Source organism: Oryzias latipes, chromosome 2 (assembly GCF_002234675.1).
Source record: "Oryzias latipes chromosome 2, ASM223467v1".
Classification (NCBI taxonomy): Eukaryota; Metazoa; Chordata; class Actinopteri; order Beloniformes; family Adrianichthyidae; genus Oryzias; species Oryzias latipes.
In genome coordinates, this window is record NC_019860.2 from 7,348,942 (window position 1) to 7,421,030 (window position 72,089).

At 42.2% G+C, this 72,089-nt stretch overlaps 1 protein-coding gene across 1 annotated transcript; it reads right to left on the minus strand.

Moving 5' to 3' along the window:
• Positions 1–31,569: 31,569 nt before the first annotated feature.
• On the minus strand, positions 31,570–57,712 carry LOC110016686 (NACHT, LRR and PYD domains-containing protein 3-like). The gene is made up of 9 exons (XM_023949681.1): positions 57,606–57,712; positions 56,549–56,691; positions 56,362–56,466; positions 52,864–52,942; positions 52,504–52,702; positions 35,156–36,968; positions 34,887–35,060; positions 33,961–34,052; positions 31,570–31,574 (listed from the first exon to the last, which is right to left on the minus strand). The coding sequence occupies exons 2-9, from the start codon at positions 56,635–56,637 to the stop codon at positions 31,570–31,572; spliced, it is 2,556 nt and encodes an 851-aa protein (XP_023805449.1). The 5' UTR covers positions 56,638–56,691; positions 57,606–57,712.
• Between the last annotated feature and the right edge of the window lie 14,377 nt (positions 57,713–72,089).

Here is a 72,089-nt window from a genome sequence, read left to right on the forward strand (position 1 = left end):
ACCAATATGTCCAGGAAAGAAAAAGGCGGATGTTATTGGTACGTATTTTAAATGTGTCAATGACTAACCCTTCCTCTGTCGAGGACAGACGCTTTTCCTCTCCCTCCTCCTGTGTCAGCCCTTCCCAACGCTATTGTCCTGTCTACCCCGGAGAAGCATTTCTTTTATCTGATCAGCTGGTCTGTGAATTCGATTGATAAAGTTTTCTCCACATTAAGGAATGGGAAAGCGGACTGGATGCAGATGACTGTTGAAATCTTGGAGGATCTGCTTCTTCATGAACAGCTGATGGACTTTGACATGAACACAGACGGAGCTGTTTAGTCTGGAATAACATGACATGTTTGGATCAACAGTTTCCAGCTTTCAGCATTTTCTGTCAGTCAATCCAGACTTTTTTCTAGAAAAGCTGATTCTAATTCTCCATGTAGAAATGTAGAAATTCTGATAGCAGAAAGTCAAACTAGAACAATGTGATGTTTGGAAAGCATGAAAATCTGAATCCTAGGAGTCTGCAGTGATTCTTCTCATTAGACTGGAGCTGCTGTCAGTCAGAGTCAGCAGTCAACATGTTTTCTTCTCCAACATCTCTGATGTCTCTCAGAGACTCTCAGAAGACTCAACTGAAAAGATCTCATCACACACATGATGCTCCAAGGGAGTCTGATCAGAGAGATCCAGAACTGAACCAGACCTCAAGTCCTTCATCTGAAAACTGTTGATCATCTGAACTACAATCCAGCCTCCAAAAACTCTGACAAACACTTACTGTTCCACTCCTGAATGGATGCCTTTGAAGGTTAGAGGTACACCCTTTGATCTGTCACTCCTGGAGGACTCACAGCTTGATCCAGAACCAGATCTCCGTTGGATCCTAAAGAATAAAAATGTGTTTTATTATAAACTCATTGCTTCTGTACTGGATGTTGATCAGATTATGTTGTTTCCCTTTCGGCTTTTCCCATCAGGGGTCACCACAGCGAACGTGTCGCATGGTAAACTTGGCAATGTTTTACACCGGATGCCCTTCCTGACGCAACCCTCTCAAAGCAACCGGGCTTGGGACCGGCACAGAAGTAGAGAAGGGAACAGGGAGCAGCCCGGAGTCGAACCCTGGTTTCATGGACGGAAGGCGCCGCAAACCAGCACGAGCTAAACCGGCTCCCGATCAGATTATCTTCCATGTATAACTATTGAACTCAGATCATAAACCCACTGATCTGCAGTGATACAGTCTGGTAAAACGCCCCCTTCTGACAACTGTGGGACACTGCATAGAGTTCCATAAGTTCATGGCATCACTTTGTATTTTAGTGTCTATCAGCAAGAGTCTGGGGATATGATACATTTCATGAAGCACAAGGCAAGATACAATGCATATCATGATATATCTTAAGACAGTAACAGAGACAATATTTCACTTTTTTTTCTAAATATGACTTAGAAGAAACTTTACCTGATTGTTATTATTCCTTTAAAATGTATAAAATTCAGTTAATTTAATGATCTCATATACAAGTTGCTTTTAATGAAGAAAATACATTTGCTTTTCTTTGCTTTACTCTTTTTTTTTCTAATGCTCAACATTTTCTGATTTTCCCAGCATAATATTTCCCAGCAAAGGAAAAAAAATCACAACACATAAAATGTGCGTTAACCTGTAATGTTTCATATGTGTGGTTGAGAAAATAAAGACCTGTTTATTTCCAACATTGCTGAACGAACTGGTAGTTTTAAAAAGGTTCAGGTGCCTCAAAATAAATGAAAAAAACTTTCCAATTCTTTCCAAGTGTGATGAAGCAGCGTAACAGGCTGAAGGAGTGTGATGGATTGAGAAATCCTACATTGTGATTTCTAGATTTCTTTAGATATTGTCAATCACAGGGGCCATAAACCTGTGATGAAAATGTCAGAGCCCCTTATGATTTCTGGGGGAAGTGGGAGAATTAGTTGCTTGATTATATTTCACTGTTCATCGCCACAACAACAGTCTTTTTTCTTTTTTCTTTTTACACGCCACACTGATCCATCAAGTCCCTGGATCAGAATCGATTCCTGTGAAATTTACAACTTTCACTTTTTTCGGCTGAAGCTCCTTCTGAGTAGCCTCGTGTTCTTATACGAGTCCAACACGGAGCACCGGAATCATGTGGTACCGGCGCACAACTTGGCACAGGTTTTTGGTACTCATCCTTGGTTAAAACTGAGTTGTACTTGTCTCATTTCACTAAGTAACAACAACCACAAATTTAATGAATTCACACCTGTCATAAGGTGGTTCTCGTGAAATCTTGTTGTTTTGGTGAAGAGCTGCTGGAAGAGGCTCAGTGTGCTGCCAACTAGTGGTTGAAGGTTTAAGTGGAAAACAAAAGCAAGACGCTGAGCTACATTTTTGCTTAGAAATATTTCAATATTGTCTTGGCAGCATATTACATGTGTTATGTTACAAGTAATGCCAAATGAAATATAGTGATATTTCAATTAATCAACTTTTTACACCCCTAATGTCTCTGACAAACACTCACTGTTCCTCTTCTGGATGGATGTCCTTGAATTCAGGAGGTCTATCCCTTGACCTGTCACTCCTTTTGGACCTCCAGCTGGATCCAGATCCAGATCCAGATCCAGGTTGGTTCCTGTGAAGAATGAAGGTTGCTGGTGTGAGTCCTGAGCTCTGACATGGAGAAGATCATGGACAGTTGGAGATGTTCATCTCACCTCTGAGCTTTGCTCTCGTTGTCATGGTTACCATTTCTTCTTCTTTTAGAGGGAGGGGCTCTCTCCTGTGGTTCCTCCCACTGATCCATGCTGCTGGATTCACTGGATCCACATCAGCTCACACACACCTTCCACCTTCACCTGCAGAAGAAACCCTCCTCATCATCAGCTCTGATCCTCCTTCACCAACAGATCAGCTGCTCCTCCACTGATTGGCTCTTCTCTTGTGTTTCCTCTCAGGTTCAGGTGAATGCAGTCAGACAGCAGTGGGAGGCAGAGGAAGCTGCCATCAGCTGCTGCACTTCTGCTCTCCCTCCACCAGGTGGAGACATGGAGCTGCAGCAACATTTCCATTCAGTCACTTTGACAAAGAAACTTTTTTTTTAGAACTTTATTGAACACAATACAAACAGCATCAAGGCTTGTTCACACCGGGACGAATTTCGCCCGAGATTTTCGCCGACGTTTAACGCCTCGTGACTAAACAAAGGGCACCGATGAGAGTGTGCACACCACCGCGAAAAAACGCCACGCGTCAAAGCGTCACTTTTTAAAAAACGCCTCGGGTTCGTTTTTTTTTTTGACGAGTCGCGTCGGAATCTATTCGACCAATGAGAATGGCGCTTTTGCACACGTGTCTGGAGCTTCTGAAGTTACAGTAAAACACAACTTGGGGGCGCTCAAACATCAAACTGCCTTTCTGAGCACACATACCAGCGAAGAAGATAGACGCCAAGTAGCGTCTACACTGCCGCGAAGAAATAATGACGGACATTCTAAAATATCCCCGAGCTAAGCACTAGTTGGAGCAACTGGTGCTTGAAATATTCGTGTTTTCTTTGTAGGATTCTGACAAGCGCGTAAATACATGCTCTCTTCTTCTGAGTGAAAAGCGACTTTAAGAAGCGTAAAGTTGCGCAGCGCCACCTTGTGTTCAGGAATATTTCTGTTTACATTAAGCGCCATCTAATGTCAGGGAATGAAATTGCATGTTCGCTCGGCTCACCGTCAGCGAAAATCGCCTGGGTGTGAACACAAAAAACGTGGCGAAAAACGCCTGTCGAATTTTCGTCCCGGTGTGTACGGGCCTTTAGAACACTTACAAAAAGAAAATCACAAAATGTGGCTGATACAAGTAGAAGGAACACCGCAATTTAAAAGGAAGCAAAAAAAAGGAAGAATACTTATCAATATACATACAAAAAAAAATGCACAGATACATAATCATAGAGTGGTAAATGCTGGGGGGGATACAACAGGGGCCTGTTTCACAAAGGAGGTTCAACCAACTCTGAGGTTAAACTTGAACTCTGAGTTGGTCAATCGAGAGATTAACAACTCTGAGTTTTCTGTTTCAGAGAAGCTGATCGGAGTTAGGTCAATCAATTCTGAGTGGACTGATTCAGAGGTTAGCGTGCGCACCGCGACTATAAGAAGCCATTATCAATGGAGCGCAGATATCACGAGTCACCATGGCAACCGTGGACAAAAAGAGGTCTGCATATTTTTCTCCAGCTGAACTTGACGTGCTGCTGCAGAGTTACAGTGAATATGAGCACATATTCTGGAAGAAAAGCAACACCGCTGCATCTGCAAAACAGAGACAGTTAGCGTGGGAAAACATAGCTGCTCAAGTTAATGCCTAAGTTTGCATTTAAATCATTGTTAAAAAATATTGGCTGTAATAACTTTTTAAATAGCGTAAGGAGTGAAATAAATAATGGCGATACTTAGGTGTACTTTTGAAGTGTTATTCCTTGTGTAAATGCATGAAATGCTGCATAGTGTGCAGAACCAATCTGGGGGAAAAATGCATTTAACGTCGGTAATGTTTAGAGGACTTTCTTGTTAACCTTCCCCTCTTGCAAACGTTGGTCAGTTTAATTTTAATACATGTAATTGTGTTTTTAAAAGTGAGCTTATGTCTACCCTTGTATTGATCAAGTGGTATAGGTTTATATGGGATTAAGAAAGTAAGCAGTGCTAAAAAATTGTGTTTCCAAAAAGTAATTGTTACATTAATCTAATTCAATTTCCCTGATTTCATTTTCATGTAGATGCAGTCCTGCAGGAATTAAAAGAACATGGCAGCAGCTAAAAATGAAGTATAAAAACATAATTCAATCAGGTAAAATTTGAGCATGTCATGGATGTAGGCTTTGTTGACAATATTTGACATATGAAACATCTACATAGCAATACATATCTAATGTTGTTTTCATTGTATATATGTAATTGACTGCAACGAAAAACCGTAACGCTCAAACAAAAACGTATGGGGAAATGACAAAAAATCGAGTCTAGGTCTCAAAATCCTCGCACGACGTAAATGTAATTATCTACGAATTAATGCAGCCTCCTCGTCTGTTGGGTCCTCCAAAAAAGGACAAGCCATTCTTGTCACTTAGACCGTCTCTGTGTGACGGAAAGTTGGACAATGAAGGTTAAAGCGAAAAATACCGCTTCGTCTTTAAATAGGGGAGGGGACCGGCAGAAACCTTGAGTTTAGAGAATAAAACCTGCTCCCGACTAGGTTAGGTTCACAGCGTAAGTAACCATGGACACTGACTCCGTGAATGTGAATTTATTGTGAACTATCGGCTATTCATGACACACCTTTAAAACAATCATATCCCCATTAAATCAGAAATTAAATACCTGGGGCCTGTTTCAGAAAGGAGGTTAAGTGTAAACTCTGAGTGTGTTAACCCTGAAATCAGGGAAACCCTGGGTTTTCCGTTTCAGAATGGGAGGTTTGTTAAACCAGAGAAAGCAGAGTAAGTCAAACCCGTTTCTGAAAGAGAGGTAACTTATACTCGGAGTCAGTGTCCATGGTTACCTACGCTGTGAACCTAACCTGGTCGGGAGCAGGTTTTATTCCCTAAACTCAAGGTTTCTGCCGGTCCCCTCCCCTTTTTAAAGACGAAGCGGTATTTTTTGCTTTAACCTTCATTGCCCAAATTTCCGTCACACAGAGACGGTCTAAGTGACAAGAATGGCTTGTCCTTTTTTGGAAGACCCAATAGACGAGGAGGCTGCATTAATTCGTAGAGAATTACATTTACGTCGTGCGAGGATTTTGAGACCTAGACTCGATTTCTTTTCATTTCCCCATATGTTTTTGTTTGAGCGTTACCGTTTTTCGTTGCAGTCAATTACATATATACAATAAAAACAACATTAGATATGTATTGCTATGTAGATGTTTCATATGTCAAATATTGTCAACAAAGCCTACATCCATGACATGCTCAAATTTTACCTGATTGAATTATGTTTTTATACTTCATTTTTAGCTGCTGCCATGTTCTTTTAATTCCTGCAGGATTGCATCTACAAGAAAATGAAATCTATGAGGTTCCATTTGTGCCAAAAATCTGTTTTTGTGTCCACTGTCTATGTCTTTGGTCGTCTCACTTTGTCGTCAGGACTTAGCAACCGTTGCTACTGTCGATAGCTATTGTCGATAGCTACTGTCGTTAGCTACGACGTTTCCCCGTGTTTTGTCGTTAGATGTTCTCGTTTTTCAAATTTTGCCAAAGTCGTCAGAAAAGTCCTTTGTAAGGCCGGTAAATTTTTTCCTGTACTACCACGGAACGAAAAAGAAATGTTTATCAAAGCAGACGTCAGGGTTAACCATGACAACACGTTTTTAAGATGAACTTTATTTTGATATTCCCTCAAACGCGTATTGCCAGAAAGGGGGGGGGGGGGGCATGCATACAACGCTTGAAACGAAAACAAAGTGGCGCATTACCGCCACCACCTGATCTGGAGGCGAACTACTTCTATTTAACGCGGAGAATGACACATAATAAATATGAACATTTTACGAAGACTATTTATAAATGTGCTGTGTTCTGATCATGAAAACGTGGTTGATTTATTAATAATAAAATTACAAACACATTGGTGTTGATTTAATATATTTGTTCAGAAATAAACCCTCAAGTCATTAGTCCATGGCAATATTTATTTTTTTGCCGCTGAACGATTAACGGGGGCCTTGCAAGGAGGCCTTTAAAATATCTTTGATGAGTTACCTTCTCAAATTTTAGTGGGTCGAGTCACTAATTATGAATATAACATTCGAAAACTGACTGGTTTTTGAGCTTTTCTTTTTAATCTATTTATGTGACCATGAGATGGCGCACTCGGGACCACATAAGGCTCTTATTAGCCCGTCTGATCCTCGTTTATCCATCAGATTTGTAACAACATATTTTATAAAGATCAGTCATTTTTCAAAATAATTTGAAATAATAGTTTCATCACAAGATTAAATTAAAGCCATACTCTAAATAACTTTAAACGGGAACGTGAAACCGTTGTACGCTGCACCCCCCCCCTTTCTGGCAGTGCGCGTTTGCAGGATTGTCAATAAAGTTTTTTTTTTTTTAAAGTATTTTGTTCCGTGATAATACGGGAAACAATTTATCGACCGTACAAAAGACTTCTCTGACGACCTTTGCAAAATTTGAAATACAGCAAGATCTAAGGACACGACATGGTGAAAGAACGTAGCAAACGACACTAGCAACGGTTGCTAAGGATCTTCCTGACGACACGTGAAACGACGTAGCAAACGACACTAGCAACGGTTGCTAAGGATCTTCCTGACGACATGGTGAGACGACGTAGCAAACGACACTAGCAACGGTTGCTAAGGATCTTCCTGACGCCGTAGTTAGACGACATGGGATAAGGACAATGACAAAGATAAAGTTTAAGGATAAAGCAAGCATATACATCACAAAGTTAATACAAAGTAATAATCAAAGAATCATGGGCATGCAGAAGATATTGCTTAGTAATACATAGACATGAACCAATGTAAAATGAACTCGGTCAATAGACATAGACAATGAGCCCAAAGCATAGACAGTGGACGCAAAAACACGATCGGTAGACATAGACAATGGACCAAAGACATAACAGTAGACGCAAAAACACATTTTGATAATTTTGGCACAAATGGAACCTCATACAAATCAGGGACATTGAATTAGATTAATGTAACAATTACTTTTAGGAAACAAAATTTGCTAATACTGCTTACTTTCTTAATCCCATATAAACCTATACCACTTGATCAATACAAGGATAGACAAAAGTTCACTTTTAAAAACACAATTGAATGTATTAATAACAAACTGAGCAACGTTTGCAAGAGGGGAAGGTTAATGGAAAAAGTCCTCTAAACATTACCGACGTTAAATGCATTTTCCCCCCGATTGGTTCTGTACACTATGCAGCATTTCATGCATTTACACCAGGAATAACACTTCAAAAGTACACCTAAATATCGCCATTTTTTTATTTCACACCTTACGCTATTTAAAAAGTTATTACAGCCAATATTTTATAACAATGATTTAAAAGCAAACTTACGCATTAACTTGAGCAGCTATGTTTTCCCACGCTAACTGTCTCTGTTTTGCAGATGCAGCGGTGTTGCTTTTCTTCTGGAATATGTGCTCATATTCACTGCAACTCTGCAGCAGCACGTCAAGTTCAGCTGGCGAAAAATACGCAGACCTCTTTTTTTCACGGTTGCCATGGTGACTCGTGATATCTGCGCTCCATTGATAATGGCTTCTTATAGTCGCGCTGCGCACGTTTACCTCCGAATCAGTCCACTCAGAGTTGATTGACCTAACTCCGATCAGCTTCTCTGAAACAGAAAACTCAGAGCTGTTAATCTCTCGATTGACCAACTGGGGCCTGTTTCAGAAAGGAGGTTCAACCAACTCTGAGGTTAAACTTGAACTCTGAGTTGGTCTGAGTTGAGAAAAACGGACAGAAATCAAAGAATGAGGAGAAAAGAAAGAAAGACATGAATTTTGAACATAAGAACAAGTTAAAGACAAACTTCAGTCTGAGCTCTTCCTCTGCTGCTCCCCGTCCTCACAGAGAACACACAGACACGTCACGGCCTTCATCACGAGTGGAGAAGACAACGGAAAACACAAAGACTCACCGTGAAGAAGAAGAAAGTCCTCCTCTGTCTGCTCTGACACGGAGAAAAACTCTCAACTTCCTCATTTGCTGATTCAGGAACACCTGAGCAGAGCTGCACCGTGTCTGATCGTGTTAGTCCCCTCCCTGTAATCAGAAACCTCAGAAACCTGAAAGAGTTTGTTGTACTTAACATTAAATAGAAACTTTAAAGACTGAAGTGAGGCCAAACATAAAACATAAAGAGACTTTCTCTACGGCTAATGTCTCCCCAGGACAACATGGTGTTCAATCTTTATTATAAGACATTGATGTCAACGTTCTCAATTTGGATCATTCTGAAAAACCTTGTGGGTTCACCTGAGGAAAAACTACAGCAGCTCTGGAAAGAAAAAAAAATAAAAGAAAAACACGTGCATGCACTGAAATGTTGTGGTTCACCGAGTGAAAGTGGACAAAAAAGTTCAGAATTACAAAACGACTTGAGTTTTTGTTGTTAATTCTGTGAAAATTAAGAAGGCGCCCAAACCTATGGAGTCATATACTGTTCATAATTAAATAAATAAATAAATATTTAATTCAATAAATAAATGTGACCTCATGCAAATACACAATCAACCAATAAATCTCTCATATATAAAAAGATCAAGAAATGTTGAAAAAGCTGCCCACAGATTTTAAATGAGCCATTATATTATTCAATATATTTCATTTTGCTTTAAAAACCTGTTCATTAATTTAAACAGCATTTACAAATATTCATTTTTAATCATGTGGAATATTATTATAATTCTACGTCTTTTTTCAGAACCTCAGATTTCAAAATCAATATTTTCCAAAGTAGCTTTGTTTTTATTTCATGTTGCTGTTTTTCACAATGGCGTATTTATTTCATGAAGACCTTTTTCAGGAGAATGGGTCTATCTGTCAATCAGTGAATGTGGGCGGGATCTAAACGCTCATTTGCTGATCCGTGGAAATCGACTCATATTGCTCGATACCTGCTTTGCGGTGTGCCAGTCAGATAGATGGCATATTTTTAGCGATATCCGGTCGGCTTTGCTGACATTTGATACAAACTGTCTGCAGCAAAATATGCAAACATGGACGACTCTGTTTTTGTAGTTTGAGGGTTTGTGTGGACCAAAGGAGCTTCAGTCGTCTACGTGTCGAAGTTCCCCGTGAAACACTCCTGACTGTCACGTCATTCACTCAGCTCTCCTTTGCTCTGCAGCTAACAGCTCTGCTGTCTCAGCTCACAGATCCAGTCTGACGTCATCGTGCCTCACACTGTGCCGGCTCAAAGGAGGAGGCGAGCTGGCGGACCGACAGAGAGTCAGAGCAGGCAGCAGCGGATAGCGGAACAAGCCTGCTCGGGCCTCCTGAAACTTATGATATTTTTCTATTTTCATTGAGACAATGATTATAAATCAGGTCCTCTGGTTTTATTTTTCCCTCTCTGGGAAAATGTTGAACCTTTGTGCGATGACGTTTCTCTTTCTGGTTGTAAAACGCAGCGGAGATCCGGGGTTTGATTTGGGGTTCACTTCCCCGTTCAGACCTCATTAGACCTTATTAAAAGATTCAGTCTCTATACTTTGGATATACTTTTTTATTATTACTTTTCCGGCGAACTGAACAACAGACCCTTAATTTGTGCTCACACACACATACACACACTTTTGCGCTGGGTGCTCTGATTTACACGTAATTTAAGACGTAGTTTCAGTGAAGGACCTGAAGCAGAGACTCTCTGGGATGATCTCATGAACTCAAATATGGAAACATTGTTATCATGTGGAACTATTCAAAAATAAATAAACCTGATCTCTTAACATTCTCCGTGTGCATTGTGCATCCATGCATTTTAAGTGAGATAAACACAGCCACAGCTCCAAGTGGCTATCAGGCTAGAACACTAGCTGGTAGCTCCTCCCATACGCGGCGTGTTGCGTTCATGGAACTCCAGTTCATAGAAACTTAGTGGAACTCCAACAACCACCCAGCCGAACTTAGACCACTACTATATTTTCATGAGAAAATGAAAAGCGCCGAACCGACCACAAAATCACTCGAATTGTCTCGCCCAAAGCCACTTTTATCCGCAAATTTAGAACCAAAACTGCCCAATTTCTGGTAACACTGTGGATGTGTTGAGGTGCATACTCCCCATTAGTGTTGACGAGTGTGCATTGTGCCATCAGGTTTGCTGAAGCATCTTCGATGCTTATGTCTGAGTAAAGGAATAGCCAATCACAAAAGTGTCTCCGCCTTGTCTGGTTTGATTGACAGATAAAGTCATTCTCCTGAAAAAGCTCTTCATGAAATGAATAAGCCATTGTGAAAAACGGCAACATGAAATAAAAACAAAGCTACTTTGGAAAATATTGATTTGGAAATCCGAGGTTCTGAAAAAAGTCAGAATTATAATATTCCACATAAATAAATGAATATTTTAAAATGCTGTTTTAAAATAATAAACAGGTTTTTAAAGAAAAATGATATAATGGCTCATTTAAAATCAGTGTGCAGCTTTTTCACCATTTCATGATCTTTTTATATATTTACGAGAGATTTATTGGTTTATTGTGTATTTGCATGAGGTCATATTTATTTATTGAATTAAATATTTATTTGTTTAATTATGAACAGTATAGGACTCCATACAAACCATGTTCACTCCTCTTCCTTCTTAACAGTTGCTATAACTATTTCGAAAGAAGAACAAAATACAAAATAAATTGTTTCAGAAAACAAAATTAATTTCCAGAAACCCAAACAAAATGTTAAAAACCACACAAAGAATAAACTGGAAAAGGTAGGCATTATGGGAAATCACTGATTGGATGATAATGTCTGACCATCACCTTTACAGACAGTTATTTTACATAAGGCGCCTTAAACCAAAGATATAAAGTTCCTGCAGACACAAACAGCTGCTGTCAAAACATATTTGAATTCAGGACAAACCTATGAAGAGATTCTGGATCTGCTTTGAACTCATCACTAAACCTTTAAAAGTTATTTTAAAGTCCCACTCCAACAGTATTTTATCCACTTTCAAATCATTCCCAGTGGTCTTTTAATTATGATCATGCAGTTTTTAGGTTTAAATTAAAAATAAAACCCCTCTGCTTGTGTCTCATGAAATGTTTGTTTACACTCTCTGCACCAAAGAAAAAAAGTTTCAATATTCTCAGTTTCACGTATTTGCAGGTTTTCTTGTGAAAAGAATATTTCACAGCAAGGAAGAGCTGTTTCCACCGGTTCCTGAACTGCTACCAACCGAAGTCTGTTCCCCTTTTGGAATAATTACGTATTTGATTCTACTTTTGATTATGCACTTGGATTTGCATATACATAAATCCTGTGTATGTGTGTGTTGTAATAACAACTTTGCTGGCTTGAGGCAAACTGAACAAACTGAAATGAATCACCATATAAGGACATGGAAGTGCTGAAGGCTGTCTCTGTTTCCTGCCTGTGCTGAATGGCCTATTAAACAGAAAATTACATCTGTAGGGATGCCGACCCAACTGTCCTTCACACCAGGAACGGCTGCTTTTTAATCTGGTGCTTGTCTGGACAGAAACACAGCCGTTGGATGCCATGACTTGATCTACACCGTATTCAGTTGGGTAATAAAAACAGAAGCGGAGCACTGCTCTTCTGGCTACTGCTCTGATCTGCCCCCCCCCTCCCCCCCCCACACACACAACTGGCACTTTTTAATCCGTCATTTCCCCGACCACTTTTCCTGTGACTGCTTATCCACCATTGTTAAATAATCAGTGCAAAAAACAATTGTTTGCAAAGTAAACTTACTTGTAACATTCCAATAAGTTTACTTTGCACTTTACCAACAAGTGTAAACTCTACCAAAAGTGACAAACCTCCATGTTTTCCAAGTTGATTTCATGATGGACCAAATGTCTGTTCCTCTAACAGAAGATAATAGAATCCAGATGCTTTACTTTACAAAAGTAAAGGAACCTTAAATGGTGCAGCTCAGTACGGTGTAACCCTTGTGCTTTCCTAGGCACTTTAACGTTGACAGTTGGGTCATCTAGACCAGTGTTTTTCAACCAGTGTGCCGCGGCACACTAGTGTGCCGTGGGAGATGGTCAAGTGCGCCGTGGGAAATTGCCCTCATTAACTGATCTAAAAACATTTTTCATCTCCAGGAAATCAGCTCTTTGTTCATCCAAACAGGCCCTGATAAAACACAGAGTAGTTAGGAATATAAAAGATCTTAAAATTATTTTTCTTTGTGTTTATTTAATTCTATTAAAGCCATTTTGATAAGAATGACTGTACCGCGATTTACCTGCAGCTATGACAGTTTGCGGAAAAGTCCCGCCCCTTTAACTGTCTCCGCCAATCATTCTTGAAGGCTTAATCACATGTCATCAGTCTGACCAATCAGAAGTGGTTAAAGTTTTCACTTCCTTGTTCTTAATTCTGCTGATAAAGTCGCTCAGTTCTAACAAAAATACCAGCTAAAGCTCGTCTTTAGCGGTGTAGCTTTCCACAGAGTCCGGTGTCAGACCGTGGAACAAATGAACAAAACAATGAAGCTCAAAGACGCAAGTCTTTCTGCCCTTTTCTGCAGTTTTCACACTACATCTCCCATGATGCATTGGCTTAAAGGGACAGTGTCTCAGACCACAATGAGTCGTCCTTGTTTAACGTCTTGAAACCACAACAAACAAACAGTTTCTAAATTTTCTAACTTAACTTTTATTTCATTTCTTAGAAAAAAACAGCCGCAACTTCCTGCTTTTTCCACCACAACTATCACCAAAATGCACGTGAGATTGCGGGCGGGGGTGGGGGGTGGGGGGGGGGGCTGTCGATCAATACAGACCATGAATTTCTCCTTTTTTTTTTTTTTTGGATGCTGGTGTGCCGCGGGATTTTTGTCAAGGTTAAAGTGTGCCATGGCTCAAAAAAGGTTGAAAAACACTGATCTAGACCCACTAGACAGTGCTCTGAACCTTTTTTTCTTCAATGATTTGTGATCTTCACTGAACTCAAACTCAAACTTTATTTATTTATATAGCGCCTTTCATTTTGGTTAACAACACAAAGCGCTTAACATAAAAACAGATAAAACAGTCATAAAAAATGAAAGTTGTTCAAAACAGAAAACAAAGGACAATCCCACAAAGAAGGTACCCCTCCCTCACCACCCCCCGCCCCCATCCCCACCAACCCAGTTACCCCAGTAAAACAGTGAACAGAAACAAATAACTGCAGTTGAAGAAGGTCTGGCTTGGTACTGCTGTGAGGAAACGATATCATGGGGATCCATTCATTCCAAGGCCCAGCCCGACCACAGGGGCCATTACCGCAGCGCCCGCCCAACACAGGGCAGCCCAGGGCCCCATCCATGGCTATTAGACCACAGAGTGGGACCCCAGCCCGCCCAACCAGAACGGGCACCACAGCAACGGCACGCCCTACAGGTCAAGCTGGTGGTGCCCAAGAACGATGGATCCCCCAGAGGAAACACTGGAGTAAAAAACATCAGAATAAAAAATAAAAATGATCATAAAATAACAACAATAAAAATAGAAAAAGATAAAAAATAAAATAAGATATAAGAATGTTAGTAATTAAAAAATAAAAAACGTCAGTGATTAAAACATAACCTAAGCATCATTGGTAAAATAACAATAAAAAGATTTGCATATTAGAAACAAAGATAATAATAGTCCTTACAAGAAAATAAATAAATAAATAGATAAATAAATAAACAAATAAATATGTAAATAAATACCTCAATTAATAAATAGATGAATAATAAAAGACATAAGGAATGATCAAAGTCATATAAAAGCCAGACTAAAAAGGTGGGTCTTGAGCCTCTTCTTAAAAACCTCTACAGTCTCTGCGGCCCTGAGGTTCTCCGGCAGGCTGTTCCACAGGCGAGGACCATAATGGCAGAATGAAGCCTCACCATGTGTCTTGGTCCTTACCTTAGGGACAACTAAGAGGCCAGTGCCAGAGGACCTCAGGGTCCGCGAGGGTTCGTATTTTAAAATAATATCATTTAAATAAGAGGGCCCAAGACCATAAAAACATTTGTAAACCATTAAAAGAACTTTAAAATCAATCCTGAAACGCACAGGGAGCCAATGCAGCGATCTTAAAACCGGTGTAATATGTTCCCGCCCTCTGGTTCTCGTCAGAACTCGCGCCGCTGAGTTCTGTAGAAGTTGTAGATTTGAGATCGACTTTTTGGGTAAACCAGAGAGCAGGGCATTACAGTAATCTAAACGACTAAAAATAAAAGCATGCATTAGCATCTCTGTGCTGGCAAGAGAGAGGAACGGGCGGACTCTGGCAATGTTTTTGAGATGATAAAATCCTATTTTCACAATGTTTCTGATGTGAGGGATAAAATTCAGCTCAGAGTCAAAAAGAACGCCCAGGTTTCTCACACACTGAGAAGACTTAAAATTCCTAAGTTTGGGTAAAATCATCTCTCTCTTGTCTTCAGGACCAATGATTAAAACTTCAGTTTTGTCCTGGTTGAGCTGCAAGAAGTTTTCTGCCATCCACAGCTTTATATCTAAAATGCAGTTTAAAAGAGTGTTGACAGGTTCAAGGTCATCAGGAGACACGGCGATGTAAAGCTGTGTATCATCAGCATAGCTGTGAAAGTCAACGCCGTGTCTCCTGATGACATCCCCAAGAGGCAACATATACAAGTTAAAAAGTATTGGACCCAAGATTGAACCCTGGGGAACCCCACAACCTATTTCATGGACTCCTGAGGAACGAGTATCCATACTAACAAAAAAGTGTCTATCTGTGAGATAGGAGTGAAACCAGTTAAGAGCAGTTCCTGAGAGGCCGACCCGACTCCTAAGTCTGTCAATTAAAATCTGGTGATCCACTGGTGTCCATGGATTAAATGAAATCTTTCCACCTTTATCCACCTTTGTCATGGTAGTGAGAACACGTCAATGTAAGCGTGGGGTCATCTAAGATAGCACAAGGGTATTAATGGGTCCATTTCATAATGGTAATGCTCGAAACACCGGACCAGACCGTACAGTCCCACTCAGTGAAAACGAGGCTTTATTTACAGTTTTTATTTGCAGTTACGTCAAAATGAGTCTTTCTGCATGTCTGGATCCACTGCAGCCATTTCTGCTGGTGAATCTTGTTAAGTGGAGGACGAATACAAAGTTCACGTACAACTGCAAACCTCTGCAGCAGAGATCAGAAATGTTTAGGACATGAAGAGCCAATTCTAAAAATGCTAAATTCTAAAATACAAAAATATTTCCAATAGATCTAAAATTTTAGTTAATTCAATTACAGCAGATCACATAGCTTTTTAAACATGTTTTGGAGTTAAATCAAAAAAGTTCTCTCATATCAATATTTCAGAAGGAAAATAGGTCAAAGTTGAAATAGTACTGTAACCAGTAGCGGTTTTAGGCACGGCCTATACAGGCGATTGCCCGGGGCGCAAAAATAAAGGGGGGCGGCACCGGCGGCTCAGCCCTTGTAAAATAATTTATGCACCACTATTGGTTTACTTATGTCACTGAGTTTGTAACAGCCTGAAACCTGGCGGCGCTCCTGCCCCGCAGCTGCGCTCTCTTTCTCCTGTCTTTGAGAAGAAGACGCAAATGTGTGTGAAGAAGGAGAAGGGAGGGGGTGCGGGGTGAACACGGAGCGCCGCCGCATTTGCGCATGCGCAAAACCTGGCTGGATCATCTTCAAAGGGGGCGACGGTCGCGGGCTGCGGCCCAGTGCTTGATGAAAAAAGAAATGTGTGAAGAAGGGGGGGGGGGGGGGGGGGGGGGTTGGTTCAGTTCAACTGTGGGTTGCTTCCAAATGAAGTGGCCAGGTGGGGGACAAGAGCGGGGGGTGGAATCTACTATATAAAAGTTTTTTTAAAGTCAGTCATACGGTGGCATTCTATAACCTAAATTTTAATGAAGGTATAAAAAATTAATGCTTTTATGGGTTAATTTTGTGTCACGTGCCTAAATAAAAAATGGGAACACAAAACAATGTTGTCACTAAGGCAGGGGTCAGCAACCCAAAATGTTGAAAGAGCCAAATTGGACGAAAAAAACAAAAAACAAATATGTCTGGAGCCCCAAAATATAAAAAGCCCTATAATGAAGGCAACACATGCAATGTGTATCTATATTAGCCTACTGTCAAAAAGACGAAGTTGCTTCAAACACATAATGAGCATTATTTACGATTAAATGTTTATTTGCCCTGCAGTGCATTCTGCGGAGAACGACACGTCACCGCTCTGTTGGGCAAGTTTAACTTAAATACAATATTGTAACGGCCCAGCCGTGACATCATTTGAGCGGTGAAGATAACACCAGTTTGCCAGCGTAGTGGGTCATTGAAGAGCTGTCCGTGTCCTAAACACCAGATAGCTTCAAGCAGACATACATAGATAATGCATCGAAGTTCCTTTTCAGCCTGTTTTTTCAAGCACTTAAACAGCCCAAACAGCATGGATCTGACTTCAATTCACAACACTCTCACTCAAGGTTTTACCCCGAAACTCCCCACTTCCCATGAGCCTTAGGGGCTGAAGGTGGGGCTAACTAAAATGTCACTAAAATATCAATGAATTATGTTTCATTGCTTTGATAAAATTAAAGAAATGTAATAAAGAAATCCAATTTTTGATGTCATTTTTATTTTGAGGATTCGAACAAAAGAATGCTCCCCTGGCATATCTGAAGTTTAATTTGTAAATTTGTGTTTTGTATTGTACTTTCGTTTTGTACAATAAAGTTTAAAAATAAAGTAATTTTGTAGTGGCAGTCGTGTGCATTTCAGGTCTGTTAGCAGCAGGGGATTGTGGGACGCGGTTTCCTGATCTAATTAGGGCTCAGCAGGAGCGTTTCTGTTTGCCCAAGTTTCTTTTCATATGGCAGTTTTGTTGTTCCACCTTAGTTTATTCTTCCTCTTATGTTGTTTCTTTATGTTGCCCCATGAGTGTGGAAGGGAGAGAGATTGATGAGTCCTCTGCAATGTTCAATTTGGTCCGCATTTGAAGTAAAGGGACTTGTTATGCGATGAAGGAGACTATGCTCTTCGTTAAGCCTTCTTCCTGTTGCTCTCTGAAACTGTTCGGAGGCATGTAGGGGACACGGACGTTTCATCAGCGCAGTCAGTTGATTGACAGTTCAGCTTCCAGACAGCTTGGCTTCCGTTTTGCCCTCTGCAGGTGACCTACCTGCTTGACGTTACAACGTTTTTTCTACGAATTCTTACAGCATTGGAAGACGTTAATAATGCTTGTGTCTTGTTTTTCCTCCTACAGAAACCATATTTAACTAGAAAAATATATTTCTCTCCCCCATCTTTTTTACATTTTCAAACATTTTTGAAAATGCTCCAGGGAGCCACTAGGGCAGCACTAAAGAGCCGCATGCGGCTCCTGAGCCGCGGGTTGCCGACTCCAGCACCAAGGTGACAGTTGGTTTAGTCGACGGACTTGATGCATTCGTGAGCACATTTATGATAAACGGCAAAAACATCTGACCTCTGCAAAAATAGTTTGCGTAATTGAATGAAATATTTCACGTGTTGGTCTGAATGCATATGTACGCATGTGGGAACATTATTTGTATTATGTACATGTTGACATGTTTTGTATGTGAACATTTTTGGAGCCAACAGGTATGTTTACAACATTTTAGTGTGTGTGTGGAGAGGCCCCACCCCTTTTAGATTTGTATTACATCTGAACCTGACAGTAATGATCACAACCATCCAGCTAATTGCTCTATGCCCCCCCCCCAATATTTCTTTCTCTTCTTCCCTCCTTTCCTTTTCTGTCGGGTCCAACAACAAAGAAATTAAGAAATATGAATAAAGTTTAACCTAAAGTACAAAAGGGGTTTTATTCAACCATACACCTAGTGTGTCAGAAGATTCACAACCCCTATTGCAAAAGTAAAATATGTCCAACACAAGAGGCCTTCAGCTCTTGTCTGTTTCCTCAGCTGCTGGACAGAACAGGTTCAAGAAGAGACCTGACAGTAGCAGAGAGGAGTGGCGGAGCTTCAAGCTGATTGACAAATAGTTGATCTCAGTGACTGTAGAAGAGCTGGAAAAAGGTGAGGTCATGTGACCTTCCTCTTTCTTTTCTCCTCCTTCCAGACGTGCATGACCCCCCCTCATCTGTCATCTGCTGACACTGAAGCAGAAACTCCCGATGGAGCTGAAGGGAGGGGCCTGACTATTTCCTGCAAACAGCTCCTTCTGATCATCAGCCAGACTCAAAGGAACAGAGAGTTTTTTCACATGCAGCTCAGGAAAATGGCTGACAGTGAAGCTGAGAAGCTTTTCTTTTTTTCCTTTTTTTTATTTTTATTTTTTTTATTGAACAATTGCAACATACAAAACAAGAAAATACAACAATTATGCACATTTAATGTACAATAGAATTCTGAATACAGAACAAACGTGTTACATTCTTTAAAAAATACGAATTATTAATAACAAACACAAAAGGGAATAAAAAATAAAAAGAAACAAAAAATAAAAAGAGAAAAGAGAAAATGCGAGAGTAAATCTATGTCAGCAGTCCAAAAGAATTTCAGATGCTAATTGTTTTTTGAGCTTTTGTATTTTTTGAAGCAGAAATTAAGTTTAAATAACGCTGCAGTTCCAGTTTGAACACAAAGAAATCAGGTTTTTTATTGGAAAATTTTCTTTTTTGTAAATGAAATTTAGCCATAAATAATACCATGTTTACACAAAAAAAAGCATCACGGTCTTTGACATCAAAGCTATGAAAACCAAAAAGTATGTTTTTATAATAAAGTTGTATGTCAGCAAAAATAGATTCGGTAATAAACTTGCGAATGCTTTTCCAAAATTTGTATGTGAATTCACAAGACCAGAATAAATGAGAGCAGGTTTCAGGTTGTTTCTGGCAAAAAGTACAACTGGTGTTTATGTCAGCCTTAAATTTCGTTAAATAATGCTTTGCTGGATAAAATCTGTGTAGGAGTTTAAAAGAGATTTCTTTGACTTTATTTCTTAAGAAGTACTTTTGTGGTATAGACCAGACTTTTTTCCAATCAATGTTAGAAGTGAAATTAGCCCAATAATAGATAGCTGATGGAACAGAAACTAAATTATCTTGAAACAAAGCTGATTTTTGAGTTCAACTGTTTAGCGGAAGTGAAGCAGAAATTACCCAGAGGGGATTTGAGCACATCAGGAGGATGAAGAGTCAGAGGAGGAGCGCTGTAGAAACCCCTGAATAACATGCAAAGCCCAGATGGGACGGCATCAAACACTACTGCAAATTCTTTGGGAGTTATTGGTATTTTATACTGTATAGTGAACTCTGAATATAGTTATATAATAATCCAGGTTCTTTGAATAATTGATTGAGGAAAATTATACCATTATTAAACCAGTTACTTAAAAAAAGAGTTTTCCTTTTATAGACAATATTACAGTTATTCCAGATAATACAACTCTGTGGAGAAAAGTTGTGTTTGTAGATCAGAGCCCAGGCTAAGAGAACCTGTTGATGAAAATTTGACAGTTTCAAAGGGATTTTTGGAATACTATAGTTACAGCACAGCAGGAAGTTAAGGCCTCCTACCTTTGAAAATACAAAATGTGGAATAAAGTTCCAAATAGATGTGGGGCTATTGAGATATTTCTTAATCCAGATTACCTTGAGTGTATTGTTAAGGGCAGTGAAATCAATACATTTTAAACCACCTTTATCAGAGGTATTTAAAATAACAGATTTTCTGATATAGTGAGTTTTATTTCTCCATAGAAAGTTATATAATATTTTATTAATTGTATTGCAGACTGTGTTATTAACCTGTAGAGATTGAGCTGCATACGTCAAACGAGAGATTCCTTCTGCTTTTGTAAGCAGAACTCTGCCTTTCAAAGACAAATCTCTTTGCAGCCATTGGTTTAGGTTTTTTTTGGTTTTATCTATTATTGGAGAGAAATTTGTAGAACATCTGGATTCCATATCTTTAGTAATTTGAATACCAAGGTATGTTACAGAGGTTTTTACAGGAATACCTTGGATAGATGTAAGTAAACAGTTTTTAACAGGCAGAATTTCACATTCATTTAAATTAAGCATAAGTCCATAAGCTTTAGAAAAGGATTGGATAATGTCAATCGCCACAGCTACTTGTGAAGCGTCTCGGAGAAAGAGAGCAGTGTCATCTGCTAGTTGACTTATGAATATTTCCCTCTCAGCCACAATTAAACCTTTTAATGGACTGAGTTTGATATGTAGGTTGATGAGTTGAACAGAAAGAAGAAACAGATAGACCGATAAGGGGCATCTCTGCCTTACCCCACGTTTCAAGAAGAATCTAGGAGAAGTTCCGCTGGCGAGTTTTATAGAACTATTACTATTGACATATAAAGTTTCAACAGCATTGCAGAAGAATTGACCAAAACCAAATTTATTTAAAGCAGCAATAATAAAATTGTGTTCTAAAGAATAAGAGGCTTTATAAAAGTCTAGAAAAAGAATGAGACTGTCATCCTGCACGAGTTCTGAGTAATCAAGTATGTCTAAAATTAATCGAATATTGTTTGAGATATGACGATTCTGCATAAATCCAAACTGATTTTCATCAATAATTGTATCTAAGACTGGCTTTATTCTATTTGCAAGAATCAAAACCAATATATTATAATCACAGTTCAATAAGGTGATTGGTCGCCAGTTATCTAAGGAAAGAGGATCCTTTCTCGGTTTAGGGATCAAGGTAATCAGTCCCTGAGATAACGTGGGAGGGAGTGCACCCTTGTTAATGCTTTCTTCAAAAACTTTTAATATAAATGGGGCTAAATTGTCAGAAAACTGTTTATAGAACTCGGCAGTAAGGCCGTCTGTTCCAGGAGATTTATTTATTTTCAGATATTTCATAGCATCTGTAACCTCATTCAAAGAGATGACATCATCACAACAGACTCTGTCCGCTTCACTCACAGGAGTAATATTATTGACAGTGTTAAGAAAGGTAAGGGCAGATGTTGAACAATAGTTGGAAGAATAGAGTTTACTATAAAAATCAGAACAATATTTTGCTATGGTACTTCTATCATCAGAAATGACCCCATTAATATTTAATTGTGAAATAGAATTACTATTGGACTGGTGTTTCTCTAGCCTGAAAAGATAGGCAGAGTTCTGCTCTCCTTCTTCAATCCACCTTCTCCTAGATCGGATAAACGCGCCTTCTGCTTTACGTTCATAAATGTCATCTAACTTGTGTTGTAAGTCTATTAAAGCTGTTTTATCCGTTTCATCTAGGACATCTGTTGGCTTAGATGTAAGAAGAGCAATCTTCTGTATTACATCTGTCTCAACAGCTCTTCTTTTTTTTGTTAAATCAGAGCTATATTTTCTAAAAAAATTACCAAGTTCGTATTTCAAAAGTTCCCAATTATTACAGAATGAGTGTTCAGCTAGTGCTTTGTTCCAATAAAATTTTATTAAGCGATGAGTTTCAGAAATCACCTCCAGATGCTCAAGAATGGTACTGTTTAACTTCCAGTATGAAGCTTTAGTTCCAGAGGAGCTCAACAAAGGGACGGTTAGATGAATTGTTTTATGGTCTGAAAGCGGTGTGGCATGAATATCTGTTTTAACATTTTTTAAGTCTTTAGAAGTAAGCCAGAAATCAATGCATGAGTGTCTGGTCTGTGAGCTGAGAAGCTTTTCTTTCCATGCCTGTTAGAATCACAACGTTTGAAATCCACAAGATTCTAAAACCGAAGCAGAAGCTGAGAAAGGAGCAGATTGAATTATGAATGTGAACAAGTCAGAACAGCAGTTTGAAGAAGATTTCACCAGCAAACGGTAAACCACAATAAAGGACGTAACAGGGCGTGTCTGAACGGCTGCAGATTCTGCAGAACATCAAGGTTTCCTGCAGCTGGATTGAAGGAGTGCTGCCCCCTGGTGGACGGGAACTCAGCAGTGCAGCTTCAGGATGGAGTCGCTTCCAACACATCAGATCAACGTTCTGCTCTCTGCTAAAGAGACAGAACGTCTCCTTCTAAGAAGAATCCAGAGTTCCTGATCACAAACATCAACTGAAGCCCAAATCAGAGCTGATCAGACTGCATGGAGCCCAAGCTCCAGAAAAGAGGAGAGAAGAAGAAGTCGTCCACATGAAGCTTCACCTTAGAGGAAAAGAGGAGCTGCTGAACTAAAGTACTCGAGTACTGAGGAAGACTTTCAACCTCTGATTGATTCTGTAGAACATTTGGAACTAGAATGTAGAAAGTGCTTCAGTTCCATCAGCTGTCAGTCTGCTGCAGTTCCTGCTGCTGTTTGGTTGACTTCTTCAGCATTGAAACCTTCCTCTTCCTTGTTTCTAGAGATGAAAGCTGCTCTGTCTGACCTTTGACCTCCACAAACATCAACTCAGAGAAAGAGGTGAAAGTTCCACACAGACTTGGAGAGTTCTGCTCCAAGGACCACTGTGGATGAGACCCATTGATCCACTTTGTTCCTCTGCAGCATCAGGATCTGGAAACTCCAACGTCAGTCACTTCAACAGGAAACGGACGAGCTCAGAGTCAGAAGATGAGAGAGGAGCATGACAGCATCTGTGTTCAGGAAGAAACCGGAATCCAAAATGCTTCCAGTTTCCGTGTTTGGGATCTTCTGGACCTGTTGAAGGACACAGATTCTTTCCACATCAGGAAGCTGTTCTTCTGAACCCAAACGGCCTATATGGCAGGCCATTTTAACATTTAAAAGCTAGACTGGATGTGTGTTGCAGATATCTGCATTTCAGTTTTGCTTAGTCAAAAAGAACATTTCAGATATCCGCAACTACATTCTTCCTATCCATAATTGTAATTTCAGATATCCTCAAAGATATTATTCCTAGGACAAATGACATTGCTTTCACCATTCATTTGTATGGGGTTTACAATTACAGATATCTACAATTCAGTTGCAGAAATCCGCTTCATGAATTACTGATATCTGTAACTGAATTGTAGTTATCTGTAATTCCAGCTTCAGATATCTTTAAATCAAGTCAATTTAAGATATTTACATGTTCGTTTTCAGATATCTTAAATTAAGTTTTGACTAGACGTAATGACGTTGTAGATATCTCAAACTGGAGTTAGGGATAGTCATAATTTAATTGTAGATATCTATAATCAAGTTATAGATATCTTGAAATGAAATTTGAATAGAGATATCTGAAATTTGACATATCTGTAATTTTCATACAGCCTAGTAAAAATGTAATTACAGATATCTTGAATTAGAGTATTGACTAGGCGAAATGACGTTGCAGACATCCTTATGCAAATTAGGCCTGCATCACACTTTTAGGCGGGAGCAGAGCGTGTTGTTGTAATCATTCAAATCGCACTAGTGATAATGACGTTTGAGATATCTTTAACTGTCATTCTGCCTAGGCAAAACTGAATTATAGATATCTACAATTGTCATTTAAGATGTGTGATGAGTTGAATGTCGTTTTCTATGACGTCATTGCAGATATCTATAATTCAGTTTTGGCTAGTCAAAACTGAGTTACAGATATCTCTATCGGTTGTTTCGACTAGTCACAATTACGTTACAGATATCTTGAATTACAATTCCAACTATCCAAAATGTAATTACGACTAGTCAGAAAAACGTTGGTGATATCTACAATGTTAATTCCGGATGGTCAAACTTAGCTTTTTATTGTTAAAATGGCCTGCCATACGGCCCACAGTTCTATGCTGATGATACTCTTCTTCACCAAGTGAAGAAGAAGTGCACGTGCTGCTGCATGTGCTTGTCTGCAGGTTCCAGAGCCGTCCTCCTCAGCAGACACAGACACCATGGCTGCTCTTTGTGTCCACCTGCTGACATTCATGGACATGGAGAGGACAGGCTGTGCTCTGCTGCTGAGGACGGCGCCATCAGCAGCAAACGCCTCCGTTCAGCAGCAGGTCAGGTGGTTCTGTACGTCCTGGTTCTGGAACAAAGTCAGATTATGGGTTTCGAAAGTAACTGAACCCTGAACATGTCTGTTTTTTTCCCTGCAGGTGAATTCCAACAGAATGATCAGCGTTCTCCAGGTGCTCTCAGGAGGCGGAGCCTGTCTGATGCTGTGAAGGGCTTTGTGAGGATCTGTCATGGCGTTCTGGATGAGCTGCTGAGGTCTGTTTGCATCAAGACTCTCAGCTGCTTTAGTCAAACTGCTGAGCGATGGAACAATGGAGCCGTTTCTGAAGGAAGAGGATCAGACATGATGCTCTGCATCCGTTTGCTTCAGGAAGTGGAGGTTTTTTAGAGTCTCCAGACTGTTTCTGAACGGCCAAAGAAAAGCAGCTGATGTGGTTCTGTCTCCTACCAGCAGGGAGCGCTCTCAGCCGGACAGAACAGATCCTCAATGCTGCTCTGAGAAGGACTCTTCTGTTCCAGAAGCAGAGACTGTTCACATCCAGGAGAATCTGGACTCCAATGAATCCCAGAGAATCTCCTCTCTTTGACCAGCAGAGGGCAGCAGAACTTTCAGCAACTCTGGATCTGATCCCACAAAAACAATCCATGGATGATCAGATTTCAGAAGATTTGAAGGATCAAAGACAAAGATGTTCTGAAGAGAAGATGTGAGAAGAAAGTCCAGAATGAATCCACTCTGACTTCTCCTCATGTCTCTGAAGCTTGTGTCTTCATGTCTTCACCTCAGAGTTTCTTCTGGATTCCATGTGGATCAATAATATTGATCATGTTCTGTTGTCATTTTCCATCAGAACTTCAGGCTTTTCTCTGCTGATGATCTCTGAGCTGAACTTCTTGGAGGAATTCCTGAATCTGGGATTTGGAGCAAACAGCCAGAACAAAGGAGGTTTCCATTTCTTCTAAGCTCAGCCAGAAGAAAAGAGCTGAAGCTTGAAGCTGAAGCAGCATTTGCTCAGAGAATCTGTCCTCCAGACCAACAAGTCCCACCACAGCCTTGAAGACGTTTCCAGAAGCAGCAGCAGACTGTGTTCCCATGACGACGCTGAAGTCAGCTGCTGCTCTGCAGGAGAAAGTCTGCAGCTCCTCAGTCAGGAAGCTCTTTCAAGCTCGTGCACATCTGTCAGTGCAGCAGCAGAAAGCCTGTTTCCCTGCAGGAAGTCTGAGACTCTTCAAAGTAAGAGCCTCATGTTGGCAGAGATGGGTTGGATTCTTTGATGCTCCAGTGTCTTTTGGATTCAGGATGAGTTCATGCAGATCTAGAAATCCCACCATGATGATCATCCTTGAGGAATTTCAAAATAAAAGACTTCCAAACACCACACTCACTGCTGGATGATTAATACATTCATTCTTTATTTTCTGTCAATAAATAATATTTATCAATAAATCCTTGAGTCTAAATGATGGATCTAAAGTTGAAAAGAAGTCAAAGTGCTGACTCAGCACAGATCAAAGGAGACACAGATGATTTCCTGGAATGAAGAAAACATCAAACATCATGATGTGATCTGGAACTGAGCTGTTCTTCAGAAGATCCTCCCAAACATGGAAACTGTTGCTGCAACACGTGAAGGTTTGGTTCTGTTGCTAGTGAGATCTGATGGATCAGAACCAGACTTCTGTCAGCTGGAACTGGGGCTTCTTCCAGACCATGACATGTCATGTAATCAAATGGTGACTCAGGTTCACGTGATAAAAAAAGGTTGGTACTATTTCCAGTTGAGCATGCCTTCTGCACAGTTCTCAGTTAACGTCACTCATTTTTGCCCATTTTTAATGAACTGAAATACCTCCACACACGGGCCGAAACTCAATTTTTGAGTGACCAACATATTTTTTACCGTCCAAATGATAACACTATTTTACACAGAAATACATTAGGCGTTCGAGTTTTTTAACTACTTTCTCATTTATTTTAAAAAGACAAAAGCATAAAGGTCATGGCTTGTCCATCTGAAGATGATTAAGTGGATGAAAAAGCTCAGATAATACTTTCTCCACCGTGAGATGGTGATGAGATCACATATGGATGTTGGAAATATAGACGTTTTACTTTCATCTAACTTAATTATTTGCTTCAGTTAAGATAAATAATTTTTTTAGTTAAGTCAGCTCAAAAACAACATGTAGTTATCAGACAGTTATTTTACTTTCATTTAAATTAATTCAATTAAGTAGGGGTGTAACTTTGGTGCTGCTGTTAGATCGGCACTGCAAGGGATTGTGGGATACCACTCCCTTTGCCTGTCTGAACGGATTTGGGTTTAAGTGTGGGTTTTTGACCAAATGTGTTTAGTTGTTTAGCTGTTTTACTGTGTTTTGCCGAGTTATTTTGTCCTGTTATGTTTATTTCTTTCAGTACCACGAGTGAGAGGGAGGGAGAGGATGATGAGTTTATATAGCACACCTACAGTCTAGCAGTGTAATGTGTTACACTAATGTGTAATCTGTAATGTGTTACACTGTGGTACCGTAGTGCAGCCTTTCTCAAAGAGTGGTCCGCGGACCACTGGTGGCTGTGGGCACCCCCTAGTGATCCATAAGGTGGCACGGCGGCAACCAGGAAAGTTAATCTGCCTTAGAGTTGAACATCAACTTAAAATATGGATCAGTGGCTTAGGACAGGGTCGCTTAAAAGAAACTCAGATTAAACATCTGACACAACTGTAAAGGTGCTACAATTTAATGAAAATGCAAGTAGTTCTGTTAACAACGCTACGGAGGTCCAGGAAGATGTCGCTAACGTCATAGCGAAGTCATCAAAAGAGACCCCGCCACAAAGCTGTGAAACTCGCCATCAGCGTGAAAAATCCACCGCTAAAGTGAAACGAAAATATCACAGCGACTACATACAGTTCGGATTTTTTTGGACTCTGTGTTTTGTGCTATGAAACGTTAGCTAACGAGGCTATGAAACCTGCAAAATTAAAGAGGCATCTGGAAACTAAGCACAAGGAGTACCAGGGGAAACCTATTGGATTTTTTGAAAGAAAATGCGATGAACTGAAGAAACATATGATGAAAGAGACCTCCCAGTTTTTTGCACCTGGAGAAAATGTTAAGGCTACAGAGGCGTCATACAAGGTATCCCTCTTGATTGCTAAAGCAGGAAAACCTCATTCAATTGGTGAGAATTTAGTTAAACCAGCTGCAAAGGTGATGGCTAACATATTCTTTGGGGGAAAAGCCGGCGACGAAATTAACAGGATTCCTCTCTCCAATGACACCGTCCAGCGGCGCATAAAAGCTATGGCTGAAAGTGTCGAACATCAGTTGGTAACACATTTACGCCAAAGTCAGTTTTTCTCACTACAATTGGATGAATCTACCGACCTGGGGAATGAAGCAAATCTGTTGTGTTTTGTGAGATACATTTATGCCGGTGGATTGCATGATGAGTTTCTCTTTTGTCGTTCCTTGCCAACCAACACAACAGGAGAAGCAATTTTTCATTCACTCAATGATTTCATTGTGAAGAATAACTTGGACTGGTCAAGATGTGTCGGGATTTGCACGGACGGTGCAACCGCAATGACTGGAAAACAGAAAGGCCTCGTAGCGCGCATTGCCGCAGTAGCGCCATCTGCAGTAACTACCCACTGTTGCATCCACCGTGAACAACTGGCTGTGAAAAAAATGCCACAGTGCCTAAAATCAGTACTGGATGAGAGTGTGAAAATAGTTAACAAGATCAAAGCAAAACAGCTCAACTCGCTTCTTTTTAAAGCTCTGTGTGAAGAAATGGGAAGTGAACACACAAAACTTCTTTTTCACACTGAAGTTCGCTGGTTGTCGCGTGGAAAAGTCCTCACCCGTCTGTTTGAACTGCGAGATGAGGTAATGTTATTCCTGCACCATAGTGATGAACTGTACGACAGAATGCATGATTTCCAGTGGCTTGCAAAGTTGGCATACTTGGCTGATATTTTAAGCATTCTCAATACTTTGAATGTGGCACTGCAAGGGAAGACTGTCACCATCTTCAATGTCCAGGACAAAATTAAAGCTACACGCCTCAAGATGGAATTGTGGTGTGGCCGTCTCAATTGAAGAGAATTTGACAGCTTGCCAACACTCGCTAATTTTCTCCTTGCTGCTGGGGAGGATGTGGATGGGAGCACAGTTGCATCCTTCAAACAACATCTGCAAGACCTACACTCACAGCTTGGAATATATTTCCCAGAATTAGATGCAAGCTTTGATTGGATCAGAAATCCATTTGGGGACAAAACGCACATTGAGCAATTCACTTCCAAGCTTTCACCAAGAGAGGTTGACAGCCTTGTGGACATTGCATAAGATGGGACACTGAAGACAACTTTCAGGGAGAAAGGTTTGACTGACTTTTGGCTCCACATCCAACCTGAGCATCCCGAGCTGGCTGACTCTGCTCTGAAGCTGTTGATGCCGTTTCCAACTACTTACAACTGTGAAGTTGGATTTTCCACACTTGTTGGCCTGAAAACAAAGCAGCGCAACCGAATCAGTGTGGACTACAATATGAGACTGAAACTCTCCAGTTTGGAGCCAGACATTGCTTCACTCATGGCCCAGAAAAAGCAGCACCATTCTTCCCATTAAGATGGAAAAAAAGACAGTGAGTGAGTACAGACTTTGATATTGGTAAAGTGAGTACAGACTTTGATATTGGTTAAGTGGTCCTTGGTCTGAAAAAGTTTGAGAAACACTGCCTTAGTGCTTAGATATGTAATGATAAAGTCTGAGAAATGACAAAAGACTCAATTTATTTTGGTGCAAATCCATTTTGTTTCATTCATTTTATTTTTATAGTAGTTCAAGAAGTACAATAAATTAAGATGGAAAACATTTAATTGAATTGGAGTAATATGACAGTTAGATAAATATGTAAATTTGAGTTGTAAAAGAAATATTGAGTTGGATAGAGGTAAGAAATTAGGTTGAAAATGTTTAACTCAATTACTTGATACCAATTTAATTAATTCATTTAAGTTGGATAATTTATATATATATATATGCGTCACAATGAAAATAGAACCGAGATAGAAACTTGTGCGTTTACTTTGTCTGTTCTTTTTCTTCAAGCAGAAACTCTTTCTTGCTGATCCATCTGTATTACTTTTTTGATGATCGTATAATCTTCATACGGCGTCATTAAAATCTCCAACTCCTTCTTACTGAAGTATAGCGCTGTCTTTTTTCCTCCAAGCGTTTCCATGGTGACTCCGGAAATTGGCGATCCATTGAGAATATCTTTATGTACATGCTGTGCACGTGCATTAACACAAGTCTAGCGTAATTACGCTAACTCATATCCGGTCTTTTGGAACCGACATACCCAGAGTAAGCAAGTTCAGGCGGATTTCAGCCAGAGTTCAGGGTTAAAGTCAGGGTAGTTTAACCCTTGTGCTATCCTATGACCCCACCCTTACATTGACGTGTTCTCCCTACCATGACAAAGGTGGATAAAGATGGAAAGATTTCCTGTAATCCATGGACACCAGTGAAGATCACAAATCATTGAAGAAAAAAGGTTCAGAGCACTGTCTAGTGGGTCTAGATGACCCAATGTTAAAGTGCCTAGGATAGCACAAGGGTTAAACGTGCCTTCTGGAATACTCCCCCGGTTTAGATAAACCAGTTCAGGTTTAGTTTGAATCAAGACGACACATTTTTAATGACACGTTTAAAATGTAAACTAACTCGATCCAGGTTAGTTTACCAGTTATTTAACAGTTGGCTTGTTACAAATTCATATCAGTGTTTATTTACATAAAATGATCAAACTTCAACTTCAAACTGAACTGAAAAATGTTATTTTGTATTTAGGATATAAATCTAGGTATCATGAGTTCTGGTTCAAATGTATTTCCCTATTTCAGAGACCCAGAGAGAGTACCATGATCCAACGCCTGACTACCAGTTTTCCTCTGACCCATGAATGAATCTATCTAATCCAGAAATATTCTGTTTAATCAAGGATTCCCTCAATCCTTGATTGGTCCATCCCAAACTCACATCTGTTCATCAAATGTAGATCAAAGAAGAAAGTGATGATCTAGAAAAGAATCTGTTTGTCTGCAGGTCTGTTTTTCTCCAGATCCTGGAGCTGCTGAACATCTGAATCCAACCCATGTTTCAGATCAACACTCCAAGTTAGAATAAGAAGAGGAAGTGCAGTTCTCCATCAATCCACCGGGGGAGCTGCAGCACAATAACTGTCCACTTGATGCTGAGAGAGACAGTGGAGCTGATCTCAGATCAGTTCATGCTGCAGCTCTGACACTCATCTCCACTTTCTCTGATTCCTCCATCACTCTGCTCTCCACCTCCCAGGAACACCGTCCAGTCACAACATCTCTGCAGACCAGCTGCTGCTGCTCCTCTCTGCTCCTCCAGGAGGAACATCAGACTCACCAGCCCACCCCCTCCCACCTGCAAAGAAAAAGCAGAGAGACATAGATGGAGTGTCTCCTGATCCTGGTCTGTCAGTCAGTGATGCAGCACAGAAGCAGAAAGAGCAGCAGGAGCTTCAGTCCTGTTCAGAGCAGCAGCTTCCTGTCATCTTCACCTGTTGGAGCTTCTGCTGCTCTGATTGGCTGACTGTTGTCCTGAAGCCTGTCATCATTCTCCTCAGAGCTTCACTGAGAAGCTGCAGCTTCACAGGAAACTCTGCATCTTTGCTCTCAGACTAACTTTAGGACCAAACATCTGGAAGCAGCTGGACTGACTCCAACCCTCTACTGACCTCAGAGTCTGCAGTTTGGAGTTTGGACTCTCCACCAGATCCTGGAGCTGCTGAACATCTGAAGACTGAAGGTTGTTGAACAGCAGGTCTAGTTCTGTCAGGTGAGACGGGTTGGACTTCAGAGCTGAGACCAGAAGAGCACAGCTGGTCTTTGACAACCTGCAGTTCTCTAACCTGAATCCAGAACAAAGAGTTGAGTTTAAAGACAAAGTTCATGTTTTTCATCCTTCACTTCTTCTAAAGAGTTCAGAGCTGAAGAAGATCAGAAAGTTTAGAAAAAGTCCAAAGATTGAAGCAACAGCAGCAGATCAGAAGACTCCAGCAGAAGCAGAGAAGAAGAACATTCAGGAACATTCAGGACAACATGCAGCTGCTTCAGGAAAGAAGTCCAGATGTGTGAAAGTCAAACATCAGCCTGTGGCTGCATCCAAACCAACTGATGTTTCTGCAGCAACAGCAGAAAAAGTCCACTTCCTCTTTCTGCTCAGCTCTTCTCCAAACAGCACTGAATCATGGGAGAATTTCAGCAGATAATGCTGGAAAGTCTTCATCCTAGTTTTCAGGAGATGATCTTCCAGTTCTTCTCTGCTGCAGCCCTTCAAGCAGAGACTTTCAGCTCCAACAGATCAAAGCAGAGAGAAGAAGGAAGTGATGAAGAAGAGTCAGCAGCAAATGTTGGACATTGATCCCTGATCCATGCCTTCAGCTCTGAATGAAGAGTCAGAAGCTGCTGGGAGCTTTGATGGATGATGTGATGATGTTTGTGGATGAAAAGGTGAGGATGTTTGTGGAGGATGTGTCTGTCAGAGCAGCATCCAGTTGCAGCATGACTCTGTCACTGTCTGCTCACAAACATCAGCCGCTGGACTCTCAGCTGCATCTGCTGAAACACAGCAGCAGGACTCAGAGTGCATGTGAGCGTGCACGGCTGCTTCTTCTGCACTTGTTTTAAAGGAGTCTGTTGGAGCAAAGACACAAAGAAGAGCTGATGGCTGCAAGCAGAACTTTGTGGAGCACAAATGTCAGCAGACAGCTTTGGAACAAGCAGCTGCAGGAAGATGTTGCTGCAGATCAGAATCTGGACATTTCTTTTTTTTCTTATTTTTTTTTTAACTTGTCCTGTCCAACAGCTGGGCAGGCAGATGAGAACTGAGGGCCTCTTGTGTTGGACATATTTTATTTTAACAACAGGGGTTATTAATCTTCAGACAAACCAAAGGTATGTATGAATAAACCCCTTTTGTAATTGAGGCCAAACTTTATTAATTTCAATCATGTTTAAAAATCTTTGGTGTTGGACCGGACGGAAAAGGAAAGAAGGAAAAAAGAGAGGGGGGGTAGGAGGGTGATAATAGGAGGGGGGATAAGACCATGACGCAGCATAGAGCAGCAAGTTTACTGGTTGATTATCATTACGGTAAGGTTAAAATGTAGTACAAAAAGGGCGGGGCCTGTCCACACACACACTCAAATGTTATCAACACACCTACTAGCTACAAAAATGTCCACATGCCAACATGTACACAAAACAGATAGTGTTCACACACGCATACTTATGCCTTAAAACCAACTAGTGTGAAATATTTCAGTCATTAAATCATGCAAACTATTAGTGCAAAGGTGAGCTAACACCTGTGCTCAGGTGAGTGTTTATGTTCTTCTAAAATGGATGGTGGAATGTGAAAAGAAGGAGGAGGAGCGCTCAGCCACCCCCACACCCAGACCCCCGCCGCAACAGCAGCGGCAGCCGGAGCCCCCCAACGCCACACGGCAGCAGGCAGGGAACAACCGCCCCCCGGGCGACCACATCCGCCACCCAGGCCAGGGCCAGCAGGACCGCCGAGGCCCCCAGAGCCAGAGAGCAGTGAGGCATGGGGGGAAAGAGAGCGCCGCCCCAGCCCAACCAGCATCCCCCCCGCCCCGAAAAGGGTGCCCACCACCCCAGACGAGCACCCCATCACCACCCAGGAGTTCTGGGCATCCCCCCGCCCCAACCCCAGGTACGAGCCAGGACCCCCCAAGGGAGACCTGCTCCGCACTCCGGGCAGCCACCCACCTGGCCCACGGTTGGTCCAGGGAGGAGCAAGGCAGGGGCCAGCCGCCCCCGCCCAGGAGGGGAGCACCCCGGGGAAAAGGGGGGGCCCACAAGGGGTGTTGTAAACATGGCCCGACCAGGCTTGGCCGCAGTTGGAAATTTGGCAGGGCCCAGCGCTCAGGGGCAAGGACCAGAACCAGACCCCCAGGGACACGGACACCCCCGACTCAGGTGTAATGTGAACCCCCCCCCCCCCCGCACGCGGAGAGAGCACCGCCGGGCCCAGGAAACCGGCACCCAGGGGACACGGCCGCCGTTGCCAAGGGCCCCGTACCCCCCACCAGGGAAGGGGTAGGGAATCTGGACATTTCTGCTCACGGTGGGTAAACACAACTTTGTCATCATATTGATCTGAACACAACTGAAACATGGAGTCTGACCTCAGAGTCTGCAGTCTGCAGTCTGGACTCTCCAGAAATCCACACAGATGAAGAAATCCTGAATCCTGCATGTTGTTGTTGTGGCTCAGGTCCAGTTCTTTCAGATTAGATGGGTTTTTCTTCAGAGCTGAGACCAGAACTTTACATCTGATCTTTGACAAACTGCAGTTTCTCAACCTGCAATCAGACAGAAAAGTGTGTTCAGGAGCAGTGATGCAGCTGGAGGTCCAGGAACTTGGTACATTCAGTAAGATGGGAACCGCCCTGATGACAGAATGAATTACAGATTACATTTTTCCCTGTTTAGCAATTTCTCTTGATGATTCATAAAAACTTGTAAAAGAGACATTGAAGAATTTTCTAAATACAAAGCTAAATTAGACAGAACACTGTTAAAAACATTTAGCACAGAAAATTCTCCTCTGTGTTAAAGAGAGATAGACAATGACTCCAGATTTTTTTAAAAGAACATGGATTACCAGATTGACCCTGAAAAACTCATAACCAGGACTGCTGCTGAACTATTTCAGATAGTTAACTGCACATTTGATGGGAGACAAATGACAGAGAATTCAATATCTGAGTGTCTGAAGGTCACACACACAACAAGGGCTGAAAATCAAAGTCAACAGATCATTCTGGCTTGAATTGGGAATCTTCAGTTAGAAAGCAGATTTAAACAGCTGTAACAGCATCAATGTTTCCACTTGAACTGTCCAACTAAATCTGCAGTTCTGTGACTGATTCATGTTTTCTTTCAAAGAACACAGAGAACATGAACTTCTCCTAGATACGAACACCTAGATAGACTTAAGTTCTCCTGTTTAGTCTGGCGGAAAAAACAGGATAACCTTTGTAACCCTCATATATGGAAAAATAGAATTTTTAACTCAAGCAGACTGTTGTTTTCATTCTGCTTCTATGCAACACTCCTCTGTTGTTTCCTCTGCACTGAATGAGAAAAACAGAAAGAACTTGTTGTAGAGAATCAACATTTGAATGAAACCTGACCTGAGACTCTCCAGTTTACAGTCTGGACTCTCTAGTCCAGCTGACAGAAGCTTCACTCCTGAATCCTGCAGGTTGTTGTTACTCAGGTTCAGATCTCTGAGTCTGGAGGACTGAGAGCTGAGAACTGACGACAGAGCTGTGCAGCTTCTATCTGACAGATTACAGCCTCTCAGTCTGAAGAAAACAAAGACAGACAGCAGTTATTGAAACTTTTGTTTTTCAGTCAGATTAATTTGTTTACTGAAGGTGATTTTCCTGAGAGTTCTTACAGAGCTTTGTTGGAGGCTTTGATCACTGGCAGCAGCCTCAGAAGAGCCTCCTCTGAAGCAGAGTATTTCTGCAGGTTAAACTCTTCCAGATCTTCTTCTGATGACAGTAAGATGAAGACCAGAGCAGACCACTGAGCAGGAGACAGTTTCTCTGTGGAGAGACGTCCTGACCTCAGGAACTGTTGGATCTCCTCCACTAGAGAACCATCATTCAGTTCATTCAGACAGTGGAAAAGGTTGATGCTTTTCTCTGCAGACAGATCCTCACTGATCTTCTCCTTGATGAACTGGACTGTTTCCTGATTGTTCTGTGAGCTACTTCCTGTCTGAGTCAGAAGACCTCGTAGGAGATTCTGATTGGTCTGCAGTGAAAGACCCAGGAGGAAGCGGAGGAACAAGTCCAGGTGTCCGTTTGGACTCTGTAAGGCCTTCTTCACAGCACTCTGGTAGAAGTCCTGAAAAGAAGTACCCCTGGTTTTGATAAATAGTTTTAAAAACCAAGATGTTTTCTGTTGTTCTTCCTCCATGAGGTTGAATCCAGAGGTGACGAAGGTCAGGTGGACATGAAGAGCAGCCAGAAACTCCTGAACACTCAGATGGATGAAGCAGAAGACCTTGTCCTGGTACTGGCCTCTCTCCTCTCTAAAGATCTGTGTGAACACTCCTGAGTACACTGAGGCTGCTCTGATATCAATGTCACACTCTTTCAGGTCGGATTCATAGAAGATCAGGTTTCCTTTCTGCAGCTGCTCAAAAGCCAGTTTTCCCAGAGACTCCATCATCTTCCTGCTCTCTGGACTCCAGTGAGGATCTGTCTCAGTTCCTCCATCATACTTGACCTTCTTGACTTTGGCCTGAACTACCAGGAAGTGGATGTACATCTCAGTCAGGCTCTTGGGCAGCTCTCCTACCTCTCTGCTCTTCAGCAGATCCTCCAGAACTGTAGCAGTGATCCAGCAGAAGACTGGGATGTGGCACATGATGTGGAGGCTTCTGGATCTCTGGATGTGGGAGATGATCCTGCTGGCCTGCTCTTCATCTCTGAACCTCTTCCTGAAGTACTCCTCCTTCTGTGGATCATTGAACCCTCTGACCTCTGTCACCATGTCAACACACTCAGCAGGGATCTGATTGGCTGCTGCAGGTCGTGTGGTTATCCAGAGGTGAGCAGAGGGAAGCAGGTTCCCCCTGATGAGGTTTGTCAGCAGATCAGCCACTGAGGTAGACTTTCTAGGGTCATTTAGGATCTGAGTCTTGTGGAAGTCCAGAGGAAGTCGACTCTCATCCAGACCATCAAAGATGAAGAGGACCTGGAAGTCTTCAAAGCTGCAGATTCCTGCTTCTTTGGTTTCAGGGACGAAGTGATGAACAAGTTCCACCAAGCTGAACTTCTCCTCTTTCAGCACATTCAGCTCTCTGAAAGTGAATGGAAATGTGAAGTGGAGGTTCTGGTGGGCTTTGCCTTCAGCCCAGTCCAGAGTGAACTTCTGTGTTAAGACTGTTTTCCCGATGCCAGCCACTCCCTTAGTCATCACAGTTCTGATTGGTTCTTGTCTTCCAGCTGGGAGTTGGAAGAGCTCTTCTTGTCTGATTCTTGTTTCTGCTCTGTCTGCTTTCCTGGATGCTGCTTCAATCTGTCTGATCTCATGTTCTTCATTCAGCTCTCCTCTTCCTCCCTCTGTGATGAAGAGCTCTGTGTAGATCTCATTCAGAAGGTTTGGGTTTCCTGCTTTGGCCATCCCCTCAAACAAACACTGGAACTTCTTCTTCAGACCAGATTGGACTTCATGTTGACAAACTGCAGCAGGAGATCCTGAATGAAGACAACAAACAATAAATCAACTCTCTGCAGGGGGACTTCCAGCATGGCATCACCCTAGTGAGGTGGATGCTCACCTCCCTCTTTCACAAATTTAAGGTAAACTCCTGCAAACAACTTATTTAAAAACTATCCTTTACAGCAGTGCTTCTCAATAATTTTTTTCCAGCCCCCCCCCCCCCTAGGAAAAAGAAAAGAATCTATAAAGATTGTGTAAGTATCCCTAAAACCTTCTAACAATAACAAAAGAAAAAAACAATATAATTCCACTTTCAACAAATATTAACTATATTTTTCCACACAGGAACCCTGTCCTAGTCTAAAACAGAAATGAAGCTTAAAGTGCCTGAAATAAAAAAAAAAGAATCTGACAGTCCTTATTTAAGCTAGAAACATTTTGACCAACTGAACCATTTGATGCTGAGAAAAAGAATTCGATTAATAAATAATATCAAATCTAAATTGATCTGAAACATTAACAGCACCAATATATTTAACGTTTTTAGTCTGAAGAAATAGGTAAAAAAAACATTGTACTGATTTATTTTCTAAATGAATGATTGTTTATTTATTATCTCATAAAGTTCAGCTGTTTACTTGCATTATGTCAAATACTGACACCAACTAAACGACAGGCAGACAAACATAAATTTATGGAAAATAAAGACACGTCATCAAAATGTCTATAATAGTTCATAAAGATTGACATTATTAGCATGAGCTGAGTCATCTAAAGGCACGAGATGATCCTGGTGTTGCGTAATCCAGGCAGCGCTTGCAGTGCTCCCCGTGCCCCGTTTCACCTGGCAGCCTTAGTCCCCTGCCCCTCCCCTCTCTTTCTCACACATGCAGCCGCGTGTGACAGGAGACGGGAACGCGCAGCTGCAGGGACGGGGATTCACAGTTTCAGGCTGTTACAAACTCTGTGATTGATCAGATAATAGGAAACAATAGTGGACCAGATTGTCACCGCCGTCCCCCGGTAAATGTTCCCCCCGTACAATTGTCCGTATTACCTGTGCATAAAACTGCCCCTACTGCGCGTGCCCCCCTTGGCATCACATTCCCATTACTTGAGAAGCACTGCTTTACAGTCTTCTTTCTCTTTCGGCTTTTCCCATCAGGGGTCGCCACAGCGAATCATCCTTTTCCACCTCACTCTATCATGAACATCTTCTACCCTAACGTTAGCCAACTTCATGTCCTCTGTTAAGACATCCATATATCTCATCTTTGGCCGTCCTCTTGCCCTCCGGCCAGGCAGCTCCATCTCCAACATCCTTCTACCAATATATCCACTATCCCTCCTCTGAACATGTCCAAACCATCTCAGTCTGGCTTCTCTGACTTTGTCGCTAACACAGGCAACATGAGCCTTCCCTCTGATGTACTCGTTCCTTATCCTGTCTAACCTGGTCACTCCTAAGGAGAACCTCAACATCTTCATCTCTGCTACCTCCATCTCAGCCTCTTGTCTCTGTCTCACTGCTACCGTCTCTAACCCATAGAGCAGAGCTGGTCTCACCACTGTCTTGTACACCTTTCCTTTGAGTCTTGCTGACACTCTTCTGTCACACAACACTCCTGACACTTTCCTCCACCCGCTCCAACCTGCCTGCACTCGCCTCTTCACCTCTTTTCCACACTCCCCATCACACTGAACTGTTGACCCCAAGTACTTAAACTCCTGCACCTTCTTCACCTCAGCCCCCTGTAACCTAACGCTTCTACCTTGATCCCTCTCGTTCAGACACATGTATTCTGTCTTACTACGACTGACCTTCATACCTCTTCTTTCCAGAGCAAACCTCCACCTCTCTAGCTGTTCCTCCACCTGCTCTCTACTCTCACTGCAAATTACAATGTCATCCGCAAACATCATTGTCCAGGGAGATTCCTGTCTTACCTCGTCTGTCAGCCTGTCCATCAGCATAGCAAACAAAAAAGGACTCAAAGCTGATCCTTGGTGTAGTCCCACCTCCACCTTGAACTCCTCTGTCTGACCTACAGCACATCTCACCACCGTCATACTTCTCTCATACATGTCCTGAACTACTCTGATGTTCCCCCCGTACAATTGTCCGTATTACCTGTGCATAAAACTGCCCCTACTGCGCGTGCCCCCCTTGGCATCACATTCCCATTACTTGAGAAGCACTGCTTTACAGTAACCCTGCTAAAACTCTGATTATGTCAGCGGGACAAGGAAAATCAAGCCAAGGCCATAATAAACCCTTACAAGGGAAGAGAGCAGAAAGAGTTCGACCCTGTGAGAAGACAATTGTGCGACATGGGAATAAGACGTGGCGTGATGTTTCCAGCCAAGCTTCTGGTTACCTGTTACCAAACGTGTTTGGAAAACCGAAGGAAGCAGAAAACTTCATACGTGGGATCCGAGAGAAGGACAGCACAGGATAACTGTGAGCAATGTAAAAAAGAAATAGCAAACACACCTATTTAAGGTGGGATTGTTCTGTGCTCAGTGTTGGAGCGTATTCTGTTCTATGAGCCTTCTAGCTTGTGTTTCCTCTGGCATTAAAGCCTTTCTTCAGGATTTTCTTCTGTTGTCGTTCCTGCCTGCGTCTGGGTTTTCTCCTCTACCTGACCGTAACATTACGCTCCGACCATGTCCAACCCAGCAGGAAGGTCTGACATTAGGGACGTACCAGGTTCTTCCACCGAGGGAGATTCTGTTACCAGCGATGAGCCGTCTGTCCTGGCTCGTTGGATACATGTCCGGCATGCCACAGCTCCATGAGTGTCTCTCCAGGCTGGAGCATGTTCCCTCCTCCCCGCCTCGCCAAACCCGACTGGGTCATCCGGAGCCGTTTGATGGCACGCTTGAGGACTGCTGGGCGTTCATCACCTCCTGTCGCCTTCACTTCGATTTCAACCCGAGCGAGTTCCCGTCTGAACAGAGCAAGGTGGCTTTTGCTCTAAGCTACTTTTTTTTTTTTAAATGGCTTATTTCAAGCAATCAAATAGGAATAATACACAAAAACAATACAATCATCAGTTATACATTCGTACAATAACTAATCAATCTTTGGATAATTAGACATATCAATAAATATTGCTTGAAAGGGAGTGGAAGGAAGCAAACTTATATTATCCCACCCCTTTTCTACCGTAACCATTTTATAACATGATTTATCAATATCCAGTTCCAAACTTTTATCAGACAGAATTAAGAATCTTTCAATATCAATAAAGCACCTGACAAAGATGAATTACTTAAATTATTTTTTTGTAAAAAATAACTTTTGGAAATCAACATGGCAATGAAGTATCCAAATGTATGAAGATTATGTTACCTATAAATGTCATTGATATGATTAAAAAAATAATACTATATCAGTAAAATAGACATAGCAGGAATTTCAGGAATTTTCATAGCAAAATTTGATCAAGTGTCAAAAGTTAAAAATATGTGCAAAATTATGCTACATTAGCAAAAAAAAGAAGCAGCCTACAGAGCGGAAGACAAAGAGAGCTATAAGGCTGCTAAGTACCAGTTCTCTAAAGAGGTGGAACAGGCGAGAGCTCGGTACAATAAACGCCTGGAAGACCAATTCTCTGTCAACGACGTCACCTCTGTTTGGAGAGGGCTTAGGCAAATCACGAACTACAAGCCCAGAGCCCAACATGCTGCTGACGACCTACAACTGGCTGAGAGGCTTAACACCTTTTATGCCAGGTTTGAGGTCCCACAACCCTCCTCCTCCCCCCTCACTGAACAGGTTTCCTCAACAACTCTGGTGCCACTTTCCTCCCCCACCACTATCACTGAGGACAGTATGACCCCCCCAGACCACCTCTCCCCCACCACTGTCCTCTCAGTGACAGAAGAGGAGGTGCTTAAGCTTTTCCGGAAGCAAAACCCACGGAAGGCTCCGGGTCCGGAGGGCATCTCGCCTGCCACCCTGAAACAATGCGCAGGCGAAATGGCAGCGGTCTTCACAAACATTTTCAACACCTCCCTGGAGTCCTGCCACGTCCCGGCCTGCTTCAAACTGTCCACCATCGTCCCTGTCCGCAAGAAGCCCCGCATAACTGGCCTCAATGACTACAGGCCTGTGGCACTCACGTCTGTAGTCATGAAGTCATTCGAGCGTCTGGTCCTCCCCCACCTCAAATCCTTCACCTCCCCCCTCCTGGACCCTCTGCAGTTCGCCTACAGAGCCAATAGGTCTGTAGACGACGCTATCAACCTGGCCCTCCACTTCATCCTGCAGCACCTGGACTCCCCGGGAACCTATGCTAGGATCCTGTTCGTGGACTTCAGCTCTGCGTTCAATACCATCCTCCCCTCTCTGCTCCAGGAAAAGCTCCTCCAGCTCAACGTGCCTGACTCCACCTGTAGGTGGATTAGTGACTTCCTTATGGACCGGAGGCAGTGTGTGCGGCTGGGGAAGAATGTCTCCACCACCCAATGCATCAGCACAGGAACTCCACAGGGCTGTGTACTTTCCCCTCTGCTCTTTTCCCTGTACACTAACTGCTGCACCTCCAGCCATGACTCTGTCAAACTGATCAAGTTTGCAGATGACACCACCCTCATCGGACTCATCTCTAATGATGATGAGTCTGCCTATAGGAGGGAGGTGGACCGGCTGGGTTCGTGGTGCAGCATCAACAACCTGGAGCTGAACACTCAGAAGACAGTGGAGATGATAGTGGACTTCAAGAAAGTCACAGCCCCCTCATCCCCTCTCATCCTGACAGACTCTATCATCACCATTGTGGACTCTGTCTGTTTCCTCGGCACCACCATCACGCAGGACCTCAAGTGGGAGCCGTCCATCTGCTCTCTCCTCAAAAAGGCCCAGCAGAGGATGTACATCCTGCGGCAGTTGAAGAAAGCCCGGCTGCCGGCCCAAATGATGGTGCAGTTCTACACGGCCATCATTGAGTCAATCCTCACCTCCTCCATCACCGTGTGGTACACTAGTGCCACAACCAGGGACATTAACAGGCTACAGCGTATTGTGCGCTCAGCAGAGAAGGTGATCGGCTGCAGCCTCCCATCTGTCCAGGAACTATATGTCTCCAGAACCCGGGGACGTGCAGGCCGGATAGCTGCCGACCCTTCTCACCCTGGACATTCCCTACTGAAACTACTCCCTTCAGGCAGGAGGCTAAGGTCCATCAGGACCAGAACCTCCAGACACAAGAACAGTTTCTTTCCCTCTGCAGTCAGACTCTTAAATCCCCTGTAACCCCCCCCCCCCTAAATTTCACGTCAATGTCCAGTCAGTCACCAGCCCACTACCTGCACCTTGAACATTCTCAGTTTGCACTGTTTTGATACTCCTTGCATTACTGACTCTATTTATATTTTTTGTTCTGTCCATTGTGTAAAAATTTTGTTGCTTACTGTTATTCTGTTTTATGTTGCACATTTGCACCGAAACAAATTCCTACTCTGTGTAGCTACACAGAATATGGCAATAAAAACCTCTTGAATCTTGAATCTTGAAAATCATGAATCAATTTATACATTTTTTTGGAGCAAGTGAAGTAATATCAGTAAAAGTAAATCATTTTAACCATTTTCAATAATTAATTAATCATTTGTTTTATTATTATTTTTTCATTTATTTATTTATTTTATGATAAAGTAATGCTGTGAAGTAAAATAAGAAGGGGTCTATATTTTGTCGAATGACCAAGGTTGGCATTTCTTCTTCTGCTGATTAACAGCCATTCTTCTGGTTTTAAACAGAGTTTATAGTTCTCTTCGATGTTATGTCTGCAGACATTAGATGGAGGTCCATATCCTTCTTCAGCTGATATCAGCGGTGCCTAAGAGTTGAGGTCAAGTTGTATGCATGTCAGAGCTTAGCTGTTAAATAGGTCACTTCAGACATATGGAGAAAGTGTTGCGTCCAGGCGTCATATTTCTTGAAATTATTTGGCTCTTTGATTTATTACTCCATGTTGTTTCAGACGACCGTGACCAAACACTTCTCAAAGTCTTTCATGGTGTTCACAACCAGAACCTTGGACCGGTCCAGTGGACCGAATGGTTTGACGTAAATCCTGCAGCCTTTAACCCAAGTGTTCTCAATCTGCTTATGCTTTCTGAGGAGCCTGGCATGTTTGGCGATTTCAGCATTCCTTCTGGTCAGATGGTCGTTCAGATAAGCAGCAGAACCTTTCAGATTCCACCTTGGCTTCATCAGAGCTAGCTTGTGTTTTTGATTCACAAACCTTATGAAGATCGCTCGTTTATCCATCTCCTTTATCCTGGGGAGCGGGTGGCAGGTCTCGATGGTATTTAGATCCAGGGAAATCCCTTTAGACGTGAGAGATGATTCCAATTGATGTTCCAGAGACTCTGCACCGCTCTCCTTTTCAGGACTGGTAGCGCTATTAGCATTAGCAATGCTAACTCCAGCTGCATTTAGCTTTGCCTGAGGTTGGATCGGTACTCCAGTGAGAATGACATTATTCATCCTTACTTGTTGTTCCACATCGTCCAGTCTTTTCTCCAGAATGTCGACCTGGTTTTCTCGTTGCTTGGAATCTTGGGAAGTGTTCCATTAGATTCGAGATCGGAGTTAGCTTAGCATTCACTTGTTCCATAAAGGGATACAAAGCAGCTTGGAGATCATCAACAGACTTTTTAAGGTCTTCGTAGTCAGTGTTTTTCTTGGGGGCCATGGTCAGCTCTCGTTTTTGGAGAAAATCAGCTTTTTAAGTCATATGAAGATAGCTGTATAGCCGCAGCGAGCCACACACGCGTCCGCGCAGCAACCCGGAAACGGAAAAAAAAAAAGGTCCTTAAAAGTCATTAGTCATTCACGCCATAAATGGGTCTGTTATCCATAAAGGGTCATGTCGTACTATTAACATCTCTGTGTCTGTGTCCGGAAACCACACAGAACGGATGAGTTTTTATGTTGTGTATGTTGTGGAGTCTTCGAAGCCACAGGTAATTTTGAGTTTTCCGTGGTTATGCAGACACACCCCTCATATTGACTGGTCTCCTGGATGGGTTTTGTCATGGAGTCCCTTTTGTTTACTTAACTGTCTCTATTCTGCTGCATTTCGTAATCCTGTTACAGCACAGCAGTCTCCAGACCCGCCTGATCGCAATAATGTTCCCTCTGTTTACCATGATCTGTGCACTGTTTTCTGTAAAGTTCGAGCTAAATCACTTCCCCCCCACCGCCCTTGTTGACCTTTTGCCAGGAACTCAACCGCCTAAAGGCCATATTTACCCCCTGTCTCCGCCTGAGCGGGAAGCTATTAGATTAGATATTAGATTAGATAAGTAAAGTAAAGTAAAGTAAAGTAAGTAAGTAATAAATTATGTACACTATTACAACATAACACATGTTATGCCTAATAATAAAATTAAATAAATAAAGTAAAGACACAGAATATACAGATGAGCTATGGATGTATGAGAACCGGTTTGTACATGCATATTTAAACTGTGGCATTGTACAGTCTTACAGCTGTTGGGAGGAATGACCTGCGGAACCGTTCCTTCCTGCATGGGGGGTGTAACAATCTGCCACTGAAAGAGCTGTTCAGTGCCTCCACTGTCTGATGTAGTGGGTGAGAGGTGTTGTCCATGATGGATGTTAACTTGGTCAACATCCTCCTTTCACCCACTTCCTCCACAAAGTCCAGTGGGCAGCCCAGGACAGAACTGGCCCTCCTGACCAGCTTGTTCAGTCTCTTCCTGTCCCGGTCTGTGCTGCCTGCTCCCCAACAGGCCACGGCGTAGTGGATAACAGAGGCTACCACAGAATCATAGAAAGTCCTTAAGAGAGGCCTGCACACTCCAAAGGACCTCAGTCTCCTCAGAAGGTGGAGGCGACTTTGGCCCTTCTTATACAGGGCATCTGTGTTTTGAGTCCAGTCAAGTTTCTTGTTGAGGTGAACACCCAAGTACTTGAAACTGTCCACTACCTCAATGTCCGAGCCCTGGATGCTCACTGGTGTGTATTGTGGTGTTCTCCTCCGGAAATCAATCACCATCTCCTTTGTTTTACTGGTGTTCAAGCACAGGTGATTACGCTCACACCAGTCCACAAAGTCCTTGATGACTGACCTGTACTCCAGCTCGTTCCCCCCTGACACACAGCCGACAATGGCCGAGTCGTCAGAGAACTTCTGGAGGTGACAACTGCCGGTGTTGTATGTAAAGTCCGAGGTATAAAGGGTGAAGAGGAACGGTGAGAGCACCGTCCCCTGAGGAGCACCAGTGCTGGAGACCACCACCTCCGACACACAGTTGTGTAGCCTCACATACTGTGGTCTGTTGGTGAGGTAGTCGGTCGTCCATGCAGTCAGTCGTCGGTCCACTCCAGCCCCTTCCAGCTTCTCTCTCAGCAGAGCTGGCCGGATGGTGTTGAAGGCGCTGGAGAAGTCAAAGAAAATGACCCTCACAGCGGTTCCAGCGTCCTCCAGATGAGTCAACGCCCGGTGCAGCAGGTAGATGACAGCGTCATCCACCCCGATGTTCGGCCTGTAGGCAAACTGCAGCGGATCTGTTGCGGTGCTGACCACTGAGCGAAGGTGGCTGAGGATGAGCCTCTCCATGGTTTTCATCAGGTGGGAGGTCAGGGCTACTGGTCTGTAGTGGTTTGGTTCCTAAGCGTGCGCCATCTTAGGAACCGGAACCAAACAGGAGGTCTTCCACAGGACTGGGACCGTCTCCAGACTCAGGCTCAGGTTAAAGATGTAAGTGACCACCTCACAGAGCTGGTCAGCACAGTCCCTGAGCAGTCCGGGTCCGATGCCGTCTCGACCTGCAGCTTTCCTGGTCTTAAGTCGCCTCAGTTCTCTCCTCACCTGATCAGAAGTGAGGCAAAGGGGGGTGGAGGTGTGGGGCAGAGATGGTACTGCTGTGGATGGGGGTTGGTGTACAGTGATGAGAGTGATTGGGGGTGGGGGTTGGTTTAGCTGCTGGGCTGGAGATGTGTGAAGTGGAGGGGGGAGGGCTGGAGTCAAACCTGTTGAAGAACAGATTTAACTCGTTGGCCAAGCACTGGTCTTCATCAGATGTCACCGTGTCTGCTCTCTGTCCGTGACCACTGATGGTCTTTAGACCTCTCCACACACCTCGAACGTTGTTGTTCTCCATCTGCTCCTCCAGCTTCCTCTTGTAGCTGTTCTTGGCCTGTCTGATCTTGTATTTGAGTTCATGCTGAACTCTCCTCTGCTCCTCTCTGTCCCCCGAAATAAAGGCCCTCCTCTTCTCCTTCAGTAGGGCTCTCAGCTCAGGGGTCACCCAGGGCTTGCTGTTGGAGAAACCCCGCACCCTCCGAGTTGGTACAGTGTTCTCCACACAGAAGCTGATGTAGTCAGGGATGCAGTGGGTCAGGCTGTCGATGTCATCTCCATGAGAGCTGCAGAGTGTCTCCCAGTCCGTGGTCTGGAAACAGTCTCTCAGTCTCTCCCTGGCCTCATCAGTCCACGCTCTCACTGACTTCTTCTTCTTGGGTGGCTCTCTTTTTGCCCTGGGTTTGTATTCAGGAACCAGATGCACCAGGTTGTGATCAGAGCGGCCGAGTGGGGGGAGGGGGTTGGAGTCATATGCGTCCTTAACGTCAGCATACATTAAGTCCAGCGTCTTGTTCTCCCTAGTGTGGCACTTTACATACTGAGTGAAAGTGGGGAGAATGGAGGAGAGCGAGGCATGGTTGAAATCACCGCTGATGAGAAGCAGCGCCTGCGGGTGCGGGGTCTGCATGCGCATCACCGCTCCGTGGAGTCGCTCGCAGGCTGCCTCCGCATCGGCCGATGGAGGGATGTACACGTTAAAAATTATAACATGCGAAAACTCCCTCGGGGTGTAATACGGCCGAATGCCCACAGCGAGAAGCTCAATGTCACGGGAGCAAAACTGTTCCTTCACAGAGACGTGCGCCGGGTTGCACCATCTCTCGTTAATAAACACCGCCAGTCCTCCTCCCCTCTTCTTACCACTGTCTCTCAAACTCCTGTCCGCCCGAACCAGTTTGAATCCATCCAGTGCGACCACGGAGTCCGGTGTCGATTCATTCAGCCACGTCTCAGTGAAACACATGAGGCTACACTCCCTGTATTCCTGCTGTAACCGGGTCAGCGCCGTCAGCTCGTCCATCTTGTTGGAGAGGGAACGGACGTTTCCCATAATGATGGATGGAACGTATGGTTTGTACCTCCATCTCCTCTCCCGAAACCTACGTCCTGCTCTGCAGCCTCTCCGTTTCCTCCGAATTTCAGGTGGAACTTCAGGTCTTTCGGTGTAGAGAGGTGCAGGGCCGCGCAGAGCCAACAGCTGATCCCTGGAATAAACAATGGAGCCATGTGCGAAGCTGAGGGGGTCCGCCGACACACTCCCAAACAAGTTAAAAAACAATGAAAAACAGAATGCAAAAATAATAAAATTGGTCTCCTTATGTGCAGACTTGCAAAAGGCATTGACCACATAAAAGAAAAGCCGTAGAGCGGGCCAAAAAACAATAGAAAAGAGAAGAAAAGAGAGAGCTGCTGTAACTAGCTGCTGCTCCTGCAGCGCCATCTTGGAACCATGGACAATTACCTGCAGGAGAGTCTACAGGCCGGAGAGTCTACAGGCCGGGATCATTCGACCTTCCTCCTCTCCTGCCGGGGCTTGGTTCTTTTTTGTGGGAAAGCGTGATGGAGGACTGTGACCCTGCATCAACTACAGGGGTTTGAACAATATTACGGTGCGAAATATTTATCCCCTTCCTCTGTTACGGACTGCATTTGACCTATTGAGCTATTTGACCTCCGTTTTTTCTAGACTGCACCACAGGAGTGCATATCATCTGGTCCGCATACGGGAGGGGGATGAGTGAAAGACTGCCTTCAATACTCCGAGCGGACATTTCGAGTACTTGGTTATGCCCTTCGGCCTCACTAATGCTCCAGCGGTCTTCCAGTGTTTGATTCAAGATGTCCTGAAAGACATGATAAACAAGTTCGTCTTCGTTTATCTTGATGACATCCTGATCTTCTCTCCAGATCTTGACACCCACGTGCAGCAGGTCAGAGCTGTCCTCCAGTGCCTACTAGAGAACCAGCTTTACTGTAAAGCAGAGAAGTGCGAGTTCCACACCAAGCAGACTCGGTTCCTTGGTCATGGGGTTTCCCCCGGAGGCGTCCAGATCGACAGCGCCAAGTTCAAAGCCGTTCTGGAGCGGCCTGTTCCCTCTGGACGGAAACAACTCCAGCGCTGTCTCGGGTTCGCCAACCTTTATAGGTGCTTCATCCGAGGCTTCAGCGGTGTTGCTGCACCCCTCCATAAGGTACGTTTTGTCTGGGATGAGGGTGCTGACAAGGCGTTCACCGAGCTGAAGCGACGTTTCTCTACAGCCCCTATTCTGACTCAGCCTAATCCCTCCAAGCAATTCATCGTGGAGGTGGATGCATCTGAGTCTGGGGTGGGGGCTGTGTTGTCACAGAGAGCGTCCAATAATAAGGTTCATCCCTGCGCGTATTTCTCCCGCAAGCTCACTCCTGCAGAGAGAAACTACGACATAGGGACCAAAGCACTCCTGGCAGTAAAACTGGCTTTGGAGGAGTGGCATCACTGGTTGGAGGGGGCTGCGCAGCCGTTTTTGGTCTGGACTGATCATAGGACGTTGAAGTATATCAGGACTGCCAAGCGTCTTAACCCTCTGCAAGCGAGGTGGGCTCTCTTCTTTGACAGGTTCAATTTCTGTCTGTCATACCGTCCGGGAAGCAGGAACCTCAAGCCTGACGCTCTCTCACGCCAGTTCCAGCAGGAGGAGGAGTCTGAGTGGCCTGTTGTTACCACCACTATCCTCCCTTCCTACCTGGTGCTGGGAACCACGCGCTGGTCTCTGGAACGGAAGGTAAAGGCATCTGTTTCTGACCCTGCCACTGTACCAGCTGGCTGTCCAGACGGATGCCTGTTTGTACCTCCTTCCCTGCGCACCTTGGTGTTAAAGTGGGGGCACTCTCCCAGACTGGCTTGTCATTCCGGAGTGACCAGGACCGGCTTTCTTGTGGCCCAGGGTATTTGGTGGCCCTCTATCTCCTCCGACATTAGGGCTTTTGTGGCTGCTTGTCCTGTTTGTGCCAGAGTCAAGATCCCAAGGACCCCGCTGCTGGTTTACTTCACCCACTACCTGTGCTGTCTAGACCTTGGTCCCACGTAGCCATGGACTTTGTCACCGGTCTACCCAACTCCAGAGGTAAAACAGTCATACTCACCCTCATTGACCGTTTCTCCAAACTGGTGCACGCCATTCCTCTGAGGAAATCCGCGAAAGAACTAGCGGTGCAAGTTTCCCAGCATTTGTTTCGCTTGCATGGTCTTCCTCAGAACATCACCTCTGATCGTGGGCCTCAATTTGTTGCTGCCTGCTGGAAGGAGTTTTGCTGCATCCTCGGGATCAAGGTCAGTCTGAGTTCTGGTTTCCATCCTCAGACTAACGGCCAGGTAGAGCGGTACAACCAGGATTTGGAGAGAACACTTCGAGCCTTGTGCAGCAAGAACCCCAGAACTTGGTCGTCTCAGCTCCCATGGGCTGAGTATTCCCACAACACCCTAATAAACTCTTCGGGATACTCCCCATTCCAAGCTGCCTATGGGTATTAACCCCCTTTGTTTCCCCACCAGGAACAATTGGTCCCTACACCATCTCCAAAATCATCAATCCTGTGGCTGTGGAACTGGAACTGCCTCGCTCTCTGAGCATCCACCCGATGTGCCACGTGAGCAAGATTAAGCCTGCCAGGAGCTCTCCCCTGCAGCCCGCACCAGCTTCTCCTCCTGTCCCCCGTATCGTGGATGGTGGTCCGGTTTATGCTGTCAAGTCCCTCCTCGCTTCCAGACGGGTGGGTCCGGGCCTGCAGTACTTGGTCAATTGGGACGGATACGGACCAGTGGATCGTCAGTGGATCCCTGGTCGTTACATAATTGATCCATCCTTCATCTCTCTCTTCCATCGCGACCATCCTGATCAACCTCGCCCTCGTCCATCTGGTAGCCGGCCTTAGCGTCTCTGCATCTCTATTGATTGATTGTCTGCCTATTTAAGATGTGTTTGTTCTGTGCTCAGTGTCAGAGCAAATTCTGTTCTATGAGCCTTCTAGCTTGTGTTTCCTCTGGCATTAAAACCTTTCTTCAGGATTTTCTTCTGTTTTGAGTCGTTTCTGCCTGCGCCTGGGTTTTCTCCTCTACCTGACCGTAACACTCCAACTCACTTTAAGGGGGGCCCTAATTACACTTCTTCCAAAACCTGGAAAACCTGTTGATAGACGGAAGAACTGGCGACCAATTATTCTATTAAACTTTGATCTAAAGATACAATGCAAAATAATGGCAAAATGATTGGAGAAAAATCTTCCAAGTATCATTAATGAAGACCAAAATGGCTTTATAGTGTGAAGATAGGGATTTCATAATGTGAGGATGGTTCTAAATTTATTACACAAACAAAAAGAAGCCCCCGACACACCTTTTTTGGCATTAGATGCTGAATAAGCTTTTTGGTAGCATAGAATGGCCCTTTCTTTATGAACTCCTTTTACGCTTTGGCCTAGGACAGGGATTCTGCAATTGGGTGAGACTACTGTATAATAATCCCTGCGCAGAAATAACTACAAGTGGGATAATCTCAAAACCAGAAAACATCAGGAGATGATGCAGACAAGGCTGTCCTCTGTCTCCCTTACTATTTATTTTAGCAATTGAACCTCTGGATATTGCCAAAAGAAGTCTGGAAAAAATTGGGGCATAAATCTGGGTTCAGGGATAAACACAAAAATTAGTTTATAAGCGGATGATGTAATCATATTCCTAAAATAATTAGAAAAGAAAGTCAGCTCTATTTCCACTGAACTACATGGTACTTTCGATAGTAAATGCTGGGTATGTTCACTTGAATATTACTTGATACTTTCCCTATCTATCTTGTTTATAAATGAGGATAATTCATGGATTTCAAGAAATGCACTCAAAGTAATCAAGAATTCACAGAACTTTATCAAACTCATTAGAGAAATTATTAAATCACTAAAATATATTTTGTACTTCATAAAAGTCATTATGCTCTTTATGTTCATTTGAGCTTGTGTTGTGATTTTTCTTGTAGTTACAAACCCCGAAAAAGTCCTGCACCGTTACCAAACTCTACTGAAGGAATTTCGACGGACCAAATCACGACCCTCACATGTCGCACTTGTAATATAGACAAAAATACAACATATTTGACTGCAACTATTACAGAAATGACTTTGGCTGGAAAAGGTGAGGATCTGGGGCCATTTCCTGTTTTCACGGTGGGTGACAAACCCTTGAGCCATGCAAAGGAGTGCGAATCATTCCTGGAACAACACAGAACTCTGGAAGAAAAGATAAATAATATGAAAAAAATCTGTTCTTTGGAATGCTCCTTTATACTGTTTTGTTGAGAACTTGAAACACATTTCATTGTGATGATACTTTGTATGCTGCAGTGCAGAAGTGTATCATATTAAAGATAGTTGTTTTCACTGCTGTCTTGTTTCTCTTTATATTTGCCACATGTTACAAGTAATCAGGCCACAATATTTTTTTTTACAATGCAGTTGTTTTACCATTACCAACAAGTTAGCATTGTCTCATTTGGTAAGGTCAGAAGACCAAATGTGTACATACACTGTACAGGAAGGTAATACGTGAACATACCCAGCATTTACTACTGAAAGTACCATATAGTTAAGTGGATATAGGGCTGACTTTCTTTTACAGTCCAGTTTCATTGTACTTAAGGGGTAAGTACCAAATAATGTTTAAGTGAACATACCCAGCATTTACTATCGAAAGTACCATGTAGTTGAATGGAAATAGGGCTGACTGTCTTTTACAGTCCAGTTTCATTGTATTTAAGGGGTAGTTTCTGTGGTAAATTCATGGTAAATATAATGAAACATACAACGAGTTCAGACCTCAAGGTCAAGGTACTGTAGTTGTACTTACCTTGTTGTTACATGTGGTAAGTACTACAAAAGACACCTTTGCACAACATGTAAATAACCAGTAAGTATATTATAATTACCCAGAATGTACCACATAGGTATGAACCAAATAGTACTACATAAATACACATTAGGTACCATGTAAGTACAGATTAGACACAAAAAAGTACCATGTAAGTATCCAGTATGTCTCCTGAAAAGTACAATGTAAATACCACTTAAGTAATCTGTAAGTACTGTACCGTAAAAGAACGCGTTACCGTGGTTTCTTATTTTTGAGGACTCAGGACTCTCTTTGAGGACTCTCGAGGACTCAGACAGACTGATGCTGATTGTACCCGTTTTAAATGATGCTCACCTGTTGTATTTTCATTTCATGTTCAACTGTTTCTATGTTATGCTATCTACTTATGTAAGATGTAAAATCAGAAAATAAACATATTAATGAAAGAAAAAATCAACTCTCTGCAGCCCTGAATGATGAGGGTTTGAATCCCTGTGGTTCCATGTGTTCAGACATCAGTGAATCTTCATTTCTCAGCAGCTGAAACCTTCAGAGAAATCCTCTTACTGCTCTGCAGTGCATCAGCCAGCTCCTCCTGATTCATTCTCCTCAAGAAGTTCACTGTGATCTTCATCAGTGACTCTCTGCTGCTCCTCTGCTCTTCATCTTCATCCTCCAGCTCCTCCTCATCTTCCCTGTGACTCAGAAGCTTCTGGATCTTCTTCAGCTCCTTCTTCACAAAAGTGACAATGTTGTCCTCCAGCAGCTGCAACAGAATTCCAGATGAATGAGCCAATCAGAGTGAAGTCATGGAGCCAAACATCAGCTCCATGTTGGACACACTGACAGTCCACTGGTGTCCAAAGTGCAGCATGGAGACGACTGTGGACAGAATGATGGAAAAGTAGTTGTTGTTCATGTACAGACCAGAAAGATGGAGTCCAGCTGTGTTTGATGCTGCTGGACAGACGGACCACTGGGAGTCTCTGAGCTCTGCTGGTCCAGTCTGTGGAGAATCAGAATCAATCAGATCCTACTGGACCCACTGGTGTCCTGCAAACACTCAGTAGAATCTACAAGATCAATCGACTTTTATGTTATCAACCCACCAATAAAACCAGACTGCATGCACTGGGAAGGGAGAACTCCTCTGTCGCAGTTTGCACTGTGACAGACAGGCTTCTCCTTCTGTAGAAGTCTAAAAAAAATCGTTTCCTGTGTGGTTCTGCTCTTTGTTAAGGAAAGTCATGACCCTGACAGATCATTTGATTGGTCACCCCTGAAGGACACACAGCTGGGTTCAGATCCAGATCTAGTTGTGAGTGTCTGATGGATCCTGATAGAAACACATTTGTTTTATTATAAGTTAGTTTCTTTCATGATGGTGTTTGAAGAGTTCTTTTGGATTTGGATCATCTCAGATCATAAATGAAACACGAATGCATGTCATCACTTCTACCTGTGACGTCATTTCAGGGTGAGCATAATCTAGTGCCTGATCGTTGCCTGTCTGTTTGCTCTTGTTTTGCATTAGCCCGATTGCTACTACTTAACTTAAGTGTAATCTGGTTTAATATTCACATTCAGATTTAGCATTTATAGTATATTGGTGAATACACTACTGTATCAACTCCTTGCTGTCCTCTTTATTTTAAGTTTGCAAAGTAAACCGCTTCCACATTGCTAAACACCATCAGCCTTAGCTTAGCATTTAGAATGTCTACTACTTCTTCTGACTTTACCCCTCTTTCCTGTCCTATGTGCCATATGTTTAGTGAGGATCCTGCCTCCTTTAGTGAAGACAGTAGTAGGTGTGTTATGTGTAGTCTTGTGTTAGACTTGGAGGCCAGGCTAGAGCAGTTAGAAGCGCGGCTCCGCTCAGTGGAAGCTAAGCCGGCTAGCCAGGTTGTTACTCGTAACACAGGCTGTGCTACCAGGGCTAACCCAGTTAGCACTCCAGCGCCTTCCCAGCAGCCGTGAAATACACAGGGAGGCTTTGTACCAATGGGGAGGAAGCATAGTGCTAAAAGCAAAAACGTAGAGCACCTGTAGCTCCACGTTAGTAATAGGTTCTCTCCCCTCAGCGACACACCCGCTGAACCCCCAAGACTGGTTATCGGCTCTTCTATAGTTAGACACGTGGAGCTCCCAGAGTTGGTGACATAGAGGGAAACCTTAGGATGTTAGCTCAGAGTAAGTCCAGGTTACATCGAGTAGTGATTCATGCAAGCGGTAATGACGCCCGAGGGAGACAATCAGAGGTTCTCAAAGTAAACGTAGAATCAGTGGGAAAACTTGCTGAGTCGATGTCAGACACTGTAATTTTCTCTGGTCCCCTGCTGAACTTAGCCAATGATGAAATGTACAGCCGCTTTTCATCATTTAACCGCTGGCTTTAATTTCAGCCGCTGGTATTCTGGACCTCGTTCTTTTGGTCATGACCCAGAGCTCATGACCATAGATGAGTATTGGAACGAAGATCGACCGGTAAATTGAGAGCTTTGCTTTTTGGTTCAAGTCTCCTCACCACAACGGACCGAAACAGTGACTGCATAACTGCTGACGCTGCTCGATCCGCCTGTCAATCTCACGCTCCGATCTTCCCTCACTCGTGAACAAGAGCCCAAGATATTTAAACTCCTCCACCTGGAGCAGGGACACTCCACCCACGGAGAGATGGCAAAATACCTTTCTCCAGTCGAGAACCATGGCCTCAGATTTAGCAGCTCTGACCCTCATCCCAGCCGCCTCACACTCTGTCTCAAACCGCCTCAATGCACGCTGGTGGTCCAGACTTGATGAAGCCAACCGGAAAAGAGCAAAACAAAGAGCAGAGAGGAAATCCTGTGGTCCCTGAACCAGACCCACTCCGTTCCCTGGCTGCGCCTAGAAATTCTGTCCATAAAAACTATGAACAGAACCCGTGATAAAGGGCATCCCTGCCGGAGTCCAACTTGCACCAAGAAACAAGTCTGACTTACTGCAGGCTATGCAAACCAAGCTCTTCCTCCGCTCATACAGAGACCGGACAGCCCTCAGTGAGGCTCCCCGGACCCCATACTCCCAGAGCACCCTCCATAGGATATCATGGGGGAGACGGTCGAATGCCTTCTCCAAATCCACAAAGCACATATGGACTGGATGAGCAATCACCCACGAACCCTCCAGCAACCTAAAGAGTGTGTAGAGCTGGTCTCGTCCTGGTCACTGTTCCATGACCAGGACGAAAACTGCACTGTTGTTCATGGATCTGAGGTTCGACTATCGGACGGACTCTCCTCTCCAGTACCCTGGCATAGTCTTTCCCAGGGAAACCGAGGAGTGGGATTCCACGCACCCCCTTCAAAAGGGGAACCACCACCCCTGTCTGCCATTTAACTCCAAACTTTCTACTGTTAAAGCGCCTGGAAATGTCTGTCTGTGAAGTCAAAATAGTTCTGAAGAGAATAAAAGCAGCTGCTGGCCTGGATTATGGCAAAATATTTTGCTACAGTGTTTCAAACATTCCATCTTTGTCCTAAAATGCTATGTTGTGACAAATACCAAACAGTATTGGACATTTACAATTTACAAAAATGAATGGGCTATATGGTTGGGAGCATTTTTATACACACCCGATCTTATCTCAGCCTTTTTTCATTACAATTTTTCATTTGATTAAAATAAGAATAGTGTGTATTTTTTCCTTTAATCATTAATTTGTTTTTGCATTTGTATTTGATGCTTGAAATAAAGCAATTCAAATCAAATCAAAAAGTGTAACAGTAAGTGGTTTGACTGTCTTATGCTGACTTACTAGTTTCAGATAAAAGAGACAAAAATCTTAGAAGATTCATATATATCATTTCCGTATGGGTCAGCCCTGGAATGATGAGGAAAATCCCAGAGAACTAATTTAACTTGGAATGAATTCTGTTTACTCAGTGACCTGAAGGACTTCAAACCATCAGAGAATGATGACATCATACTTGACATTTGGGATTTGGAGCTAAAGTGACTGTTTGGGTTTCTCTCCAACAATCCAATCCCATCAGAACACTGTGTTCATGTAGAGTTCTCTGAAAGTTGATTTCAATTCTCCATGTAGAAATGTAGAAATTCTGAGAGCAGAAAGTCAAACTAGAACAATGTGATGTTTGGAAAGCATGAAAATCTGAATCCTAGGAGTCTGCAGTGATTCTTCTCATTAGACTGGAGCTGCTGTCAGTCAGAGTCAGCAGTCAACATGTTTTCTTCTCCAACATCTCTGATGTCTCTCAGAGACTCTCAGAAGACTCAACTGAAAAGATCTCATCACACACATGATGCTCCAAGTGAGTCTGATCAGAGAGATCCAGAACTGAACCAGACCTCAAGTCCTTCATCTGAAAACTGTTGATCATCTGAACTAGAATCCAGCCTCCAAAAACTCTGACAAACACTCACTGTTCCACTCCTGAATGGATGTCCTTGAAGTTAGGATTATAATTCTTTGACTTGTCACTCCTGAAGGATCCACAACTGGATCCAGATCCAGGTCCAGGTTGGTTCCTGTGAAGAATGAAGGTTGCTGGTGTGAGTCCTGAGCTCTGACATGGAGAAGATCATGGACAGTTGGAGATCTTCATCTCACCTCTGAGCTTTGCTTTGGTTGTCATGGTTACCACCTCTCCTTTTTTTAGAGGGAGGGGCTCCCTCCTGTGGTTCCTCCCACTGATCCATGCTGCTGGATTCTCTGGATCCACATCAGCTCACACACACACCTTCCTCCTTCACCTGCAGAGGAAACACTCATCATCATCATCATCAGCACATCAGGATCAAGTTTCTGCTTTGGAGCTTCATTTTCAATCCTCAACAGCTTCATCAATCCTGTGTTTGCTGCAGCAAAAGTCTTTCTTCTTTCAGTCAAATGATGATTCAAATGTTCTGAGACGTTCTGTCTGCAGCATCAGGACTCTGATCCCTGCAGGACTCTGTGGATGTGAACCAACTTGTCTTTTCTGATGTTTATCTGGACTAAAACTAAACATCTGGATGAGCTCAGAGTTTCCTCACTGACATTTGACCTTTGACCCGTTTTCCTTCATGTCCAGAATCCAGTCGAGAAGGTCTGAAGAAAATCCATGAAAGGAGTTGAAATCCAAACGTATTGAAGCAGAATTGAAGCAACATCAGAGCAAAAGCAGCAGAAAAGGATCAAAGCTGTTCAGATGTTCTTCCTCACATGAGAGCCTGTAGTTTCATCTGATGAAGATCAAACATCAAGCTGCACTTCCTATTCCACCCTGCAGAGGTCAGTTTTTGAAGATCCCAAAAGCCTCTGTCTGTTTTCAGAGGAGCTCATGGTCTCCACCTGCAGAGGTGAAAATCTTCACTTTGTTTCTTTGTTTGGTTGAAAGATGAAAAAAGAACCAAAGACAGAAAAATCCCAACCAGATCAAATGGGATTGAAAAAGCTGAAGCTCAGATGATTGATCCTCCTTTCAACTCCTCCAAATCATTTCATCACTTCATGATCCAGAACTCCAAACTAATGTTGGATCAATGGAATCTGATCTCAGCCAGGATCCTTTAGGATTCCAACTAAGAGGCTCCCAGCTGAGTCCTAACATTCAAGAACTTCTTCTGAAAGCCTTTGAAATGCAAACATCCACATTCTTTCCATCCCAGATGTTCCATCAACTCACCCGTCTGACACAAATGCATCTGTTCTTTCTTTGACTTCTTCCTCTGGATTTTCTGAACAGCTTTGTGTCCCTGAAGTCCAACCGACTCTAGTTTCAAATCAGTTCTGAATGCATAAAGCAGATTTTTGTGGACTTTGGTCAGAAGGACATGGTCTGATCCTGAACCAGATTATAAAGTTGGTTAATCTTTTACGCAGTCAACAGATGATTGGTTTCCTTGCAATCATTGACTGGATTTATGATTTGATTGTTTTCTTCTGTAAAACATCAACATATTTGGAGTTTTTTTTCCTCTGCCTGTTTCTCCAAACATCACATGATGGATGGAAGTCTGAAGGAACTGGATCAGAAAAAAAGTCTTTTCAACTCTGTTTCCATTTTCCATCATTTCTCTTTTCTTCTCATTTTCTTTTGCTTTGACTCAAAGCTCCACAAACAGGATTCCTGAAGCGTCTTTGAAAGATGTGTGAGAGTCTCTATCAGGGTTTGTGTTCATGAAAAATACCTTCAGGATTTCAAATCTGGATTTTGGACTCATCTGCCTGATGAAGGTCTGACAGACAAACCCTGCAGGAAGAAACCAGCTGCATTTGCAGGTTCATACCCTTTGCTCCGAAGTCTGTTTACATGGCAACAGCAGGTCGTAAGCTGCCCCCGCCCACAGGAGTTGGAGCAGAACAGAGCCAGTCAGAGGTCAGCTGCTGCACCTTTCTGTGACTGCTGTCCTTCACCTGTTTACACGCCCACAGGACACCTGAGCAGCAGCTCCACCCCCCCAGCAGAGTCTGTGTTGGAGCCTTCACTCTGTAGACGTTCACATGAGCAGAAACCCTCAGCTGCTCCTCTTCCTCTCTGCTGCTCCTTCAGGGGACAGGAGCAGCAGAGGATCCTCTGAGGATTGGGCTCTTTAGTTTGGGTTTCAGGGACTTTTCCCACAAGCTTCAAGCTAACCCTCCACAGCTATTTTCCTGACTGTTCATGGTCCTCAGCATTTAGAACAGGTGTCTCAAACTCAATTTACCTGGGGGCCACTGAAGGCAGGGTCTAGCTGAAGGAGGGCCGCAACTTCAACACAACTTGTCAGTGTCTGAGAGTCAATAAATTTGTATGGAACATGTACTATACTATTAACTATACTCTAATATTAACTGTTTTTATGTACAAAATGTACTCATAAAATTCAAATAAAATACGTAAATAAAAAAATCAATAAGTAAATAAATCAGTTATACATTTCTGTTTATTTATACTTCTGTATCTGCTGTTTTCTAATTTAAACATCCTTATTAACACAGTTCAGTTAACACTGTTGAATTATAACTATTAAACACAAAAGAAGACTCGAATTCTGCAGTTCTGTAACCTCCATCAATGGGTTCTTCTGAACACGGCTTCTCTTGTCTTCTTACTGCTGGACACTTGGCAGCACTTCCTCCCAAACAGCTGAGACCCTCAGTCTGGATGAAGATGATTGTCAGGAAATCTGGACTGAACTTGGACTTATAGAAATTGAAGGTGGAGAAGTCAGAAAGGATCTGCTCCCTATTTTGAATCTGTGTTGAATTTTTTTTTTAAGTTTACTTTTTAAAACATAAATTAGTAAAGGAGAAACAAATTTCAGTAAACATTTTTGGATTTTCTTCCTTATGACTTTTTGCACAATAAAACCCTGGTCACCAGTTATTGTGGAGCAGCAGATCATCCACTCCTATATTTTCATAAAAAACGGATGGAAATTCGTGTTGGTGACACCAAATAGGTGGAGCCAAGCTGCACAATAAGTGTGTTTGAGATCACCCACATGGACGAAATGCTGCCAAGATCACCAGGGGGTATTCCAGGAAGCATGTTTAAACTAGCCTGACTTTAAGCCTGAACTCTGGCTGAAATCCACCTGAACTTGTTACTCTGGGTATGTCGGTTCCAAAAGACCGGATATGAGTTGGCGTAATTACGCTCGACATGGTAACCCTGGGTTAATGCACCTGCACAGCAGGTACATAAAGACATTCTCAATGGCTCGCCGATTTCTGGAGTCACCATGGAAACGCGTTGTGAAAAAAAAAGAAAGCGCTATTCTTCAGTGAGACAGAGTCTGAGATTCTAATGAAGGCGTATGAAAATTACACGTCCATCAAAAAAGTAACACAGCTGCATCATCAAAAGAAAGAGTTTCTGCTTGAGGTAGAAGAACAGACAAAGTAAACACACGAGTTTCTGATCTTATTTCCATTTTCCTTGTGACGTATATATATATATATATATATATATATATATATATATATATATATATATATATATATATATATATATATATATATATATATATATATATATATATATATATATATATATATATAAACTTATCCAATTTTGCAAACTTAAATGAATTACTTCTATTGGTAACAAATAATTGAGTTAAATTTATTCAACCTAATTTCTTATGTCTATGAAACTCAATAATTGTTTATTATTCAACTCAAATTTATGTATTTATCTAACTAAATGTCATATTACTCCAATTAATCTAATTAATATACTTGTGATTATTAGTAATTATTATAATTACTTTAATTAATATATTTTCCATATTAATTAATTATATTTCTTTTAGTCTCATATGTCTAAGTTTGAGTCGGCAGATATGCTCATTATTATAACAATAAAAAGGACAGGAAAAAAATGCACGGAGTGCATTAATTGATTAAAGAGTATTTCGTCGTTGTCATTAAGAATTTGCCGGTAGGGATGCTATATCAACTCCTCATCCTCTCCTTTACTCTCACTCATGGTGCAGAGACGTAAGCATAGTACGACAAAATAACTCGGCAAAACACAGTAAAACAGCTAAACAACTAAACACATTTGGTCAAAAAGCCCCACTTAAACCCAAATCCGTCCAGACAGGCAAAGGGAATGGTATCCCACAATCCCTTGCGGTGCCGATCTAACGGCAGCACCAAAGTTACACCTACTTAATTGAATTAATTTAAATGAAAGTAAAATAACTGTCTGAAAACTACGTTTTATTTTTAAAGCTGACCTAAAAAAAGATTTATCTTAACTGAAGCAAATAATTAAGTTAGATCAAAGTAAAAAAGTTAATTTTTCCAACATCCACATTTGGTCTTTTCACCCTCTCATGGTAGAAAAAGTATTATCTGAGCTTCTTCATCCACTAAATCGTCTTCAAATGGACACACCATGGTGCTTCACCTCTCTGAAAACAAACTAACCTTCAACTAAACCTGCTCCGGACCAGGTTATGTTCAGAGCATGAGTTGCCATGGCAACTAGACATACCCTGAAACATTCCTCCATTTCTGGAACCGAAAGCTGAGGTTATCAACTTCTTTAGCCTCAAACTTACCGTGGGTCCTAGCATAACCTGTTTTCTGGAATACTCCCCAGGTGTGTGACGTATGTTTTTGTTTTTGCTCCAACATCACCTGTCAATCATCACAGAAATATCACCAGAAAGGGGCGGGAGCAGCAAGGCCCCAACCTGGGCGAACGCAGCTGGAAACTTCTGCACTGTACTGCACTGACTGCAAACCGCAAATGACTACAAAACAATGCATTGAGGGAAATGTCTCTTGACGGTTTTTGTAGTCGAGTGATCAATTAAAAGAATTTAAAATACCTATTGATTTAAAAAAAGGCTACATACATTACAAAACATTAAAATACATATAAAAGATATAACAACACCGATCATACTTAGGGGGAGAGGCACATTAAAACTAAATTGAATGTTAACGACAACTCCAACTTCCTGTTCTCCTTCAGTCTCGCTGCAGCTTCGCCTCCGTTTCATCCCCAACCCTCCTTCCGGATCCAGGCGCGGTGCTGGTTCATTTCACGTCTATCGTTGCATTTTCCCCACGTATTTTCAGTGTGTCTAAGATTACATTGTGTTGTAGCTCGCACGCGTTTAATGCTAAAGCCCCTTTAGCTGTCATGCATGTCGGTGTGGGACATTTATTCTCCGCAGCGACCCATCTCCTGTGGGAGCGGAGAGACCCATTTTGGGGTTAATACGCCGTGCGCGCGTAACCGTAACCATAACCTCAGCTCTTCTCCGGGTTTGTGCAGCCCAAAGAAAAGTTCAGCACCGACTGCATGTATTTAGATACATTCTAAAAAGTAAAGTAAGGAACTCCTTAATGTGGTCCGGGGATGGGGCTGAAAGGTTACCTGAATTAAATATTCTCCTGCTTTCAAGCCTGGTCAATGTCACGCCCCCAAGAGTCATATACTCCACTGTGATTGGTTGGTTCTTCAGCGTCGCACACAAAACCGAAAAGATGTCATTCATACAAACTGCGGGCCGCATTAATATTAAACTTTCATATTAAGGCGGGGGCCGCAAAATACCATCTTGGGGGCTGCAAATAGCCCGCGGACTGTGAGTTTGAGACCCCTGATCTTGTGGATCTGCTATGTGTGACCCGGCACCTTTGACCGTTGGGCCGCTCCAGTTCGAGTACAGCGCCACAAAGGGAACACACTATCTAGTGGATCTGCTACGTGTGACCCGGCACCATTGGCCGTAAGGCCGCTCCCGAGGGGAACGAGGGGAACATTCTATGAGAGGGAAAACAATGAGACGAGGAGCTAAACATAAGAAACTCTCACAACTGAGTCGCAATTAAACACAACGCATTTGATCATTCATATATTTGGAGGCTTCCACCTGGCTATAAATATACAACATTCAAATAAGTCGTTGCTGCACCAATTCTCAGGGAGTGAATGGTGTAATGATCTGCCGGGAGACCGCAGGTCGAACAGAGACTATGGGACTTGGAAGCCATCCAACTTCTAGAGGGGGGTTTAACGCCATCCACCAGAAACAGAAGTGCTGTAGTAGGTCGGAGGCTCAGGAAGCGTTGCATGGAGGAAAAAAGACAAAAAAGCACTATCAGTTTTGTCTCTAAATTGAACACCTTTGCAAAATTTATCAGTCTCAGAATGTTTAAGATTAAGGGCATAAAAGTGCTCAGTAAACGATAAGTCGGAAAAAGTGAGATCGAGTTGTGGATTGAAAGACAAAGTTCTAGTCGTGTATTCACCACATCTAATGAAACTATAGAAAGCCATCAGAATTACAGCTTCTAATAAAGAATCGATATAGGGAGAAATGAAAGCAGCTCATAATCTCAACACTAGATTATGCACCAAAAGTAGAGTGAGAGGTAACCTTTTATCGTTTCCGGATGGGACGCCTTCTCCGTTGAGGAGAAGGCGAACGGCAGGTTGTCCGAGAAGATCCGTAGATGAAGAAGACCAGCATCTCATGTAGAACTGGATTGCGACTAGGCAGGATTTGATGCTCTGTACTCAATACCAGCGGTTTTCAAATAGATGTACAACAAAAGCGCAGACTAGTGGAATATTAATAGGCAAAGGGGTCGCATGAATACTGGCACAGAAAGAACGATACAATATCCATGAGGAATCATAAGATTTAATGGTACTTTTAGCCAGACCAAACCTCTTGTATCCAGCAGCAGATAACAGCAAATCATTAAGTGGAGAAGAACTTAATCGAGAATCATCTGCTGGAAAGCAGGGCAGGGGAGGCTGTGAGGATTGGCTTTAGGACATAAAGTTTTGAACTCCCGAAATTTAAAGCGAGAGAGATCATCAGCGACCATATTCACATGGCCAGGGATAAAGGTAACTCGAAGAATAAAATTATTCAAAACACTAAGCCACGTCAAGTACCGCATAAGACTATTGATCAACGCACATCTAGAACGACCTTTGTTGATTATTTCCACTGTAGCGGCATTATCGCAGAACACCATTATCCGCTTTCTCAACCAGTTTTTTCCCCATAGCGAGGATGCTATTACAATAGGATATAACTCAAATTAAGCTGGAGATTTGGGTACGGCTTCCTGAATTTCTGATGGCCGAACATCTGCAAACCACTCGTCATAAAAAACTCCCCCAAAACCAACGGATGGCGTAGCATCATTAAAAAAATGAAGATAGTCCGAAGACACAAATCGATCATTATATAAGAAAGAAACGTCATTCCAAGCAACCAAAAGAAGAGATCAGAAACGCAAATCGGACGGAGAATCGACATCCAAACCACAAGATCATGGAGGTCCGGAACCAAGCCGGCGAGATCAAGAAGACAAGAAATGAAAGAGCGGCCGTGGGGAATAATGCGCATGGAGAAGTTTAAATGGCCCAGAAGGGACAGCAAATCCCTTTTTCCTACGGATCCAACGGACAGAAAAGACGAAATGGCCTCACGGATACGATTGAGCTTATCAGAGGGCAGGGAAGCCTGCATCAAAAAGCTATCGAGAACAATGCCCAAATATTCAAGATGGGAAACGGGAAATGGAGCCCTGGAAAAAGGCCCAATCATACAACCCCTAGAAACCTCCTTAGCCAGGAAAGAACCCACGACATCAGGCTCTGCATGGGCGTACAGCAGGTTCCCACAAACATAAGACACACGAGGGAAAAAACTCAAACCAGCCAGAAAACCCTGAATCAAACCAGTAATGAGGTAATTAACAAAACAACTATTAGGGTGAAGAGCCAGGGCCGTAGACAGAGCTGACACATTCACAGGAGTAGAAGGATGACCGAAGTTTAATTCCCGGAAGGCTTGGACTAGACTCTCCGGGGGCGCACAAGCTACAAACATGTATACACCTACAGTTACGAACACACAAACTCCTTCATTGAAACGAAGTTTCAATGAAGGAGTTTGGGAGAGCGAAAACAGGACCGAAAAGGTACCTGTCCCCGAGGGGGAAAAGGAGGGGTAGAACCAGACAGCTGAGCAGGAGGATTCAAGAGAGCACGCAAAGCTGTCTTCGGACAGAGTGAGGTGGAGTGAGGAAACGAGCCACAAACGCTGCAGGTAAGAGTCCGATGCCCGGTAAAATTTCTGCTGATGAGGGACATGTCCACGACAGACCAATCCAAATGTTGATTAAACTTTTGAAGGTACATGGCAACCTTGGCCGAAAAAGACTTATGGTACTCATAAAACAGAGATCCGCCATACCTCCATTTCTGGAACCGAAATCTGAGGTTATCAACTTCCTTAGCCTCAAACTTACCGTGGTAACTAGCATAACCTGCTTTCTGGAATACCCCCCAGGTTTAAACCAGATGGATCTGCTAAATCTAGGTTGAATTTTTGGTTGACATAAGAAAATCAACACAGTTTTACATCAATAGCTAATATTTCTGCTGCACCATTAACAGACCATTCTAAGATTAAGCTCATTATTCAACCTCGCAATAATCCTACAAACAAAGGTTACTGGGAGTTCAACTCTTGTTTATTAGAGGATGAAGTTTATTCTCAAGCGATTATAAATGAAATCCAAAGGATAAATAATGACAGACAGTTCACCACTCCGAGGAATAAATGGGAGTTTTTCTGATTCAAAGCAAGACAGATTTCAATAACTCACAGCAAACGATTCAGCAGAGATGTTAAACAAAAAGAAATGGAAATGATCAGAGAAATGAACTCTATTTGCTGTAAATCTCTATTAAGTGAAGGTGAGAAACAGAGAATTGCATTACTGCAAACCTCACTGGATAATATGTACATCTCCAAAGCCAAAGGTGCTTTTATTAGAATTAGAGCTCAATGGGTTGAAGAGGGAGATAAAAGTTCAGCTTACTTTTGTGGACTGGAAAAAAAAAGACAAGAGAAAGAGATGTTAACAGATTGCTAATTAATGGCAGGAAAAGAACAAACATGGAGGAAATAAAGAGAGAAATGTTCCAGTTGTTCAATGTTCCAGCTTCTTCTTATTCATCTGATGATGCTGATCGTTTTTTTAATCATATCAAGGATTTGGCTCGCGAAGTGGATGAAAACATTAAAAAATAATTTGAATCAGAAATCACTATGGAAAAAGCAGAAAAAAGCCACGATAAGTTTAGCTTTAGATAAATCTCCAGGATCTGATGTGCTTACAATTAACTTTTACAACTTTACAACATTAACTTTAATTATTGGGAACACTTGAAAGAGCAGTTTTTGTTAGTCTTAACGGAAATTTATTTTGAAATTTGAAACGGTTGAACACAAATTTATGTTTAAGACTTTAGAATTATTTGGATTTGGGCCTAATTTCATAAATTTTGTTAAAACAATATATAACGATACAAACAGTGTAGTTATTTTACCAAATGGCATTTCTCCCAGATTTGTAATTAACAAAGGAATTAAACAAGCCTGTCCAATCTCACCGTTACTGTTTATAACAGCAACAGAAACGTTTTTTCAATACTAAAAATAATTTCTGGTTTCTGTAAACTCAATGTTCTGGGAGAACAGTTAGCCATTACTCAGCTGACAGACGACACGGCCATATTCAGGAAGGACAGTCATCAAATACCAGAGATCATACAGACCGTGGATTTCTTCTCTGAATCATCTGGTCTAAATCTCAGCAAATGTGAATTATTGCCAGTTCACCATTCTGATCAGTCAGTTATTCATAACATACCTGTTAGGACTGTTGTGAAATATCTTGGTGTTCACATTACCAAAGACAGCAAAACAATGGAGGAAATGAACTTATGGAAAACTTTAGAAAAATGTAAAGACAATTTGAACATGTGGTCACAGCGAGACATTTCTATTCTGGATAGAGTGTTTCTAACTAAATTTGTTTCCTAAATCTGCAAGGAAAGCAATAAACCAGAACAATTTCAACTTCATTTGGAAAAATAAAACTCATTACATAAAAAATGAGCAATAATTCAGGTTTATAGTAAAGGTGGACTTAAAGCCATAGACTTTGAAAGTTTGGATGGTATGATTAAAATTGTTTGGCTTAGGTCTTTCATGCAAAATGGAAGAAATGTTTGGTTTCAATTGCCTCATCTAGGGGGCATTGAGTTCCTTCTAAAATGTTTCAAATCATTCATTGTTAGATCACAATCTAACAATGTGATCAAAGCAATACCTCAGACTTTGATCCAAATGTCCTCCAGTCTGGTTCAAAATGTTCAAGTTCAACATCTCTGTTGTTTGATGGTCGACCCGCTTAACTCAAAATTTCTAAACTCATTTATAAGATCTTTGTTTGTTTGAGAACTGTTTCCAACATTTTACAAAAATCCTTCTGTCACAGCATTACACAAAAGAGGAAATAAGCAAGTTAAGATCTCAGTTTATGAAATGTCAAATTTTTCCAAAATTCTAAGAAACCCATTTTAAAATAATGAGCGCAGTCTATCCATGCAATGAACTATTACATATAAGTTTTGGTTTTCCAGAAAATAACTGTTCTTTCTGTGAGATAAATATAAACACTCAGCTGTCGGCCTCATCTGTTATTTGAATGTGTATATATATACAGTTAGTTGGGAGGATTTTTTTTGTTGATGCTCTTCAAAGTTTCCTTTTCCTATTTCTATCCACTTACAAAAACACATTGTATTATTTGGAGTAGTTTCTGGTGATGATTTATTTGATTGGGCATTTAATACTTTATTCATTTCTGGGAAAGTCTTCATTCAGAAGAGCAGGTTTAAAAAAATCAAACCGTTATTAAATACATTTCATAAAGAGATCAGTTTATATTTTAAATCTCTAAAATTCATGAAAAACTAAAATGCAATAAAACTGTCCACCTTCATTGAAGACCACATGTTATATGACAATCACTAGTATTGTGAACTACAATTCTAATGTTGTTTTTTTCTTTGTATCTTTTTTATGTCTTTCTGTTGTCGTTATGTGAATGTGTTATCCTGTGAGGTTCAATTAAAAAAAAACATTGACAAAGAAACAACAAACTTCCTGTTTCTACAATTCAGGAAACATGAAGCATCAAGAAAAACAGACACAAATCAAAGGATGAGGAGAAAAGAAAGAAAGACATGAATTCTTCCTCTGAGATGCAGAAACAAGCAGAGAGCTGCAGGCTGATCAGCTCTGGATTCAGTGATTTGATGAAGATCTCTGGGAGCAGAACTGAGAAGAACCTCCAGACAAAAAGACGCTGAGGATCTGAAATCTGAGACTTCCTGATGTAAAGACAGGGAACAGCTTCAAGAATAAACCTGAAAGGAGGTGAGAGGAGGGGCGGAGCTTCAAGCTGTTTGACAGATTGTTGATCTCAGTGACTGTAGACGAGCTGGAGAAATGTGAGGTCATGTGATCTTCTGCTTTGTAAGGAGACCCTTTGAAGGTGATTTGATTCAAACGACAGAACAGATGATGAAGAAATGATGTTTGAGGTAGAACCAATCACAGAGGAGCTCACAGCTTTGTTCCATCAGAATCATGTCAGATGTTCAGAAATGAAGGAGATCTCAGTACTGAGAGGATTGGAAACATGCAGTTGTTCAGCACTGAGGACCTGAGAGCCTCACAACCTTCTTCAGCAGAGATCAAAGCACTGAGGAGCTTCCACAGCCTCTCAGTCATCACTGGAATGTCATTTGAATCTGAGCTGAGAGAAGGGGTGGAGCAGAGTCACCAACTGTTTTGAAGAACAAGGATCCAGCAGAACTCAAAGTTTGTCCTTCAAAGCAGATCTGACAGCTGCATTCTGGCATTATTGTCTGTTTGTGTTGTTTCTGTCAGAAAGGTGACCTACAGTGACCTTTAGCTGCTGGTTTTGGAGGAACTCTTTTCTTTTTAAACAGAAGAACAAGTTAGACAAAATCTTGAGTCTGAGCTCTTCCTCTGCTGCTCCTCTTCCTCACAGATAAGAACACACAGACACATCACGGCCTTCATCATGAGTGGAGAAGACAACAGAAACACAAAGACTCACCATGAAGAAGAAAGTTGGAGCCACTGTCTCGTCCTGCTCTGTCTGCTCTGACATGGAGGAAAACTATCAACTTCACCATTTCCTGATTCAGCAACACCTGAGCAGAGCTCCGCCCCCTTATGTGTGTGTTTATGTTAGTCTCCTCCCTGTAATCGGAAACCTGAAAGAGTGTTTATTGTACTTAACTGGAAATAATGTGTGTTTGTGTGTGTAAGTGTGTTTGTGGTGTCAATCGACTCTTGGTATATAGGTGTATCTGTTTGTTCATGTGACTCTAAAGGCTCCTGGCAGAAACAAGCCTCACAGCGTCTGAGTCTGGATTCAAGCTGCAACATCAAAGCTTTTCCTCTGATCTATTTGTCTGAAATACTGTGATGGACCAGCAGCTCTACTTCTATCTGGACAATTATTGTCCAACGACCTCCACTGGTCAGGTCAAAGGTCAATAACTATTATGAAGTGGACTGTGCAGAACATGAACACTGATTCCAAGTCCACAAGTCCTTCACAAAGATCAATGTGGATCCAAGTGATGAAGATCAAGCATGGAGGTCTAATGAGTTTCTCAAAGTCCAAACATTAAAGAAGCTCCATGAATGCAGACAGTGAGGTGAAGCTGCTGTTCAGACTGGAAAGCTTCACTAAACATGTTCTAAACGTGTTAGCATTCATGAAAACTTTAAAGACTGAAGTGAGGCCAAACATGAAACAGAAAGAGACTTTCTCTACGGCTAATGTCTCCACGGGACAACATGGACTTCACCCTTTATTATAAAACCTTTACCTCAACTTTCTGAGTTCTGATCATTCTGAAAATACCTCGTGGTTCACATGAGGGAAAACCAAAGCAGGTCTAAAAAAAACACATCCAAAAATGTTCATCAGTGGTGGCTATTGGTCTGTCAGAGAGGGGAAGCTCATTTTCGGCCTACATCATAAAATTGTCTATTTATTTATCATGAAGAGGCATGGCCAGCAGGACATTTTATTTGTCACAGCACTTCCAGTCAGCCAGCTAACTTTGTCATACCTGTTTAATTCTAAGTTTTTCATCGTAAGGAACACTTTCAAATGGCTTCGCCAAAATCAGGTTGACAATATTAGCACCGTCTGCCATCGTGCGCAGTTTCACTCACGACGCAAGCCTAGCCTGCTAACATTATATTAATGAATGACTGAATTAATGCAGGAATGAATGAATGAGCAATCTAAAAAAAATATTAAACTCTGTAAAACTGAAACAAGGAATGTGGTGTATAATTGTGTGAAATGTATGATGAAAATCAAGCAATTTCGCCAAGCAAATATCAAAGAAATAGGTTGCAGCAGTTTTTATTTCGACTAAACTTGAGTTTATCCGCGATGGGACTGAGGGCGAAAAGCTTCAGTTATTCCTTCTAGTACAGAATCGTTGTCAGTCAATAGGAGATGCTGTCTTTCCCAATCATCACTCAGAAGCTCGGAGTCCCTCGGAGGCCAGCCCACTCCCCATTCACCCCCAGAGACGCTGAGCGTTCGTGGGCGAGACATAATCGCAGTGTTTATCCAATGACCGTCTAGTTTCGAAGCACTGAAAAAAATGTTCAAAGCAGCCCCGTTGAAGTCAATGGAAGCTGGGCTTCAATGCACTGTGACGCTGCGGGAATGTATGAGAAGGAAATCGAGTCAGCCGACCTGCTATAAGTAACTGATTCTGAACAAACTCGTCTTTGAGATGAACGTTTTCTAATGCATTTTTAGTCAATAAAATGTTAATACGATAAAATACAATAGTACATATTTCACCATTAATTTTGTGACATTATAAGGGAAGCTTCCCTTGCAGTCTTGAATAAATCGCCACTGATGTTCGTGTACTGAAATGTTCTAGTTCACTATGTGACAGTGGACAAAAAATGTTCAGAATCACAAAAAGACTTGAGTTTTTGTTGTAAACTCTGTGAAAATTTAGTTAAAAAGGAACCCAAACCATGTTCCCTCCTCTTCCTTGTTCAACAGTTGGTATCAGTTCTTGTGTTGTTATTTGATGTTTGGTTTTTGGTGCTGAGCCTGAAAATTTTTTACCTTGAAACTTGTTAGTTTTTATGGCTCTTTTGAACAGAGGTATTTCAAGACAAAGCTGCTCCTCTTCCTCATAGATGAGAGACACAGACGCGTCACTGCTTTCATCATGAGTGGAGAAGACAACGGAAAACACAAAGACTTGTTTTGAAGAAGAAAGTTGGAGCCTCCATCTTCTCTTGCTCTGTCCTTTCTGAAATGAAGGAAAACTTTCAACTTTCTCATTTCCTGATTCAGGAAGACCCAAACAAAGCTCTGCCCCCATGGACGAGTAAATGGAGGAATTTCTAGAACACAGGGATAGAGAGAAATCAGGCTTTGACTTACACCAAGTAATATTTACTGGTTAGTTACCGGATTAGTACCTGCTAATCTGCAAAACACACAGAGGCAAATAAAAAAGTATAACAAGTAGTGAACTGTGTCAATATGTGTGTGTTTGTTTTAGTTAACCTGTTCCCTATAATTAGACTTCAGGGGAGTATACCAGAAAGCAGGTTATGCTAGCTCCCACGATAAGTTTGATGTCTAGTTGCAGCAACTCATGCTCTGAACATAACCTGGCCTGGAGCAGGTTTAGTTGAAGGTTAGTTTGTTTTCAGAGAGGTGAAGCAGCATGGCGTGTCCATTTGAAGATGATTTAGTGGATGAAGAAGCTCAGATAATACTTTTTCCACCATGAGAGGTGATAAGACCATGTATGGATGTTGGAAAATTAAACTTTTTTACTTTGATCTAACTTAATTATTTGCTTCAGTTAAGATAAATCATTTTTTTAATTAAGTAAGCTTAAAAATAACACATAGTTATCAGACAGTTATTTTACTTTCATTCATAGGATATGTGGGATACCATTCCCTTTGCCTGTCTGGACGGATTTGCATCATTCATTTTAACGATATAAAAATGAGAATATCTGCAGGCTCAGTACAATAAGTACAATAAATTAAGATGGAAAAACATTTAATTGAATTGGACTAAATGGACATTGTCAGATAAATATGTAAATTAAGGTTGTATAAACAATTATTGAGTTTGATAGAAAGAAAATAGGTTTAATAAATTTAACCATTACTTGTTACCAATTGATAATTAATTTAAGTTTTATAAGTTGTGTGTGTACATACATACATATACATACATACATACATACATGCATATATATATATATATATATATATATATATATATATATATATATATATATATATATATATATATATATATATATATGCTTACATTTGTAGGTTAGGGATGCAGATTCCTGCCCTAAAATAACAATTCACGATGCAGATAGACATCTAAAACCATCCAAAGATTGGATGAGTACAGGTAGATGTGTAGGAGACCTCAATGCTGATGTCCTTCAGAACAATAATAGTAGACCTTTAGTAGATAACAAAGTAGAGTTGTCTGAGACATTCAGTAGACATCTACAATAGTTGTATAGTTATCTAATAGATGTCTTGTGCTCAGGGGTAAGAAACTAACACAGAAGAAACAAATGAACTATACACATTAGAAAATCTCATATCCATGTTCATACTTGAACTTTTCTTTCTGGTGTGTCACAAAGGAACTCATACTCATGCATTGAGCAGAAACTTAAATTCTGCATCATAAAAAGGTCACT

Bases quoted from the DNA above. Each gene is read 5' to 3' on its own strand.
- LOC110016686 (XM_023949681.1), bottom strand. From the start codon at position 56,637: ATGGATCAGTGGGAGGAACCACAGGAGGGAGCCCCTCCCTCTAAAAAA. The intron at 52,943-56,361 runs GTGAGTGTTTGT...GATTCTCCACAG, and splicing joins ATCCATTCAGGAGTGGAACA to ACTGGACCAGCAGAGCTCAG. The intron at 52,703-52,863 runs GTCTGTACATGA...ATTCTGTTGCAG, and splicing joins AGCTGGACTCCATCTTTCTG to CTGCTGGAGGACAACATTGT.